The 72,089-nt window shown below is 46.7% G+C and overlaps 1 protein-coding gene and 1 long non-coding RNA gene across 2 annotated transcripts; one reads left to right on the plus strand and one right to left on the minus strand.

Annotated features, from left to right (window-relative positions):
- The first annotated feature begins 15,461 nt into the window (after positions 1-15,461).
- On the plus strand, positions 15,462-21,563 carry LOC123048829 (uncharacterized). Its single transcript, XM_044471857.1, has 2 exons — positions 15,462-17,241; positions 21,255-21,563. The coding sequence occupies exons 1-2, from the start codon at positions 16,593-16,595 to the stop codon at positions 21,317-21,319; spliced, it is 714 nt and encodes a 237-aa protein (XP_044327792.1). The 5' UTR covers positions 15,462-16,592; the 3' UTR covers positions 21,320-21,563.
- Positions 21,564-30,073: 8,510 nt separating this feature from the next.
- Positions 30,074-30,587, minus strand: LOC123048830 (uncharacterized). The gene is made up of 3 exons (XR_006423384.1): positions 30,529-30,587; positions 30,231-30,445; positions 30,074-30,118 (listed from the first exon to the last, which is right to left on the minus strand). It is a non-coding gene; the product is annotated as an uncharacterized lncRNA (long non-coding RNA).
- Positions 30,588-72,089: the final 41,502 nt, after the last annotated feature.

Below are 72,089 nucleotides of genomic sequence, written 5' to 3' on the forward strand. Positions count from 1 at the left end.
AACTCTTCACTGCCGCTTGTCTGGGTCTGACGTCGATTCTCATGTTGCTGTTGCTTGAAAAGAAAGTGAGGATCTAAATAAGCCAAGGGGTGTGAAAACCTTACTTTCCGGGTTACTTGTCGAAGTTTCTGTCTTGGCAAAGGTTCTGAGCCGGAGGAAATAATAGTTACCTCTTCTTCAGCTGCTTGGCTGGCTCCCGTGTCAGCCTGATAATAGTCAGTGTCAATAAGATGATTGAAAAAAGAGCCAAGAGAGTCAAGGGCTACCTCCTACTCAGAGGTATCATCCAGTTTAAGCAGGTTAGAGGCGCTTGGTTTCTTCTTCTTCTTGGTGGTGTTCTTGGCAGTTTTCTTAGCGGCTTTTTTGGCAGCCCTGGCCTTTTTGGCAGCTTCATGATCATATTCCGTCTTCCAAAAGTCAGATTTAGCCTGTAAAGGTCATCAAAATTTGAGTTAATAAGGTATTGGAATAATGAGATAAAGGTAAGAAAGTTTAGAGACTCACATCCGGTGGCGGGTTAAGTTTGCAGAAAGGAGCCAGACCCACTTTAGTGCAATCCTCTAGATCTTCATTCAGAAGGGAATTAACCATTTCTTCCACTGTTGCGTCAGTTAATGGTGGAGAGCTGTGGCGCAGTGGATCCTTTACACCACCAGTATAAGTCACATTAAGCTGGTGCAGCGACTCAACGGTATGATCCGCCAAAAAACCCAACACCTAACTAAGTCAACGCCAGTTAACCCGTTTCCTAGCAGAGCTTTAACCTTCACAATGGTAGGAGCAATTTTTGCCTGCTCGCCAGCAGTAAGTTTTTCAGGAAGATTGTGCTTTGGGTCTAGGCGCCCAACACGGTAACCCGGCAGTGGATTCTCGTCAGCCGGAGAGGTATCTTTGCAGTAAAACCACGTTTGGTTCCAATCCTCGGGGTGACTCGGCAAGCAGAAGTAAGGGAAGATATCATCTCTTCTGCGTTGAATCAAGATTCCGCCAAGTTCCAAGCTGGGCCCGTTGGTGAACTCAGTCTGGCGGTTCAAATAAAAATATTCTCTAAAGAGATCGACGCTGGGCTCCTCTTGAAGGTACACTTCGCAGAAGACTTGGAAGTTGCATATATTTGATCCGGAGTTGGGTCCGATGTCTTGAGGATGGAGTTGGAAGAAGTGCAGAACATCTCAGAAAAACTTAGAGTCGGGTGGTGAGAAGCCCCGGTTCATGTGATCAGTGAAAACAATGGTTTCGCCCTCCATTGGCTGAGGTCTTTCTTTTCCCGGGTCAGGAGCACGGTAATGCATCACACTCTTTGCGGGCAAATACCCGACTTTGACAAAGTCCTTAAATGTACCATCGGTGACGATGGAGGGGGCCCAATTGCATGTATAGACTATTTTTGGCGGCATGATGAAGAGGAAAAGCCTAAAGGAAAGGAAAATTTTGCCGGTTCAAATTAGTTGGTAAAATCACAAGTTAACAGTTGCAGTATTTATTCAGAATGGCGGCTTAAGTAAGGGCTAATGATATATGAGTAATGGTAAGCCGGGGATGTAAGCCGCCATGACACGTACTGGTGTTCAAGACCCGACAAGAGTAAATTCTACTAAGTGTTGGGACAAACAGGTTGCACAGATTGAAGCTATAAGATTGGATCTGCAGCTGTTGAAAAAAAGGAAATAAATTCTAAACCTAAGGTGGCGGTAGGAGAAAGTTGGGGGTGCCCAGATGAGATATGCTGCGATGAGGATATGTTCTAGTATCAAAACAGGTGCTAAAACTACTACCGCACAGGACCTGTGTTATTTTTAGATCAAAACTACACGATCTAGAAAGGAGAAAGGGGAACGGTGATGAACACTAATGAACAAGTAAACCCTAAAAACGATCTATGATGAGGAAAGATGAAGGCTTATTGATGCTGATGAACAGCGGAGGGGTATCGCGTTTCTCTGGTCCGTTCAGGGTGATGCAGCGGCTGGAGTCTAAGCAATGGATGAAGGTCGACGGCGGCGGAGCTCGGGCGTGCTGGTGCATTGTGAGGAAGAAGAGGAAGATGAAAAGGGGGAGAGTGGAAAGAGAACCCGTGGCCTTATTTATAGGACTGGAAGGACAAACGGCAGGCGCGGGAATCGAGGAAACAAAGAAATGGATATGTGACAGCGCGGGCGCCTCGATTCTCGGAGGGTCAGTAAAGAAAGAGATTTATTAAGATTTGGATTCTCTGTAGTATTAATCACAGGTGATGTCAAGGCGGGTTACCACAATATCCGGATATGACGTCATGGTGGGTTACAATGTTTCACAAGATGAAGAAGGATTTTTTCTAAGTACTGAAGATTGACATGAACAAGTTCAAATCAACCTGGGGCCTAAGGTTGGGGATATGACTATCAGATATGACCCGCCCAGGAGGGGCCGGGTCATCCTTATGGTGGTTCATCTAAATGAAGACCAAGAGTATATTAAAGACGGCGGTTCATAGACAGGCTTGTTAAAGGGCCAAACCCGAAGGCGGCTTAAGGCCCATAAGGGTAAACCGCCATGTATGCGTAGAATTGTAATGTAAGGCATGTAAGATAAGTCACCGAGCCGGACCCGTTGTATGAGCCGGTCGGGACTCTGTAGGCCGCAGGGCATCAACCCATGTATATAAGGGGACGACCCGGCAGCGGTTTAGGGGAGGAAACAATAAATCGAGAGCCAGACAAAGCGTATTCGCTCCCTGGTCATCGAAACCCTAGCAATAGCACCTCAAACTGGATTAGGCCTTTACCTTCACCACAAGGGGCCGAACCAGTATAAACTCCTCGCGTCCTTTGTCCCGTTTAACCCCTTTAAGCTAACTCCGTCGCAATGGCTCCACAACTAAGTCCTTCCATGAGGACATCTGCCAAGACACTTCCACGACACCAGTTGAAATAAGTGAGGAAAGAATGCAAAGGCTTCACACGAGTAGGATGGATACTCAATTACGGACTCTTGCTCCGAGAAGAAAAAGGGTGGATGGGTGGGAAAAGAAGGACAACTTCGGATGGGGAAACAACGTCGTTGAGAAAGAGCTGAGGACTGATCTCGCAAAAGACGACGAGGATCAAATGACTCAAAGAGAAGTGCGCCGGTTGAAAAGAGGATTGAGAACACAAGATCAAAAGAAGCTTGCGTGATCCTAAAAATTGAAGGGGAAGCGGAGTAAGTCAAAACACCTACGTCAAGATTTCTCACCAGAGCGATGAAGGGGTTGAGGACTAAAAAGAAGTCCTACCCTCCGATATAACTAGACTTCAAAAAAGTTTTCTTCTAGACTCGACATCGGCCAAACTACATGTTGGGGAACGTAGTATTTCAAAAAAAAATCCTATGATCACGCAAGATCTATCTAGGATAAGCATAGCAATGAGCGGGGAGAGTGTGTCCACGTACCCTCGTAGACCGAAAGCGGAAGCGTTTAGTAACGCGGTTGATTTAGTTGAACGTCTTCGTGATCCAACCGATCAAGTACCGAACGCACGGCACCTCCGCGATCTGCACACGTTCAGCTCGGTGACGTCCCTCGAACTCTTGATCCAGCTGAGGACGAGGGAGAGTTCCGTCAGCATGACGGCATGGTGACGGTGATGATGAAGTTACGAGCGCAGGGCTTCGCCTAAGCACTACGACGATATGACCGAGGTGTAAAACTGTGGTGGGGGGCACCGCACATGGCTAAAGATCAACTTGTGTGTCTATGGGGTGCCCCCTCCCCCGTATATAAAGGAGGGGAGGAGGAGGAGGGCCGGCAACAAGGGGCGCGCCCAAGGGGGGATTCCTACTCCTAGTAGGAGTAGGTTTCCTCCTTTCCTAGTCCAAGTAGGAGAAGAAGGAAGGAGAGGGAGAGGGAGAGGGAAAGAGGGGCCGCGCCCCCTCCCCGAGTCCTATTCGGACTCCCCTGGGGGGGCACCTCCTGGTCGCAGCCCTCTCTCTCCCCTAAGGCCCAATAAGGCCCACTACTTCCCCGGGGGGTTCCGGTAACCCCTCCAGCACTCCGGTTTTATCCAGAACACATCCGGTGTCCGAACAACATGGTCCAATATATCAATCTTTATGTGTCGACCATTTCAAGACTCCTCGTCCTGTCTGTGATCTCATTCGGGACTCCGAACAACCTTCGGTACATCAAATCACATAAACTTATAATACCAATCGTCATCGAACGTTAAGCGTGTGGACCCTACGAGTTCGAGAACTATGTAGACATGATCGAGACACATCTACGGTCAATAACCAATAGCGGAACCTGGATGCTCATATTGGCTCCTACATATTCTATGAAGATCTTTATCGGTCAAGCCGCACAACAACATACATTGTTCCCTTTGTCATCGGTATGTTACTTGCATGAGATTCGATCGTCGGTATCACCATACCTAGTTTAATCTCGTTATCGGCAAGTCTCTTTACTCGTTCCGTAATGCAACATCCCGCATCTAACTCATTAGTTACATTGCTTGCAAGGCTTATAGTGATGTGCATTAGCGAGAGGGCCCAAACATACCTCTCCGACAATCGGAGTGACAAATCCTAATCTCAATCTATGCCAACTCAACAAACACCATCGGAGACACATGTAGAGCATCTTTATAGTCACCCAGTTACGTTGTGACGTTTGATAGCACACTAAGTGCTCCTCCGGTATCCGGGAGTTGCATAATCTCATAGTCATAGGAACATGTATAAGTCATGAAGAAAGCAATAGTAATAAACTAAACGATCATAGTGCTAAGCTAACGGATGGGTCTTGTCAATCACATCATTCTCTAATGATGTGATCCCGTTCATCAAATGACAACTCATGTCTATGGCTAGGAAACTAAACCATCTTTGATTAAGGAGCTAGTCAAGTAGAGGCATACTAGTGACACTCTGTTTGTCTATGTATTCACACATGTACTAAGTTTCCGGTTAATACAAGTCTAGCATGAATAGTAAACATTTATCATGACATAAGGAAATATAAATAACAACTTTATTATTGCCTCTAGGGCATATTTCCTTCAGTCTCCCACTTGCACTAGAGTCAATAATCTAGATTACATAGTGATGATTCTAACACCCATGTTTTGCTCGTGAGAGAGGCTTAGTCAACAGGTCTGCAACATTCAGATCCGTATGTATCTTGCTAATCTCTATGTCTACCTCCTTGACTTGATCGCGGATGGAATTGAAGCGTCTCTTGATGTAGTTGGTTCTCTTATGAAATCTGGATTCCTTTGCCAAGGCAATTGCACCAGTATTGTCACAAAAGATTTTCATTGGACCCGATGCACTAGGTATGACACCTAGATCGGATAAGAACTCCTTCATCCAGACTCCTTCATTTGCTTCTTTCGAAGCAGCTATGTACTCCGCTTCACACGTAGATCCTACCACGACGCTTTGCTTAGAACTGCACCAACTGAAAGCTCCACCGTTCAATATAAATATGTATCCGGTTTGTGACTTAGAGTCATACAGATCAGTGTTAAAGCTTGCATCGAGGTAACCATTTACAACGAGCTCTTTGTCACCTCCATAAACGAGAAACATATCCTTAGTCCTCTTTAGGTATTTCAGGATGTTCTTGACCGCTGTCCAGTGCCCACTCTTGGATTACTTTGGTACCTCCCTGCTAAAATAATAGCAAGGCACACATCAGGTCTGGTACACATCATTGCATACATGATAGAACCTATGGCTGAAGTATAGGGGATGACTTTCATTTTCTGTCTATCTTCTGCAGTGGTCGGGCATTGAGTCTGACTCAACTTCACACCTTGTAACACAGGTAAGAACCCTTTCTTTGCTTGATCCATTTTGAACTTCTTCAAAACTTTATCAAGGTATGTGCTTTGTGAAAGTCCAATTAAGCATCTTGATCTATCTCTATAGATCTTGATGCCCAATATATAAGCAGCTTCACCGAGGTCTTTCATTGAAAAACTCTTATTCAAGTATCCTTTTATGCTATCCAGAAATTCTATATCATTTCCAATCAACAATATGTCATCCACATATAATATTAGAAATGCTACAGAGCTCCCACTCACTTTCTTGTAAATACAGGCTTCTCCAAAAGTCTATATAAAACCATATGCTTTGATCAAACTATCAAAATGTTTATTCCAACTCCGAGATGCTTGCACCAGTCCATAAATGGATCACTGGAGCTTGCAAACTCTGTTAGCATCCTTTGGATCGATAAAACCTTCGGGTTGCATCATATACAACTCTTCTTCCAGAAATCCATTCAGGAATGCAGTTTTGACATCCATTTGCCAAATTTCATAATCATAAAATGCGGCAATTGCTAACATGATTCGGACGGACTTAAGCATCGCTATGGGTGAGAAGGTCTCATCGTAGTCAACTCCTTGAACTTGTCGAAAACCTTTCGCAATAAGTCGAGCTTTGTAGACAGTAACATTACCGTCAGCGTCAGTCTTCTTCTTGAAGATCCATTTATTCTCTATGGCTTGCGGATCATCGGGCAAGTCAACCAAAGTCCACACTTTGTTCTCATACATGGATCCCATCTCAGATTTCATGGCCTCGAGCCATTTCGCGGAATCTGGGCTCATCATCACTTCCTCATAGTTCTTAGGTTCGTCATGGTCAAGCAACATGACCTCCAGAACAGGATTATCGTACCACTCTGGTGCGGATCTTACTCTGGTTGACCTACGAGGTTCGGTAGTAACTTGATCAGAAGTTTCATGATCATTATCATTAGCTTCCTCACAAATTAGTGTAGGAATCACTGGAACCGATTTCTGTAATGAACTACTTTCCAATAAGGGAGCAGGTACAGTTACCTCATCAAATTCTACTTTCCTCCCACTCACTTCTTTCAAGAGAAACTCCTTCTCTAGAAAGGATCCATTCTTAGCCAAAAATATCTTGCCTTCGGATCTGTGATAGAAGGTGTACCCAACAGTCACCTTTGGGTATCCTATGAAGACACATTTATCTGATTTGGGTTCGAGCTTATCAGGTTGAAGCTTTTTCACATAAGCATTGCAGCCCCAAACTTTAAGAAACGACAACTCGGGTTTCTTGCCAAACCATAGTTCATATGGTGTCGTCTCAACGGATTTAGATGGTGCCCTATTTAACCCGAATGCAGTCGTCTCTAAAGCATAACCCCAAAACGATAGCGGTAAATCAGTAAGAGACATCATAGATCGCACCATATCCAATAAAGTGCGGTTACGATGTTCGGACACACCATTGCGTTGTGGTGTTCCAGGTGGCGTAAGTTGCAAAACTATTCCGCATTGTTTCAAATGAAGACCAAACTCGTAACTCAAATATTCTCCTCCACGATCAGATCGTAGAAACTTTATTTTCTTGTTACGATGATTTCCACTTCACTCTGAAATTCTTTGAACTTTTCAAATGTTTCAGACTTATGTTTCATCAATTAGATATACCCATATCTGCTTAAATCATCTGTGAAGGTCATAAAATAACGATATCCGACGCGAGCCTAAACACTCATCGGACCGCATACATCAATATGTATTATTTCCAATAAGTCTGTAGCTTGCTCTATAGTTTCGGAGAACGGAGTCTTAGTCATCTTGCCCATGAGGCATGGTTCGCAAGCATCAAGTGATTCATAATCAAGTGATTCCAAAAGCTCATCAGCATCTGTGCAAAACTGGCAAATTTAGTGAGAGATCATCTTATAATGCTACCGCCGTACTAAGCAAAATAAGATGCATAAAGGATAAACATCACATGCAATCAATATAAGTGATATGATATGGCCATCATCATCTTGTGCCTTTGATCTCCATCTCCAAACCACCGTCATGATCACCATCGTCACCGGCTTGACACCTTGATCTCCATCGAAGCATCGTTGTCGTCTCGCCAATTATTGCTTCTACGACTATTGCTACTGCTTAGTGATAAAGTAAAGCAATTATATGGCGATTGCATTTCATACAATAAATCGACAACCATAAGGCTCCTGCCAGTTGCCGATAACTTTTACAAAACATGATCATCTCATACAACAATTTATATATCATCACGTCTTGACCATATCACATCACAGCAAGCCCTTCAAAAACAAGTTAGACGTCCTCTACTTTGTTGTTGCAAGTTTTACGTGGCTGCTACGGGCTTAGCAAGAACCGTTCTTACCTACGCATCAAAACCACAACGATTTTTCATCAAGTGTGCTGTTTTAACCTTCAACAAGGACCAGGCGTAGTCACACTCGATTCAACTAAAGTTGGAGAAACAGACACCCACTAGCCACCTGTGTGCGAAGCACGACGGTAGAACCAATCTCATGAACGCGGTCATGTAATGTCGGTCTGGGCCGCTTCATCCAACAATACCGCTGAATCAACGTATGACATGCTGGTAAGTAGTATGACTATTATCGCCCACAACTCTTTGTGTTCTACTCGTGCATATAATATCTACGGATAGACCTGGCTCGGATGCCACTGTTGGGGAACGTAGTATTTCAAAACAATTCCTACGATTATGCAAGATCTATCTAGGAGAAGCATAGCAACGAGCGGGGAGAGTGTGTCCATGTACCCTCGTAGACCAAAAGCGAAAGCGTTTAGTAACGCGGTTGATGTAGTCGAACGTCTTCACGATCCAACCGATCAAGTACCGAACGCACAGCACCTCCCTGATCTGCACACGTTCAGCTCGGTGACGTCCCTTGAACTCTTGATCCAGCTGAGGCCGAGGGAGAGTTCCGTCAGCATGACGGCGTGGTGACGGTGATGATGAAGTTACCGGCGCAGGGCTTCGCCTAAGCACTACGATGATATGACCGAGGTGTAAAACTGTGAAGGGGGGCACCGCACATGGCTAAAGATCAACTTGTGTGTCTATTGGGTGCCCCCTCCCCCGTATATAAAGGAGGGGAGGAGGAGGAGGGCCAGCCACAAGGGGCGCGCCCAAGGGGGGATTCCTACTCCTAGTAGGAGTAGGTTTCCTCCTTTCCTAGTCCACGTAGGAGAAGAAGGAAGGAGAGGGAGAGGAAGAGGGAAAGAGGGGCCGCGCCCCCTCCCCTAGTCCTATTTGGACTCCCCTGGGGGGGCAACTCCTGGCCGCAGCTCTCTCTCTCTCCCCTAAGGCCCAATAAGGCCCACTACTTCCCGGGGGGTTCCGGTAACCCCTCCGGCACTCCGGTTTTATCCGAAACTCTCCGGAACACTTCCGGTGTCCGAACAACATGGTCCAATATATCAATCTTTATGTCTCGACCATTTCGAGACTCCTTGTCATGTCTGTGATCTCATCCGGGACTCCGAACAACCTTTGGTACATCAAATCACATAAAATCATAATACCAATCGTCATCGAACGTTAAGCATGCGGACCCTACGGGTTCGAGAACTATGTAAACATGACCGAGACACATCTCCGGTCCATACCAATAGCGAAACCTAGATGCTCATATTGGCTCCTATATATTCTATGAAGATCTTTATCGGTCAAACCGCACAACAACATACGTTGTTCCCTTTGTCATCGGTATGTTACTTGCCCGAGATTCGATCGTCGGTATCACCATACCTAGTTTAATCTCGTCATCGGCAAGTATCTTTACTCGTTCCGTAATGCAACATCCCGCATCTAACTCATTAGTTACATCGCTTGCAAGGCTTATAGTGATGTGCATTACCGAGAGGGCCCATAGATACCTCTCCGACAATCGGAGTGACAAGTCCTTATCTCGATCTATGCCAACTCAACAAACACCATCGGATACACCTGTAGAGCATCTTTATAATCACCCAGTTACGTTGTGACGTTTGATAGCACACTAAGTGCTCCTCCGGTATTCGGGAGTTGCATAATCTCATAGTCATAGGAACATGTATATGTCATGAAGAAAGCAATAGCAATAAACTAAATGATCATAGTGCTAAGCTAACGGATGGGTCTTGTCAATCAGATCATTCTCTAATGATGTGATCCCGTTCATCAAATGACAACTCGTCTCTATGGCTAGGAAACTTAACCATCTTTGATGAACGAGCTAGTCAAGTAGAGGCATACTAGTGACACTCTGTTTGTCTATGTATTCACACATGTACAAAGTTTCCGGTTAATACAATTCTAGCATGAATAATAAACATTTATCATGAGATAAGGAAATAAAAATAACAACTTTATTATTGCCTCTAGGGCATATTTCCTTCACTACAATCAATCAAGGGGGGCTCCTATGGTCGGTCGAGGCTCTGATACCAACTTATCACGCCCAATATGCGATCCTATCCAAGAGGAACTCGAAGGTCCCACCAAGGATAGAGCCGCATATTGAAACACTTTGCAAGGTGGATATCATTACTTCGTACCAATAATAGATGGGGATGCATACAAAGGCATACAAATGCCACAAGAATACATCAAACATCATACATGAGAACAACATCCGACTACAGATGCAACACAAACATAAACTCAAACGACATCCACCCTGTTAGCCCAGGCTGCCGACCAGGAACCTATCCCAAGATCGACGAGCAAGGAGAAGACTCTAAAACATGTAAACATCGCTCTCGCGTCATGATCATCGCATTACATGAACCTGCAACTGTTGTAGTAGTAATATGTGAGCCATGAGGACTCAACAATCTCATTACCATGGGTATCAAGACTAGCAAACTTAATGGATATGGAAAGGATAAGTGGTGAGGTTGCAGCAGCACTAAGCATTGTATGGTGGCTAACTTACGAGTACAAGAATAAGATGAGAAACTACGCAACGGTCGCAAACTAATAGTGATCACGAAGTGATCCTGAAGTACTTACGTTCAAACATAACCCAACCGTATTCTCTTCTCGAACGCACCTGAAAAGAGACAGTCACGGTTACGCACGCGGTTGGTGTATTTTAATTGAGTTTAGTTCAAGTCCTCTACAACCGGATATTAACAAATTCCCATGAACCACAAAACCGCAGGCACGGATCTTGAAAGTTTGAACCCTGCAGGGGTGTCCCAACTTAGCCCGTTATAGCTCACGATCCGTGGAGACAATCCTCCATCTCGGGACCCTCCGATCAGACTCGGAATCCCGGTGCACAAGACATTTGGACAATGGTAAAACAAGTCCAGCAAGACCTCCTGACGTGCCGACACCCTGATAGTAGCCGCGCGTATCTCGCCTCGTGCCACGATGGATGAGCTATGGTTACAGCGACCAAAATACCCCAAGTTGCCAAGGGGCGACGCCGCAAGCTGCTCTAGTTTGGGACCAACACCATCAGCACTGCCCCCCTGTATTAGGTTGAATAACGAACCTCGGGTAGCGCTAACTCCCTATGCGTCAAGTTTATTATCATGTTTAGTCATTATTTTGAGCAGATGGTAAAACCAATGTTGGGCCTTGCTGGAAGAGTTTTATTCAAAGCGAACTGTCAAGAGGGGCCCATAAACCCTCACCGTGTTAGGGACGCAAAATCAAGGAACATAACACCGGTATGACAGAAACTAACGCGGCAAGAGTGGAACAAAACACCAGGCAAAAAGGCTGAGCCTTCCACCCTTTACCAAATATATAGATGCATTAATTAAATAAGAGATATTGTGATATCCCATGATATCCATGTCCCAACATGGAACAACCTGCAACTGCACCTGCATCAAGCAACGCTATAAGAGGGGCTGAGCAAAGCAGTAACATAGCCAAACAACGGTTTGCTAGGATGGTGGAAAAGGTTAGAGGCTATCATGGCAATTTGGGAGGCTAGATAAACGAGTGGTAGGTAGCGCGACATAGCGATAGCATCGAGACAGCTAGCATAGCAATGATAGTAGTGAGATCCAAGGTGACGGTCATCTTGCCTGAGATCCCGCTAGGAAGAAGACCGAGTCCATGAAGAAGACGAACCAATGTAGACAAACCAAGCGTAGTCGGACGAATCTTCACGATCGCAACGAAACAGGAACTATCGAGAAGGAGCACAACCGAAAAGAAGCAAACAACATGGTAAACACACAACACATAACATTGCATGATGCTCACCCAAGTATGATGCGTGACAAGGCTACATGATGCTACTCATGGCAAGAGAGGATGCATACCAGAACAACACATCAAAGCAAGTTTAAATGAGGCCGGAAACAACATATAACAATTCCGGAAACTCCCCATATGCAAATTTTGAATTTGGTCCAGGTCTGAATAGCACATTATGTTGAAGTTGTTAAACAAAAAGTTAAAGTACACCATGATAATCTACGCATCTTTCTAGTCAAGTTACATATAAAGTCCATTTAACTCGGAGCTACGGCCTAGAACATATGAGCAAAACAAGTTAAACATGGCATTGATGCAAAATGCAAACAAACACAATCACAAACACTCCAAAACATGGATACAACATGGCATGAATATGCTCCTAAAACATGTTGGCATGATGCTCAAAAGATAATCACACAAAATGCTATAAAAAGACAAATCAGCAAGTTATGACAATTTCCAGCAACCAACATAATTTAGCACTTTGCAACGATGATTAGGGCATCAAGATGAGCAGTAACATGCAAAAAATGACACTAGCATGTAGAGCATTCAGAGATGAACATTTTAATATATCGTATGCGCAAGTCGGAGCAACGAGCACAGAGTTGCGCTAGGTCAAACAAGTGCACATATCGTTGGAAATATGGGACTTAGCCGAAATTAACCTTGCGAAGACGTGGACGGAGTGGTGCGGGACGAGGCGGTGGCGTTTGGATGGAGGAGGTGGTGGATATGGTCCACCTGACCAGATCCGGCCGGCGAGGAACTACGGCGAGGGGCGGCGGCGGCGAGGCGGCGCATGGCGTGGGCGGTGGAGCAGTGAGGCGGTGATGCAGCGCACACGGTGGAGCGACGAGGCGGCGTGTGGCGTCGGAGGGTGGTGGCGGTCGGCGGCGCACTCGGCAGCGGCGGAGCAGGAGCGATGGAGCTGGGCGCGCGAGGGTGATGCGGCCCCGATGCGGCCCGGGGCTGGCCGGTCTCGGGCCCGAGCGGACAACGCGGCGGCGGGGCAGGCGCTGGCGACGTGGCGAGCCCTCGTTGGCTGGGGTGCGGCAGAGCGGACATGTCCGGCGGCAGGCGGACGCGTCCGGCGGCGGGAGGAGGAGGGAGGCTAGGGTTTCGCCCAAAATTGGAGGGGAGGTGCCCTTTTATAGGTAGAGGGGCTAGGAGAGAGCTATTGAGGTGCAATTTTCGCCCACGCGATCGTGAACCAACAGAGAAAGCCTTGAAGGGATTTAGATGGGTTAGGGGGCTGTTGTGGAGAGGTGTTGGGCTGTACAGAGAAGGAGGGCTTCGGTTAACGCGGTTAACCATTGGGGCATCAAACGACCACCAAATGGAACAAAATTTGTCGGGCGGCCTATCGGTGATATACCAAGACCGCTCGTCAACTCTCGGGCCATTCCGAGAACGTTTTCTCCCGCTCTCGAAATGAGATCTGAGAGGTGCAACGGGTGCGTGTGAGAGTGGCTGGGCTCAGAACGGACAACGGAGAGAACTGGGAGACCCGGACGGATGCAAGTTTTGAAAAACATGCAGATGAAATGCACATGATGACATGGCAAAGTGCAACACACAAGCGGATGACATGGCAACGATGGTGAATAACTAGAAGACATCTGGCGCATCGGTCTCGGGGCGTTACAACTCTCCTCCACTAACAGAAGATCTTGTCCCGAGATCTTAGGAACAAGATGGAAGAAAAGAGGATGAGGTGAAATAAGAATGCACGAGAGAAGGTGGACAAGGTCGAGAGCACTCGAGTAGAACAGAGGAATAGTGATTATGACGAGAATCACAAGATAGACTCTGAAACCACTCCGGTTAGAAGAAGATAGAAAAAGAATAAGAACAAATTAGTTTGGGAAGCACTCCGGCTGAAAATGGAAGGAAGAGAACATGAACTTCACAAGATGGGATGACTCTTGACGAGAGCAAAACACCATGCCTCTGAAATAATTGAAAGAATGGAATGAAAAGAATGAAGGAGAAAAATGACATCTTCTACCACAATTGAGTTTGAAAAGCCTCCTTAGAAGGAAGGATTGAACGGAGTTGTTGAGAAAATCAATAACAAAAGAATTGATTTGCGTGGGCTTATGTAAACATCTCAAAACTTGAGGTGAATTTCTGCCACTACCAAATGATTGAATAGCTGAGAGGAATGAAGGAATGCAAAACTCCACTTCAAAAGAATACGGAGAATTATTTGCACCTCGAGAAGCAAGAAGAAGAATACTTGAACTCCAACAAGAATCTTGATGAACACTTGAAGAATGAGTTAAAACCACCGTGAAGAACTCCGGTAACAAAAGGATGATGACATAGAATTAAAGGATGAAAAGAACAAGATGAAGCCTTGCGATGGTTTTGATGGGGCTTCGCGGCGAGACAAACGAGAAAACTCGGAACTCCGGAAAAGAACTGAGAGATTATTCATCATGAACAATCTCCGAAGGAAGGAATTACTTGACCACGATGAAATAAGAATAAGAATTACGTTATGCTTATCCTCATCAATTTCAATTGATGACAAACGGATTTGGCATGCAACTTATTCCTCTTGAAAAGGATTAAGAAGAGATATAGCACAAACTTGGAAGGTCTTCAACAAATCACCGATAGGATTGGAAAGAACGAATGAATTGATATGATAACAAAGGAAAAGCAGTGGAGATGAGGGACAGGAAGTTTGTGAATACAAAGATTTGCTGACGAACAGGAGAGTTTCGTTCGATCCTGGAGGGATCTCATCAGATTCAGATGTTGCCGTTGGAAGATGTCTCAAAGGAACAAGACTAGGAGGAAGATTCTGGGCTTTGGAACAACTGGGAGATGATGAAGATGATTGCTCATCAGGAGAGAACGAACACAGTCCTTATCTGGCAACATTGGCAGATGCATTTGCTTGTGCGAAACAGGCGAAGAGGGAAGAAAAGGAAGGAAGAAGGTGGAATCTAAAGGAAAAAATGCTAGTAGGATCAGTGAAGTGGATGTGAGGGGAGGAGATCTCACAATCAGAAAAGTGAGTGATATATCCTCTTATAGCTCCGTTAAGGTTTCCTCTGCTAGATGTAGTCTGATACGGAACGGAAGATGGTATCAAATCGTTAGGGGGAGGAAGATTGATCTAGGAACTGAAATTGAATCCAATCGGTTGCATATGGGGCATGGCTGGAGAGCGAGAAATCAACCAGCAAGTTCGCTGGCTGATGCTCCTCTTTCAACACGATCGCCAGCACGCCAAGAGGGGGAAACAGGGGATGATTTGGAATTTAGGGTAGACTAATTTATTTCAATTAAGACTTTGAAGCGGACTGGGCTGGCTGGGGATAAGACATGCCAGAAAAGTGGAGAAACCTTTAGGCCCACAAAAGAGAAAGGTTATAACCGCCCGGGCCTGGTTCTGGGGGTTGATATCGATTGCTTCATACGCTCTAGGGTTTCTCACCTGTGGTGTTCGTCCCCTCTCACCACCGCAGAAACTGATTACGCCCCTACCTGGACGATGGCTGATCACTTTGCTCCGGGGAGGGATGGAGGAGGAAGAGGAGTGGATAAAGGAAGCAGTTGGCGTCCGATGAATAATTATGGAAGAGACCCTCAATTTGATCGGCAGGATCAAGGATATCAAGCTCGTCCTCGGCCCCCCTTCAGAAATTATCCAGGTAACCAATTCTAGAACCATCTTGGGAGGTATGGGTATAGTAGTTGGAATCATGAAGGGGGAGGCAAGGACACACTTCATTTCCAACATCGGCCGCGCCTTCAGATTAACTTGCCTCCAATTGTCAGTAAATATCAGCAGAAGAGCACTGCAGTCACAAACAGTGGAGGAGGAGGAGGTAGCGAAGTTTAGACTTCCAAAGCAAATTCTCCAGGTGCTACTTTGACTGGAAACCAAGGATCTGTTTGGGGTTCTGAGAGCAAGATGCTAGGGATGACAAGATCATATGCCATAAGTGTGGAGAGAAAGGGCATAATTCTAAGGGCTGTGAGGCAAAGGTTAAGTGCTCCATATGCACAAAAGATACACATGTCTCTGAGTTTTGCACTTGGCTTCATCAGAAAAAACCAGTGGCTTCCCTGGTTGGTTTTGGTGGGGAGGGACTTGGCATTTTTGTGGCTGAGCATGCAAAAGATGTAGGTGGAAACAACAACGGAGATGTTGTTGCTTTAGTCAGATTGAGGGAAGGTTGCAATCTGGAAATAGATGCAGTTATTTTGACAAAGATTCTGGCAAAAACTTACCCCTGGAGATGGGATTGGAAAAAAAGGGTCTCTGATGGGGTCTTTCTGGTAAATTTTTCATCTGCTGCAAGGATTAATGAGGCTGCCATATATGATTGGGTTCCTTTGAAAGGGGGAAACATCTTGGTCAATGTGAAAATCTGGAATGATGATGCAATGGCTGTTGGCAAGCTATCTGTGGTGTGGGTTAGAGCAAAAGGTGTCCCAAAGACAATGAAGAACTATCATGGATTATGTGAGATCGGGTCTATGATTGGATACACACAAGCTGTAGACATGGATTTAGTGAACAGAAGTGGTTTGGTCAGTTGAAGATTGTTGTGATGGATCATACAGGAATACCTAGATGGACTAAGTTGACAACTCCTAATCTCATGGTGTATAGAATTTTCTTTGAGGTGGAGGAAGTTTTGGATGAAGTTTGGGCCAAGAATGAGGATGAACTGTCTCAAGGATATGAAGAATGGATGGACTTTCAACATGGAGAGGAAGAGAGAAGAGATTCCAAAAAAGCTAAGACAGGGGAAGATGGTACTAACACAATTTGTGCAAGCATCAGAACCATAATTGCTTTGAAGGATAGGGATGTTGCACTTAAAGAACAAGAAGTTGTTGATAAAGTACTATATACTAGAAATCAAGACACTGACAAGATGAAAGAGAGGGATGAAGGAACAAGATCCACTTCAGTCAATGGGGAGGGAGAGAAAAAGAATGAAAATGAGACACATAACATAACTACGGATAGAAATCCAGAGGGAGGGGGTGAAGCATCTCAGTCAGTCGGCTTGGGGACTAAACTGGGAATTGAGTATCAGGAAGATGTGGTGATGGAAAACAAAGATGGTTATGAACCAAATCAAGGTTGTCCAAGATACAGTGGGAGAATTGCTTCAAAGAACAGAGATGGCACCCCTATTTTAGACAGAGCTATGACTTTGGCCAGGGCAAAAAATTTGGCTCTTTCTGAAGGTATGCTAGAAAATGCTTACGATACTTATCTTGAAAACATTGAGTTAACTGATGTAGATAACTTGATTGGAGTAGATTTAGGGGTTAGCTTGGACATGGTTGAACACAATTTAAATCTTATTCAAAAATTAGAACATGCCAGGAGAGAGATGTATATAGCAAGTTCCAGGGAAGAGGTGGTTACACAGGAGGAGGAAAATGTTTTGGAGCCTGAAGATGTTAACAGCATACTTCAGGATTTTTTGATGATAAGTAAAAATGAAGATGATTAAAATGTAGATATGAGAATGGAAAGTGTACTTTGGGGGGGGGGTTACGGAGGGTCTTAGAGCAAACAGTGCTCCTTTTGATGCTGTTGCAGTCAAGACACCTGTGAAAACTGTGTTGAGAAGGAGGCAAAAAAGGAAAACACCCTAATATTTTCCTTAGAACTTCCTACATCGGTTTTCTATTTAATTAATTAGAACAAAAATGATGAGAGGTCTGATATGGAATTGTAGGGGGATTGGAGACAAAAACAAGAAAGATTTTATCAAAGAACAAATTACCAAAAATAATCTCGACTTTGTTGGAATTCAGGAAACAATGAAGATGGATTTTTCCTCATTGGAATTATTGAATTTAAGTGGTCAAGAAAACTTTGATTGGGATTTTTTACCCTTTAGGGGCAGATCTGGAGGGATTTTGGTTGGGATTAATAAAACCACTCTAGTAAAAGAAGAAGTGGAACATGGGAGTATTTTATCAGGGTGAAAGTGACCAATATTAGGGATGGTTTTGGTTGAAATTTGGTTGAAGTGTATGGAGATGCTGAACCTCATGGCAAGCCAAAATTCCTAGTAGAGTTGGTTCATGTTTTCAAGAAATCTAAAATCCCTTGCTAATCGCTGGTGATTTTAATTTGACCAGAAAAGAGAGTGAGAAAAATAAACATGGGGGATACAATAAGTGGAGTTTGTTGTTTAACTCTATCATCACCTTTGGTGAAATGATGGAGTTACCTTTGGTGGGTAGGAAATATACTTGGTCAAATAATCATGAAGATCCTACATATGCACTATTGGATAGAGTATTGATCTCACCTGCCTGGGAAGACAAATTCCCTTTAGTTCATATTGAAACCCTAGCTAGAGGGCTATTTGATCATACAACACTACTTATCAAAACTGGGGAATTGCCTTTGAAACCTTATATTTTCAAGTTTGAAAATTGTTGGTTTCAGAGAGCAAGTCTGGATGAGGTTGTTAGGAGAGTCTAGGGGAAAGATTACCGGGTAGAACTATCCCGGATAAGGTGCATAACAAGATGAAAGAAATGAGGAAAGTGCTGAAAGGATGGAATATGAATTTGAAAGCAAAGTTGAGAAAGCAAAAAAAGTTTCTGGTTGAAGAAAATGATAGATTAGATAAACATGCAGAAAGTGGAAATTTGAGACAAATTGATAGGGATTACAAAAATAACTTATCAAGATGATTTGAAAAAAATCCTGAAAGAGGAAGAAATCAAATGGTTACAGAGATCTCATGGCACTGAGTTGCTGGAAGGAGACTCAAATGCTAGATATTACCATGTCAAAGCGAATGGGAGACTTAGGAAAAACTGAATTATTAAACTAAACCAAGAGGAAGGGGTGATTGAAGGCCAGGATAACTTGAAAGAATATATTAGAAATTTTTATAAGAATCTCTTTAGTGAACCTGAGATTATAACTATGGGGATAGACTCTAGTGTGGTGGAAACACTCACTGAGGAAGAACGAGAGTTTCTCACAAAATTTCTTACCATGGAGGAATTAAAAATGGTTGTGTTTGAAATGGAAAAAATAAGGCTGCTGGTCCAGATGGTTTCAATATTGAGTTCTACCAGCATTATTGGGACTTGGTTAAGAATGATCTATTCTGCCTACTTGAGGAATTTTATGACCATAACTTAGACCTAGACAGGTTAAATTATGGAGTAATTTCCCTCGTACCTCAAGGGGGTGATGCAGATAGGATTCAGCAATATAGACCAATCTGTTTGCTGAATGTGATTTTTAAAATCGTCACCAAAATACTGGTCAACAGACTCATAGTTGTGATTTCTGGAGTGGTTCGTGCTTCTCACACTGCTTTTATTAAAGGCCGATACATTTTAGAAGGGGTACTAATATTACATGAGACCTTGAATACTATGCATAGGAAAAAGAAATCGGGGGTACTCTTTAAGTTTGATTTTGAAAAAGCATTTGACAAAGTCAAATGGCCTTTTCTTCTTCAAACCCTAGAGATGAAAAATATCCCTGATAAAATGATTAATTGGGTGATGAAGACAGTTACTGGGGGGAAAGTTGTTGTTAAGGTGAATGGAGAAATTGGAGCCTTTTTCAAAACTCATCAAGGGTTGAGGCAAGGGGACTCGATGTCTCCCCTATTGTTTGACATACCAGTAGACATCTTAGCAATATTATTTGACAGAGTGGCTGATAAGAAACTGGTTAGTGGACTTGCTAAAAATCATAAAGAAAATGATGTGTCTATTTGCAATATGCGGATGACACCATCATCCTATTCCAAGATGATTTAGATCAGGCAAAAAATGTGAAAAGAATATTGAACCTATTTGAGGTTATGTCAGGCTTGAAAATTAATTTCCACAAAAGTGAAGTGATCTGCATTGGGATGGAAAATGATAGGGAAAAAATGGTTGAGGAGATCTTAACTTGCAAAAAAGGGGCTCTCCCCTTTAAATATTTGGGAATACCTTTTGATGAGAAAAGGTTGAAGGGGAGTGACTGGAATACATCAGTCACAAAGTTGGATAAAAGAATGGGGAGTTGGTTAGGTAGGCTACTAAACATTGCAGGAAGAACAACTTTGATTAACTCTTCCCTGACTAGTTTGATCCTTTTCATGCTCTCCTTTTATGAGATTCCAAAAGGAGTAAAAAGAAAATGGATTGACCTAGGGCCAATTTCTTGTGGAGTGGGGAGGAAAACAAACATAAATATCACTTGGTGGCCTGGGAAAAAGTTTGCAGACCTAAAACCCTGGCAGGTCTAGGGATTTTAGATTTGGAAATCATGAACATTGCGTAGTCATCCAAATGGTTGTGGAAACTGTTTAATGAGAAAGGTCTATGGCAGAGGATTTTATGGAACAAATACATTGGGAAAAACACATTTGGACAGGTTCAAAAAAAGCAAGGTGACTCACATTTCTGGCAGGGTCTGATGAAATGCAAAGACTTGTTTTCGACACGTTGCAAATTTAAAGTGGGAAATGGGATGAAAACTAGATTTTGGGAAGATAACTGGATTGGAACTAGTTTTTTATCAACTACTTTCTCTGATCTTTACAATGTCTCGTTGGATCAACACATCACTATCTATGATGCCATATCATCTGACCTTGTGAACTTAAATTCCGAAGAGCACTAGTAGGAGATAGGGCAATTAAGTGGCAAGAATTATTGAAACTTTGTGAAGGGGTAAATTTAACTAAAAATGAAGATAAACTTTCCTGGATACCAGAAGGATCAGGAGAATTTAGTGTCAAGTCCTTCTACTCTGTTTTACAGATTGGAGGGAAATATCCGAACATATTTCTTTGGAAAGTCAAGATACCTCCTAGAATCAAAACTTTCATTTGGTTGGTTACTAAAAAAGCATCCTAACTAGAGATGTTTTGCTCCATGGGGGGGGGGGACTGTGAGAAATGGTGTCTGTTTTGTGGGAATAATGAATCCATTGATCATCTTTTTTTCGATGCCCTTTGGCCAGATACATGTGGAGTGTTGTAAGTCACATTATTGGGGTTAACTGTGACTTTTATGACATGGACACATATATAAACACCTGGTTGAGGAAATTTAGCAGTAAGAAGAAGAAAATGATCTTTTTAGGGGTTGCAGCTTTAATTTGGAGTAGTTGGAAAACTAGGAACTTAGCATGTTTTCAACACATCTGGCCCGCTGATCCCAGTGTGGTTATGTTTAAAATGGCGCATTGGATTGATGATTGGACTATTTTGCAGGTGAGGGAGGACGAAAAGGTGGAGCTGCAACAGGGTGCAAAGCTGCTGGAATGAGTCGTCGATGAGATTTTCCAAGCACGAAGAGGGTGGGCGACCTGGATACCGAGGATGGGGAGATGAAGAATACAGACAGAAAAGATGAGACGGTGAGAAAGGAAAAAATAAGACTTTTGATGTTTAAGTCCTGATTGAGTAGGAGGAAAAAATAGTGCGATGAGTGGGGGTTTGTGCAGAATGAGTTGTTCGTTGTTTTAATGGTAAACTAGCTGGTCTGCTTCCGGCTTCCTAGAGGTGGTGTTTGTGTTATGGCTGTAATAACAAAGATCTATGGTTTCGTAAATGAAATCGAGGGTTAATCCCTTTCATTAAAAAAATGCTATGTATGAATGATTTATGCTATTTTAAATCGCGTGATCATAAAGGAAGCAAAGGGGAGAAAGGTAATAGTAACAGCCACTGGTGTGCCCGCTGGGTCACTGACCCGACCCAAAAAGTCAAGGCCAATGGTCCAAGTGGGTTGGCCTTGAATGATATATGGGTCAACAGAGCCGGCACCGTGTGACCCGATGGGTCAGATGGGCCGACCCAGTCTGATACAGGGAGTATATACTCTACAGAGTAAACTATTAAATTATGTAGTATTTGATACGATCTCCTATATATTTGGTAAACAATCAGCTAGAGCAAATCTCCAGCCGTTTTGGCATACGGCATTTTTTTAGGTTAGAATTTTTTCCTTACCATGCGCACATGTACGTGATCCCTCTATATCTCAAATGAGCAGATCGGCCCAAGGTGTGACATTTTCCCTTAGACTTTTTTCCTTGATGTTAACAGAGTGGATGGAACAGACATAATTAGCGAGCAAACAGAATTAGATATGTGGAAAGATTAGATCTTGTCATTTCACTGCTTGTGCAAACAGAGCAAGTGAATTTGCTAGATATTGGGTCGGCCTCATGTACCCAGCGGGACAGCGAGGCCACAATTTTTTGATGAAATGGGTCGACCCATGGCCTCACATATTGACCTTGGGGCAGCGAGGCCAGGTCCGGGTCAGCCCATTCCCATCTTGAGATAGCCCCAATAATGCAGGAGGAACCACCAGCGACTCGCCACCCCGTGAGGACGGGAGTGTTCGCAGCAACAGCAGCAACGACGGTTCCTGCGCGCCACGCCATGGGAGTGCAAAGCCAACGTTGTTCTCGCATCTCGCTTATCCGCTGCCTGCGAATCCGCAGGAGTGAATTGCAAAAAACATCGACATTGAAGGATAGGGTTGCAGAAATCACAAGTCTATAGTTTTGTGCCCAAAAACACTAATTCCCAGGCTAATTTTTTGAAGAAAGCACAAGTCGCTCGGTTCGGTCGTTTTAAGTGGGATTATGACAGGTGGGACCCGCTTTTGTCGACGTGGCATATCTGTTCATCCGTTTGGCTCGGTAGACGCCGTGCGCGGGCCGACTCAAGCCGGAACCCTTTTGACCGGCCCATCCCTTGAATCGTTACAGGCCCACCCACCCCAACCCTCATTCGCTCGCGCTCTCTGCTCCCACTCGTTCGCCGTCCTCGACCCGTCAACATCTCCGACCGCCGCCGCCACCGCGTCGCCATGGTTTCCTGGAGTGAGGATGATGACAGCAGTGAGAATTATTACCAGTACGCCACCTCAGGTTCAGACGACGGCATCGTGAAGGTGAGTTGGTAGAACTAGGGTTAGGGTTTGGATTTGGGGATTTTCCTCCTGAGCTAGATCTGAAGTTTCCTTCCCAAATCTCTTGCTTTCCTTTGCACGTGCAGATCCCTGCTACCACGGATGACTCCGAATTCGAGGGCAATGATTTTGTTTTGTGCCATGAACACGGGAAGCGAGCAGAAAGACTTGTTGCTTTCGAGGGCATCCATACTGGCAGGAGGTCCTTGCCTGTGCTGTGAAGGTATGTCAAATTTCTGCTAATTAGCTGTTGTGGACTAATCATTTGGTCATTGTTTAGTACTGATTTTGGTAGTTAGCAGATCTGGCTTGTTAGTTAGGCTGTTTAAATATGTGCCCAATGCTTATTGGCTCAGTGAAGTCATTGTTTATATGTGAGCATATGTGCATAGTGTTGTGGCATGTTCATTTGTTTATATGTGAGCATATGACAGTGTGGATAAGTGAGGTCATTTGTTTATATGTCAGCATGTGATAGTGTGGACAAGTGAGGTTTGTTTATATGTCAGCATGTGCATGAGGTTGGAAGAACTCATTAAAAATTGTTAATAAGTGCTGCTGGCCTAGTTGCTTTTAGTTACTAAGCACTCATTATTTAGATTTCCTAACTGTTGGTACTGGTTGGAGTGCCTACTTGTTATTAGTAAAGAACTCATCGTGGCATGTAGCTCATATCTTGCTGTTTAACACTGTAATTTAACAGGATGGTAAAAACTGTGGACTAGTTGAATGGATTGATCCATCTTGGCCAGCTACAATGGAGAATGCACTGTCCAAGTTGTGGGATATGTATGAACAGTCCAAGAGAAACAGGACTGAGGACAATCTGATGAACTCATTTGCTGTTCACAAACTGACACAAGAGAAGATCAAGCTGCAGGCCAGCTATGACAAGTTGGTTGGAGATGTCCAAGCCCTTTTGGATGAGAATGAGAGGAGGGCCCAGATGGAAAGGAAGCCTGATGAGAGCAAGCTCCAGGAGAAGTATGACATGGTTAAGAACATGACAGTATCTCAAGCCAGTGTCATTTGGAACATGAAGTTGAAGCTTGCTGAAGAGAAGAGTAAGTTGCAGGGCCACATTGATGAGCTTGAGAAGGTTGTGGAGCAGACCAAGGCCAAGCTGAATGGGATCAAGGCAATGTTAGATGAATGAGCCACACTGGGCAGTAATGGTCATGGAGTTCATGGTCATGTATGGATCTCCTTATTAGTTATGTAATGGTCCTGTATGGATCTCCCAATTATGCTACTTATTAGTTATGTATTGCTTATGTATGGATCTCCCAATATGCTGAATGTGATGAATTTGGATGTGGATTTGTATATCTGAAATAGCCCTATACTATACTCATTATTGTGGTATTTTCGACGTCGGGGCACCCTAGACTCATTTAGTGGTTTTTTCGATGTCGAGGGACCCTATAGTCATTTAGTTGGTTTTCTCGACGTCGAGTGAGCCTAGACTCATTTAGGTGGTTTTTTCGACGTCGAGGGACCCTAGACTCATTTAGGTGGTTTTTCGACGTCGAGGGACCCTAGACTCATTTATGTGGTTTTTTCAACGTCGAGGCACCCTATACTCATTTGGTGGTATTTTCGACGTCGAGGCACCCTAGACTCATTTAGGTGGTTTTTCGACGTCGAGGGACCCTAGACCCATTTAGGTGGTTTTTTCGACGTCGACGCACCCTAGACTCATTTAGGTGGTATTTTCGATGTCGACGCACCCTAGACTCATTTAGGTGGTTTTTTCGATGTCGAGGCACCCTAGACTCATTTAGGAGGTTTTTTGACGTTGAGGCACCCTAGACTCATTTAAGTTCAACAACCATCAAAAGGCAACAAAAGGCATCAACTATTACTCATTTAGGTGCAACTACCATCAACATCCAGCATGAAGTTCAACAACCATCAAAAGGCAACAAGTTCAACATCTGGTTCAAAGCAGCCAACAAAGGCATCTAGTTCAACATCCGGTTCAAAGCAGCCAACAAAGGCATCTAGTTCAACATCTGGTTCAAACCTGCCAACAAAGGCATCTAGTTCAACAGCCAACAAAGGCATCTAGTTCAACAGCCAACAAAGGCATCTACTTCAACAGCCAACAAAGGCATCAAATTCAACAACCAACATGGGCATCAAATTCAAGCAGCCAACAAAGGCAACATCTCACTACTATTGAAAACCCTAGTAGTAGCGCGGGTTTTGAGACTATCAGCAGCGCGGGCAGCCGCGCTACTACTACAGCGCTACAGCTAACTGTTAGTAGTAGCGCGGTCTGTACCCGCGCTACTACTATTAACTATATCAGCAGCGCTTTTCCGGAACGCGCTACTATTAATTAGCTGTAGCGATTTCCTAGGCCCGCGCTACTGCTATATCTTTCATCATTTCCCCCTGGCTTCCTACCCCGTTTCAGCTTCAATAAATTGCAATTTCCAGATACTAGGTACTACTAGATATCAATTTCATAAAACATTATAGGTACTAGGTAGTACTCCCTCGGTTCCAAATTACTCGTCGTGGTTTTAGTTCAAATTTGAACTAAAACCACGATGAGTAATTTGGAACGGAGGGAGTACTAGATAACAATTTCATATATACTCAACATGCATCCTCAAGCAGTACTAGGTGATATCGACGACGATCATCATATGTAGTTCTAGATGATATCGACGACGATCATCATATGTAGTTCTACATGATATCGATGATGATCATCATATGTAGTTCTAGATGATATAGCCACACACACATATGTAGTTCTAGATGATATCAACGACGATCATCATCCTCAAGCCTGGGCGGTGGGTGTTCCTGATAGTAATTAGGATGGCCTGTCCAACACGAAGATTCTTGCCAATGAGGAATCTCTTCCACCCAACCGAGTTTAAGTGTGTGCGACCGTCTGTGTCCATGCGGTAATTATAGGTGGTGACGGAGCCCCTTGCGGTAAGGCGTAGTCAAGCTGAGCCTTATTCATCAGGCTCGATACCACAACTCACAGATAGGTTCTTTGGCAATTTCTGAATAAGAAAAACATATCAATTAATAAATAGCCTCGCACATACTCTTGCAATATATTTCTATTAAGTATAGATTTCTACACTATCAAAAGACACAGTACTACACATTTGTACTAGTTAAGCATTCATTCTACTAATAAGTATATATGGATTATCTACACTATTAATAGTTCCTTGGATTCTACACTAATAAGCATGTGATCAGACTCTACACTAAAGCATATCATCGACTAGATTCCACACAGCATATCATTGGACTCTACACTAAGCATATCATCGGATTCACTAAGCATATCATCGGATAATTTGCATTTGTAAGTATAACAATAAAGCATATATATATCATCAAATTACTACAGTCAGTATAACATACCATTTCATGCCGATCGAGCATGGTACTTGTCAGGCCGGTCACGAATGGCACCCCGACAAAGTCATCACGTGGCGGAATTATGTCCCAATAGGTTGCACACCTCCTCCTCGCTCAGCCTCATTCTTTGAGCTATGATGGCTTCATGAAGTGGGTTCTCATCATCTTCATCGAGTGGGTCCTCATTATCTTCATCATCTTCGTCATCTTCATCATCTTCCACCAGGTTGATATAAATGACAGCCAGCTTGGTTCTTTCTGCTTTGAAGGAGAAGCTAATCAACTCACTACCAGTAAGACGCATGCGGGCGAGGAAACGAGCCCATCCATCTCCTCCAATCTGCGACATATTGCGTCCTTTCTCGACCTCCATACTGTACGCCCCCCAGGAGCCTCAAATGTCATAGTGTCTCCTGTCAGCTTGTTGAATTTCAACCTCACATTGCATGGGACGATCTGTGTAAAAAAAGCAAAATGACACAATGCAGTAATGCCAACACTAAAAATAAAATAGTTGTTACGTTTCATCTAATTTCTTACCGCCGCATGACAAAAACTCGGCTGGAAGTAGATGCCGAATAGCTTGCTAGTTGCAAGGCTGCTGGTGCACCTTGACTTGCACAATCGACATGGTGATGGCGCCATTTTCCTAAAGCAATATGAGCAAAGGATTAACGATCCACTTCACAGGAAAGAAAAATAGTAGCATGTGATATTTTTGGTTCTTCTTCAGTTATATTTTCATAGTGGAACCCGATCCCAAAAATTAAACAACAAGCTCTCAATTAACTTACTAACACCTTCTATAATGGAACGAACATCAAGCAGGCAAATGCCAAATCAGCCAACAAGACTCACAGCCAACAAGTTCTCAATTAGCTTACTAACACCTTCTAGAATATCTCTAGATGAAGAGATTCTTCCGCGAGAAGCAATTTGATGGACAATTATAATCCTAAGATCTAGTAACATACAAGATGACAAGGTATCACCAACGAAAGCATTTCAGTGGCACCTATTGCCGAAAAAACTATTTGGCCCCTACCAAAGGTATAATCCTAAGATCTGTAATAAGTTATATACCAAATCAAGGTACCACCTGCCAAGACACATTTCATCTAATTTGGCCCCTGTTGCCTAAGATAATTGATTAAAAAAACAAGTGGCAAATTTAATTGGGATTAACTTAGCACTTGCAAACTAAATACTTGTATCAAAACCAATATCTAGCAGATCACGGTACCACCTACCAAAGCATTTCAACTAAATTGGCACCTACATTTTGCAAAAAATAACTTATTACAGAAAAACAAAAGCATCTAGTTATCCATATGAAATCCGTAAGCCCTCGTTGCATCTAGGTAGGGCAGCCCTCGGGGGTGCTGTCAAGGAGGGGGATGGCATGGCGACCTCGGTCGGGGGTGCTGACGAGGGGAAGGCCGGTGACTTTCCTACGAGAAGGGGCGACGACAGCGGCCGGCGAGGGGATCAAGGGAAGTCGGCCAAAGGCGCTCGGCCGGAGCTCGCGCGCGACAGAGTAGGCGGCGAGAGGGTGGAGGAGCAGCGGAGGGGCGGCGAGAGGGGGGAGGAGCATTACCTGCGGCGGCGGTGGCGGAGGACAAACCCTAACCGCAGCTGCCGGCGTCGGGCGGAGGGGGACAATTGAGAGATGAGCATGCGGGGGGCCGGGCCACGTGTTTTGTTTTGCTTTAGCAGTAGCGCGGGTACAGGGAGCGCGCTACTGCTAAGCCCAATATCAGTAGCGCTTTGTCCTGAAAAAACGCTACTGGGAAGTCTAAGCATGTAAAAACATCAAAAATATACATTGGTCATCATTGATCTTTTTGTGTAGAATCTAAATATTCAACATGAATCCTCATCGTACCTGTATAGGCACAGGTGAAGATTCATATTGCAGCCACAAATCCTACACATATAGTTCAATGAAGACCAAGTGCTTGAGATAGTTTGAGAAGTAACATATGTAAGGTGGTAAACACCTTGTTCGCTTAGCAGTATGGGACTAAACTTAATTAGTTGCAAGGGGTGTGATACTTAGCAGCAGCGAGTTTTGAAGAAAAACGCTGCTACTAAGTACTTTAGCAGTAGCGCGTCCAGGAGAAGGGCACTACTACTATATCTAGCCTGGAGGCAATGCCGTGGCAATTATAGTAGTAGCGCTTGTTTCACCTAGAGCGCTACTGCTACTGGGCTATTAGTAGCGCGGTTTCCTGAAGCTCGCTACTGCTAATTAGCAGTAGCGTTTGTTTTTAAACCACGCTGCTGCTAAGATTTTGTGTATAAGGTTTTCCCTAGTTGTGTCTAGTTACCAGAAGCATATAGGTACTCTTTCATCTTGTAGGAAACTGTCCTCTTCCTTCCAGTCTGTCTTGGAGCATGAAATGTTCCCCTATGGCCTGCAGCAGATGTAGAAGATGTACCCGCTGGGGTAGTTTTCTTCCTGGGAGACCTCCTTGGAGGAGCAGTAGGTTTTGGGGTAGCATTCTTCCTGGGAGACCTCCTGGGAGGAGCAGTAGGTGCAGTAGCTGCAGGTGCAGCTCTCCTCCTTGGAGGAGCAGTAGGTGTAGTAGCAGCAGGTGCAACTTTCTTCCTGGGAGGAGCAGTCCCAACATCTGCTATACATGGAGATGGCCTCTTCCTTGTTGGTGCAACAGCTGTAGGTGAAGCAGAAGCATGTGACCTGTTTGTATGCATTTAAAAAACAGAAACAATTATGAACTATCTGATGCTACACATTGAGACATAACTACAAAAACAGAAACAAAGATGCTTAGCTAACCTGATGCTGGTTTTGTCTCATAGCAAGAGCTGGTTTCAAGGGCTTGGAGCACACAGTGTATCTGTGCCCTACAAGTTTGCAGTTGCTACAAGTAATGGATGCCATCCTAGATGTATCTCTTGGTGCTGGCTTCTCAAATGGGTTTTTCCTCCTCTTTGTTTGTTGCTTCCCAACTTTGTCTCTGAAAACTGGAGGCTCTATGTCCTGAGTTCTTGTCCTTGGCCACAGATTTAGATCAGGGACAGGAAATATGATATGGCCATATGCTTTTTTGCACATTGCCTTCTTGAAGAAAGCATCAACAAAGTCTTCAGGTTGCAACTTAGCTTTCACAATTGCAGATACTGCATGATTGCAAGGCATAGCAGTCATATCCCATTTCCTACATCCACATGTTCTGTGCAGCAAGTTCACTGAGTAGGTGTTATCTCCACTACTAACTTGGTAAATGTTAGGACCAGTCATCAAAGATTGGCACCACCTTAAGTTGTACTTTGCCTCCTCTAACATCTCTGCATATGTTGGGCAAATCTCCCGATTTGCTGTCTCTGTCTTAGTTCTATTGGTGTTAAATTTGACCATCAATTTAGTCCTAATTCCTTCCAGCATGGTCTTTATTGGCTTCCCTCTAACATCTAGGATCATTTTATTAAACAACTCACTGATGTTGTTCACAACTAGGTCAGTCTTGCAGGTAAAATCCATTGCAGGTCTAGCCCATGTATGAACTGGTACTTTATCAAGCCATGCCCAAGCTGCCTTACACTCTCTTTTCAAATCATTCATTGCAGCTAGGTGTTCATTCTTAGTATAAGAGTAGCTAGCTGCATCCATGTGTTTCTTTAATTCATCACCTCTAAAACCAGCAGTTTGGAAATTCTGATATATGTGTCTAAGGCAGAATCTTTGTGGACAACTGGGAAAAACATGGTTTACTGCATTTAAAAGGCCCTGTTGACACAATATGAACTAGAGCTAAATATTGGGCCATTTGAATTGTCCACAAAGCGATGTGCATATGAAAAATTAATAGTACAATAAAAATATGAGAAGAGAAGCTTACCTTCTGCCTATCAGAAATGATAGTATAATACCCAAACTTTCCACTTTCTCCACCAAGTGCATCTTTCAGTTGTGTTAAGAACCAGGTCCAGCTGTCTGTGTCCTCTTTGTCAACAACTCCAAATGCTATAGGGTATATGTTGTTGTTTCCATCCCTTCCTGTTGCAGCAAGGATCTGCTGACCTGTTGACAGCTTGATAAAACAACCATCTACCCCTACAAAGTGACAAATGCGAGAAGACAGTGTATTTAATGTGGCCAAATAACAAGAACACTACACAAGTTACAACACAATGTACCTATGAATGGCCTACATCCATTTAAAAACCCTTCTTTGCAAGCATTAAGACAGTAGAACTGGCCATGGAACCTTGGGTTCTTGCTTGGGTGCTCTGGCAGATGCTTAGTGGTCACAACAATTCTACTTCCTGGGTTTGTGTCCAAAACAGCCTGCAAATAATCTCTAATCCTAGTGTATTGACCTCTCTGGTCTCCTTGGACAACCTTCAATGCTTGTTTCCTAGCCCTATAGGCCATATGGGTTGATATCTCTACTCCATATTTCTTCTTCAAATTCTGCATTATTGTGGTGATTGGTGTGCCAATATCAATTCTCAGCATATTCTCACACTGGTGTGCCACCCATTTTCCTGTGACCTAGGTATTCTCTACTACTGCTGGGCATGTGTGCAGAAAATTAGCCTTTCTTATGCAAAAAGTACTTTCATTTGCAACAACAGAAGCTGCATTGTAGAAAGGACATTTTACATTAGTGCACACAACTATGATGCTGTCATTGCAGTTTCTGTGGAAGTCATAATTCCTATTCTGACTTATGTGAAATGTCTGAAGTGCTCTCCTAAATTGGTACACATTAAGGAAACAAAGCTTTCTACAAAACTGCTCCTCTGGGTTCTCTCTTTCATCATTGTACCATTTCCTTGGTTGTGCTTTATATGCTCTGCTCTTCCTTCCATTGGGCAGAATATAAGGTGCATTCTCAGCTCCATCATCATATTCCTGCTTCAAATCACCTACATCTATCTCCTCATCTGATGATGGTATCCACACATCCTCAAATCTTTGCTCCAAGCTTGAATGTGACCTCTTGGTTGGCCCTTTTCTTTTTTCCTTCTTCTTTGGTGGCTCCTGTTGTTGCTCCACCTGCTCCTCCTCCTCATGCTCCATCTGCTCATCCTCCTCCACTTGCTCCACTTGCTCCTCTTCCTCATCTTCCCCATACACTTCATCCACATCAGTGTCTCCTTCAAAATGAAGGAGTGGGTCCCCTCTCTGCCTCCTCAAATCATTAAGCCTGTTAACAAAGTCCTCATCTGCATCCAGATCAGAGTCATCTTCAGTTAGAAGAATTGGTAGTTTTTGCTTAACCATTTGAACATGCTCAGATGCCTCCTTATGTTTCCTAAAGTTCTCAATCTTGGTTCTCCTCTTTAGCTCCATTAGTGTCTCCTGCTCATCTTGCTCCATAGCAATATCTAAGTTTGTGCTCTGCTATGTGGAAAAGAACTGAAGTGGCTCTGACTGCCTCTGTTTATTTGATTTCTCAGGTGATTTGAATAGAACTCCAGAAGGATTGACTTCATAGACATGTTTTTCTCCTAATTGACTCAAAGGAACCTGCTCCTCATACAAATATCCTGAATTCAAATCTGCAGGTCTTGGATGAGTGGCCCTAATCACTGTCAAATTCACTACATTCCGATCCTTATTAGCAATATGGTCAAGCATTTCATCCACCTTGTCATCATCAGAAATTTCTACCAATCCTTCAATACCCACACCAGGCTCCCTCACAAAGTAAATGTAATCATTCAGCCCATAGCCCTCTGTCTCTATTAATGCTACCAAATTGTGATATGTGATGTCTGAGATGCAGAGGGATCTCTTCAAGTTGTCTCTTTCATGGAAGTGCATTCTAACTTCCCAAACAACATCGTCCAAACTAGACAACACGATAAAACAACAATTCTAATTAACATTGCATAATTACTATAAAAAAAGTTCACAGTAATATGCTCTAATTAACACTGCATATTAACAAAAAATACTATACTTTGCTCTTATTGGCACTGCTCTAATTAACAATGCATAACTACAAAAGAAGCTACTCTAATTTGCTCTTATTGGCACTGCTCTAATTAACATTGCATAACTATAAAAGAAGCTACTCTAATTTTCCCTTTATTGGCACTGCTCTAATTAACAATCCATAACTACAGATGTAGATACTCAAATGTACTCTAATTAACATTGCATATTAACAAAATAAGCTACTCTAATGTGCTCTCTATTGGCACTGCTCTAATTAACAGTTCACATTGCTACATATCAACTAAATAAAATTAATATGACACATATATAAGTCTATGACAGTGGGCTATCCCCTGCCCCCTCCCCCAAAATCAAATTGAGTGTTTCAGTACCCAAGCTAGGGTTTAACACTGCAAATCAAAATAACCACACATACATACAGCCCAACATCCCGCCGCCGAATCCTAACCCTAACCCTAACTCTAACCCTAACCCTAGAATCTGTACAAATGAGGTTAACTTACTAGACGCCGCCGAATGAAGAGCCCCACCGGTGGCTTTCCGTCGGATCCGCCTTCACTGCCCTGGCCCAAGATCTAGCCGCCGCGAACTCAAGTGAGTGCCGGGGGCTGGGGTTGGGGCTGCTGTCCGAAGGGGCGCCGGGGTTTGAGCTGCCGCAGAGATCTGCCTCCGGTGGTCTGTCGTCTCCGCCACCGGCAGGCCCACCGCAGTCGCCGCCGCCACTCACCGTCATCATGTCTGAGGAGAGAGGGTGCGGGGGAGGGAAAGAGATGGAGAAGAGCTAGCGGGTATGGACCGGTCAAAAGGGTTCCGGCTTGAGTCAGCCCGCGCACGGCGTCTGACGGCGTCTACCGAGCCAAACGGATGAACAGTTATGCCACGTCGACAAAAGCGGGCCCCACCTGTCATAATCCCACTTAAAACAACCGAACCGAGCGACTTGTGGTTTCTGTAAAAATTTAGCCTGAAAATTAGTGTTTTTGGACACAAAACTATAGACTTGTGATTTCTGCAACCCTAACCTTCAATGTCGATATTTTTTGCAATTCACTCAATCCGCGGCCGCTCCCAGCCACGTTTGCTCCTCCCAGCGTACTTTGATCGCGAGATAGAGATGAAAATTCAGCCGTCGAGCGACGCCGATGGCAGCTGGCCGCGCGCTCGTCCTCACGTTCCCCGGGCCTGCTCCAGCCACCGGATTTGCGTGGCGGGTGGGTTCCTGTGACCTCCTCGGGGAAGACTCGTTGACGGCTCGATTCACGCAGGTTCAGTCTCCGGAACGCGAGTGACAATGTGACATAGTACATGTCAGCATGCCGTTTGCTCTGCAGTACTACTACTAGCAGCGTTTCTTTATCCTTCTTGCAGCCAGCCGTGCAATTAACTATACTTCAATCAGCCGTGTAGTACGTATGCGTGCGTTGCAGCAAGACCTTGACGTGCCAATCCGCGGTTCTGGCTTGGTTCTTCCGTCTACGCGTGGGGTACCGTGTTGTCAACGCACGAGGCCCACGCACACACTGACTGCACTGCCGTCTTGCGCAAGCGCGACGGTTGATCATTGGATCGGATCGCCGTTCATTCGCCGCGCCGTGTCCACACGAGTTTTTCTCTGGTTCAGCTGCCGTCTCCGCGATTAGTGGAGCGCGCGAGCCCGCGGCAATGCCGGCTGGCGGCTGTGGTCTCCAAATCAGATGTTCACGTCCCGGTAGGCACACTTGCGCACGCCTCCGGACCCTGGACCTCCAAAGTGAAAAAAAAAAGTTGTGTGGTGTGCGTCAGCCCGAGTGAAGTCTATTTTGAACCCTGAGGTTGTAGAGCATGTCATGAATGAACCTTGACGTCCAAATCCCTGAAATTGATACCCTAACTTCTTCAATCCCGGTCGTTTTTGACCTTTAGGCCGTATCCAAACAGAAAAGGCCGGGATGAGTGAATTATGCAGCACATGTTTTGGGGGCCCACCTGTCAGCATGAGAAAGAAGTAGAGAAATATTAAATAATTAAATTTTAAACCAGAGAGCTCCGGGTTCGAGTCGTGCATGTCCTAAGCCTGCGCTGGTGCATGCGCACGCTGCTGCGTCGCCGAACCTGGCTGTGGCACTGCGAATGGAGCAGGCGGCGACGGGGATCATGGAGACGTGCCTGAGCGCGGCTACCCGTGCGTGGCCTAATGTCGTTGTTGACTAGGCCCCGATCGCTCCACGGCGACTACTTTCCGGCGGTCGAATGCGTACGTACACTGGCGAAGTAGTATGACATGTGGATTGCTTTCCGGCGAGACGTACAAATACACAAGCCACGCTTGATCGATTCTTTCAGAAGAAAACACTAACGTACGTAGCAAGCTGGCTACCAAAGCTTGCTGTATTGATCTTGAGGCTAGCTAGTTGATCAATGAGGCAATATTTTCGTTTTGCCAGGTAGCTAGCTATGCACGTATAGCAAACTACCACTCGACAATCCTTGATTGATCTGACGTAGCCGCTGATCCGCCAAGTACCGGCGTCCTCCGGTCCTCGAGTCATCGTCACCAGCGAGTGCTCTACTGGCAGCCCCACGTCGCCGCGCAGGGATGGAGGAGCAGCAGCAGTCAACAGCGAGGTGGCCTGCGGGTTTAAAGCAGCTGGACGAGCGGCCAGTGAAGGCGGTCATCGGCGCAGACCGTGGAGGCGCGGTCGTCGGCCGTGCATGCCCTGCGCGTGCTCGGGAGGAGGGAGAAGGGAGACGAAGGAGGAAAGAGAAGAAGGCGGCGGCGCTGCGGTGTCCTCGCCGGCGATGGCGAGCCGTGCCTGCGTGGGGCAGTGGTCGAGCGCGAGCTCGCCAGGGGCACGGGCGGGGTCGAACGTCTCTGGCGGCGGCGGATCGAACGGGAACGGGAGGAAGGAGATGGACTAGGCAGGGGAATTTTTTTAGGTATGGAGAGGCTAGTCAATAACTTGGTCAAAGATAGCAATCCCGGTATGTGAATGCAACGTCATCAAATCCACTCGTTAAACTGCCTAAAGGTTTATTTAGACCGGGATCGATAAAGTTAGGGTACGAATTTCAGGGATTCAAACGTTGAGGTTCATCTACGTCGTGCTCTACAAAATTAAGGTTTAAAACAGACTTCACTCGCGTCGGCCCTGCCCAGCGACGAGTCGCCACGCACGCACCAATCCAGTCGCCGCGCCATGCCGACGCCGATGCTTCCTCGCTTGTTCTACATCCGGCGGACGGCGTCGCCATGCGCCCCGGGTCGATTGTGGTGGTTTGCGTCCGTGCGGTGCGTGCGAACCAGGGTCCATAACGCGGATAAGTTCGCTTACGCAAAGCGCCTACAACGGCCAATGCATGGAGCAAACGTGCCGTGTCGACTCCGGGCAGACGCGGGCCGATCTGATCATTGTCTCGGGAATGGTGCCCGTCGACGGGGCGGATAGGGACGTCCGCTGTCTTCTTCCAAGATAGGATACTCTGGGATGGGATTAAGCGCCTACAAGTTTAATTTCGAAAGGGAAAGACCAACAAGATCTCGCCGGCTAAATAAGCAGCTGGTGCTGTTTACGTGGTGCGTTCTTACTGGCGCGTCCGTCATGCGTGTGTACCGCCAAAAGCACGTCGACGAGGGTTCGGTGCCAAGTGCGAATGAATGAATGAATCGACGCTCCAGCCAACGAGAGACCAAATTAAGGAAAGTGGTACTCCAAAAAAAATGATGCACGGTGAATAACAGTAAGCAAAAGTTGGCAAAATAAATGGAATGTTAATTCGGAAAAGAATAAAATAAATGGAATGTTCTTTCCCGGCACAATAAGATGCACGGTAAAATGGAATGTTCTTTCCCGTCAAGACACGAAGGAGAAACCACCGGCTCTATGTTTCCGTCAGGGGAAAACCATTGGCTCCGTGGAGTGGTGGCGACCTGTTTTAAACTTTACCAAATGGTTGCGCCAACGTGAACTTTTTATCGGGAGGTACGCACGCACGCCAAAGCGCTAGGTGAAACAATGGCTTAAAATAACTTGGATACAGTCACTCGGTTAGAGCCTGAATGGTTCGCACAAAGCAGAAAACAACCACAAACAAGCAGACGCACCATGTGGAATCCATCCACATAGGCACAAATACCGTGCATTATTTTCCAACGACCTACGCTAGCTAGCTCCTGCGCCGAGTCGCCGATTCTTATGTGTTTCTTAAAAATATTTTCAGTGGGAGATTCTTCGGTTGTTCAATAAGCAAGGACACCGTGGTGGAAGTTGTACGTCGGTGAATGCCACAACCTTAATTAACCACCCGGAATCGATTCCATGTGGTCGTGTCGAGCTCGAGATGCCGGCCTGATAAGAAGGGCGAAAAGATCTCAGGAGAGACGATAGATACTCTGTTGCAAATTTCACGTGCGATAGTATTTGCTGCTGTGTCATACTTGCGGCGCCAGCAAAACTGACATCGATTTTCCTTCGGCATGCATGTGCGTCGGCACCGGTTGGACGTAAAGGGCGAATATCATAAGCCGAAATGATGGCGGAATCTGAAATAAAGTAGTAGGTAAGTTACTCCCATTATGACCAGCCTGAAGAGCTAATTTTGAAAAAAAAAATACTAGAATGTACTACTCCCTTCTTTCATGTATATAGGGCCTAATGCGTTTTTCGAGACTAACTTTGATCACATGTTAGAGCAATAATATATAACATGTAAGTTACACAAAGCACACCATCAAATTCGTACATGGAAGGAACTTCTAGTGATATAATTTTCATATTATACATCTCATATATTATTAATTTTATCAATAGTCAAAGGCAACCTCGAAAAATGTATTAGACCCTATATATATGGAAGGAGGGAGTACCATTGGCTATGTGATGTGGTGGCGGCTGTTTTAAGCCTTACGGAAATGAAAACAGGTTGTGTCTACATCCGGGTCCGGCAAAGGTGAAATAATAACAATTGCTTAATAAAAGGTTAAAAGCATGGAAACAGTCACTCGGGTCCAACCTCACTGGCTTGCACGCCAGTTGGTAATTGCGCTGAAACAAAGGCACTCGAAGCCAGTGCGATTTGCCAAAAGCAAGTTGCATTTGATTAAGGACGCCCCATGGAATCAATCCACCGCCCCACCATGATTTTTCAACGACCTACGCTAGCTCCTGCGCTGAATCGCCGGTTCTTCAGTTTCCATTTTCCTCTTCGTGGGAGAGATTCCCCGACCCTTCAATTGCCCGAGGACGGGCACCGTGGTGGAACGAAGCGTCGGTGAGCGCTACACGTAGGTATCACTAACAAAATGGAATCGATCCCAGGTGGTCGTGTCAGAGTCGAGATACCAGTCTGATAAAAAGGGAAAATAATATTGTACCGCAAGTGAAACGATGGATGGTTTTTTTAACACAGTACAGATGCAAGTGTTTATATACACACGCATACACTCATTTCTATGAACGCACACACACACATCCTGCCCTATGAGCACCTCCGAAAGACTTAGCCGGCATATCATCTTGAAATTTACGAAGTCACCGTAGGCACCTCGTCGTCGACGGGAACGTTTCCTCCACTGAATACGAATTGCCGGAAATTCTGAAATAAATGCGAACACAGGACTTAAACCCTGGATGATTTGATTGTTTGGCCTAGGACGTCTCCCGTCCACGCCTCTGGGGAATGTTGTACTCACAAGAACAATAGCCTAGGGCGCAACATTGTATCGCTAAATAGCTATAACCCACGGCCTAATTTTTCTAAAGATACAGCCATGCCACATCAGCACTTATGCATGTTTTTTTAGGGAAGGGCATCATGGCTAGCTTTATTAAAATTAAACAATGTTTACATCATCTACGAGCTTACTGACAACATAGTCAGGAGGCTCATCCAACCAACTGAAAGAAGATTTATTACAGAAACAAAAATTAGCTAGCGCATGAGCTGCTTGATTACAAGAACGATGACAATGCTTAAAAATGACCTTCCCGATCAAGGAACTAGTATCCACACATTCCGCGAAGATTGCCGCCGCTGAGTCCCACCGTCTAGTTTGACCATTACAGAAGTTAATAACCTGTAGGGAGTCTGATTCCGCTTCCAACCGATTGAATCCAAGAGAATTAGCAAAAACTAGACCGTCTCTCATTGCCAAAGCTTCTGTAGTGATCACATCTGCAGCGAAAGGGATAAATTTGCATTTTGCCGCCACAAAGTTTCCTCTAACATCCCGTAGTATGGCCGCTGTAGCCCCCGCACCTTCATTTGGATAAAATGCTGCATCAACATTCAATTTAATAAATTGAGGGTCTGGTTTACTCCATTTTGCTTCTGGGAAACTAGGGGTGAGCGATGACCTATGCATGTTAATTATAAATAGTAGCATTTTTGCATTAATTAAACCATGTAATCATGCCACACTAGCAAGCCATGCATGCATGTCACTCATAATTTATATTAATTTTTATATTTTCATATATGTTATATGTGTCGATACTTGGAGCATACCTACGTAGTTCACACTTTACTTACAAAATGATATTCTGTTAACTACAGTATAAATCAAGAACACTCTTACATTTATTTTTTCCTTTAGTTTTAGTTCTTTTTCTAGCACATATTACTACAATATTTTAACAAGGTTACTACGACAACACGCGCGGGATATCGTCAAGATACACATATATCAATACCATCACAATACCATATACACATATATCATATACCAAATTCCCGACTGACCACGTGAGAAACTGAGAGTCGACAACACAACCTATAGATCATAAAAATTTCATGTCATGGTGGGCCGGCTCTTTCGCTAACATCCGACCATGGTGGGCCGGCAGCGCGAGGCCCTCAGCGATTGCCGTCCGCTAGTCCTCATCGTCTAAGGCTGCGGCGGCTCCTACAACAGTGGTGGCTGGGGGAGTCCTGGATTAGGGGGTCCTCGGGCATCCGGCCTGTGTGACATGGGCCGGACTAATGGGCCGTGAAGATACAAGATCGAAGGCCTTCCCCCGTGTACGGATGTGACTCTCCTTTGCGTGGATGGCAAGCTTGACGTTCGGATGTGTAATTACCTTTCTCTGTAAACCGACTCTGTACAACCCTAGGCTCCTTTGGTGTCTATATAAAGCGGAGGAGTTAGTCTATAGAGGTAATCACAAATCATACAGGCTAGACATCTAGGGTTTAGCCATTACGATCTCGAGGTAGATCAATTCTTGTAACCCCTATACTCATCAAAGTCAATCAAGCAGGAAGTAGGGGATTACCTCCATTAAGAGGGCCCGAACCTGGGTAAACATTGTGTCCCCTGTTATCTTCGATCCTCAGACGCACAGCTCGGGACCCCCTACCCGAGATCAACCGGTTTTGACACCGACATTGGTACTTTCATTGAGAGTTCCACTGTGCCGTCGACATAAGGTTTGATGGCTCGTTCGATCATCTACGACGATGCCGTTTCCGGGGAAGTTTTCCTCCCCGGCCAGATTTTTGTATTCGGTGGCTTCGTTCTGCGTGCCAACTAAATTGGCCACCTCGAACAGATCGATAGCTACGCCCCTGGTCACTAGATCAGTTTCGGGAACCTGAAGTATGTCGATAATATCCGAGAAGACTTGATCTTCGAAGGGTTCGCGACCCCGATCACCACTCTGGCCTTAGATCCGGAGCAAACCACCTGGTCCGAAGACGGGAGTCTAGAGCCCGCCGGACTCTCCGCTGCAAACTGCACCATTGAGGACCCGGAGGTGACGGTGTCCACGGCGATCCCGGAATTATACCAGGTTCCCCCTACCATTGAAAGGTCAGACTCTCCCCCGGACTCAAGATCTGAACTCTCGAAGTCCGCTCAAAGCGAGCATGGGCAGGAGGCCTTCGCCCCAGTCGGCCCTGCAGACTCTCATCTCCCCGTCCAAACCTCGCTTTTAAATGAGGCTCTAGACTTAATGCGATCCCTCGCCATTACAGAGGAATCACTTTCGAACTAAGCCCAACCCGGACTAGGGGCTGAGAGCGGGGAATTTTACGTCCCACCTACCACCCACTTCATAGCCACCGTCGAAGATTTTACCGACATGCTGGACTACGCCTCTGAAGACATCGACGACATGGACGATGATGCCGGAGACGAACAAGGCCAAGACCCACCGATTACCGGACGTTGGACGGCCACCTCCACATATGACATGTATATGGTGGACACACCCAAAGAGGATGACGACGACGACATGAAGGATCGGTTGAGGACAAGCCTGCCGAGGCGCCCCCAAAGCGTCGACGTCAACAGCGCTGCTCAAAATCACGTCGCGAAAAAGACAACAACACCGGCACCGGAGATAATAACACTCCGGAAAATGCCGAAGACCCCGAAGCCCCTGTCGAGCCAACATCCGAACAGGATGCTTGGGAGGATGGGCAAGTTAATCCTGACAATCCGGTCGGGAACGAGGACTCGGAGGACAGTAACTATCTACCATCCTCCAAGGATGATGTGAGCCTCGGCGACGAAGACTTCATCGTGCCGGAGGAACCACTTGAGCAGGAGCGCTTTAAGTGCCAGCTAATCGCCACTGCGAGAAGCCTAAAAAAGAAGCAGCAACAGCTCCAAGCCGAACAGGATACACTCAACGACAGATGGACCCAGGTCCTAGCTACCAAAGAGTACGGCCTTCAACGCCCAACAAAGAGTTATCCGAAGCGTCGGCTATTACCACAATTTGACGACGAGGCCGTCGAGCCCATACCGTCAAGACATGACTGTGCTGATGAACCAGACCGGCCACCACGTGGACGAGATAAAGCGACCACCTATGCCAAATACCAACCCGCACCACGTCGCCGTAGAGGCAGAGAGACAGCGGCTCCAGGATACACCTACGACCTACGACAGGACCTGAACAATAGAGCAGGCCAAGCCAGATCTATCTATGGATCAAGGGGGCATGCCCCACCACGAGAAGACGGCCACCAGGCCTGGCACGACAGGCACCACCTCACCCGGGCCGAACACCGCATACGGACTTCATCCGAATTGCGTCGTCAGGTCGCCCGATACAGAGGTGCCGCACACCCCTTGTGCTTCACCGATGAGGTAATGGAGCACTAGTTCCTTGAAGGGTTTAAACCCGTGAACATTGAATCGTACGATGGAACAACAGATCCCGCGGTATGGATCGAGGATTTTCTTCTCCACATTCACATGGCTTGCGGTGGCGATCTCCATGCCATCAAGTACCTCCCCCTAAAACCCAAGGGACCAACACGGCACTGGTTAAACAGCCTCCCAGAAAACTCTATTGACAGCTGGGAAGATTTGGAAGATGCCTTTAGAGACAACTTCCAAGGTACCTATGTTCGGCCTCCACACGCCGATGACCTTAGTCACATAGTCCAGCAACCCGGAGAGTCAGCCCGGAAGCTCCGGACCAGGTTCTTAATTAAAAAGAACCAAATTTTCGATTGTCCAGACGCCGAAGCCCTAGCGGCCTTTAAACATAGCGTCCGAGACGAGTGGCTCGCCCGACACCTCGTACAAGAAAAACCAAAGTCCATGGCAGCTCTCACCGCACTTATGACCCGCTTCTGCGCGGGAGAAGATAGCTGGCTAGCTCGTAGAAGCAATAGCACCAGCGACCCCGGCACCTCCGGAGCCAGAGATGGCAACGGAAAGCCACGACGCAATAGACACAAGCGTCGAAGCAACAATCAAGAAATCGAAGACACGGCGGTCAATGCCGGATTCAGTGGCTCCAAACCCGGTCAGCGGAAGAAGCCATTCAAAGGAAACAAAGATGGTCCATCCAGTTTGGACAGAATACTTTATCGGCCTTGCCAGATTCATGGCACCCCTGACAAGCCTGCCAACCACACCAACAGAAATTGTTGGGTCTTTAAACAGGCCGGTAAGCTAAACACTGAACATAAGGGGAAAGGGCCGCCCAGCTAGGACGACGATGAAGAGCCTCGCCCATCGAATAAAGGTGGGCAGAAGAAATTCCCCCGAGGTAAAAATGGTGAATATGATCTATGTTACTCATATCCCTAAGTGGGAGCGCAAGCGCGCACTAAGGGACGTCTATGCCATAGAGCCAGTTGCCCCACAATTCAACCCATGGTCAGCCTGTCCGATCACTTTTGATCGCAGAGACCATCCGACCAGTATCCGTCATGGAGGTTCGGCAACATTGGTCCTCGACCCAATCATCGATGGATTCCACCTCACACGAGTCCTCATGGACGGCGGCAGCAGCCTTAACCCGCTTTACCAGGACACTGTTCGCAAAATGGGTATTGATCCGTCAAGAATCAAGCCCACTAAGACTACCTTTAAAGGAGTAATACCCGACGTCGAGGCCTGCTGTACAGGGTCCATAACACTGGAAGTAGTCTTCGGCTCGCCGGACAACTTCCGAAGCGAAGACTTGATCTTCAACATCGTCCCCTTCCGTAGTGGCTATCACGCACTGCTTGAACGAACCACCTTCACTCGTTTCATTGCAGTCCCGCACTATGATTATCTAAAGCTCAAGATGCCCGGACCACGGGGCGTCATAACAGTCAATGGAAACATGGAACGCTCCCTCCGTACTAAGGAGCACACCACGGCCCTTGCAGCCGAAGTACAGGGTGGCCTTATCAAGCCGAATACCACATCGGCAGTCAAGCCCCCGGACACTGTCCAATGAGTCCGGTCCAACCTACAGCATGACAGTCCGGCTTATCCAGAGCTAGATTAGCAATTCGGCATCCATCGAAGCCCCAACCTGATAGCGGCATTCGTACCGCGCGTACATAACTACGCACTAAAGATACCATGGGCAAGGACGGAGGCACACTAAAAAATATAGTCCATGATACGGCTTCAACCCTATCCGGACCATCATATTCTTCCTTTTCTTCTTCTTATCTTTATTTTTCAGGTTCTTTAGAACTTACATCGCTTTCTGATGGTACCAAGGGACCTTTTCTAGGCCCCTTATGTATACTCGATCATTGATCCTCTCAAAGGATCATACACCAAGGCGTAAAGCGGCACAGACGTGCGACAGGATACCTAAAGGATCTTCAAGATCACCTTTTCCTTTTTTAGGACCTGTGTACAGCTTTCCCTTGTTCTCAAATCCTTGGCATGTAAAATAGCCTCGATGCTTATGCTACCTCTTGAGAACTGCGTTGGTTTTCCCTTGAAGAGGAAAGGGTGATGCAGCAAAGTAGCGTAAGTATTTCCCTCAGTTTTTGAGAACCAAGGTATCAATCCAGTAGGAGGCTACGCGCGAGTCCCTCGCACCTACACAAAACAAATAAATCCTTGCAACCAACGCGATAAGGGGTTGTCAATCCCTACACGGTCACTTACGAGAGTGAGATCTGATAGATATGATAAGATAATATTTTTGGTATTTTTATGATAAAGATGCAAAGTAAAATAAAAGCAACGGAAATAACTAAGTGTTGGAAGATTAATATGATGGAAGATAGACCCGGGGGCCATAGGTTTCACTAGTGGCTTCTCTCAAGAGCATAAGTATTTTACGGTGGGTGAACAAATTACTGTTGAGCAATTGATAGAATTGACCATAGTTATGAGAATATCTAGGTATGATCATGTATATAGGCATCACGTCCGAGACAAGTAGACCGACTCCTGCCTGCATCTACTACTATTACTCCACACATCGACCGCTATCCAGCATGCATCTAGAGTATTAAGTTCATAAGAACAGAGTAACGCCTTAAGCAAGATGACATGATGTAGAGGGATAAATTCATGCAATATGATAAAAAAACCCATCTTGTTATCCTTGATGGCAACAATACAATACGTGCCTTGCTGCCCCTACTGTCACTGGGAAAGGACACCGCAAGATTGAACCCAAAGCTAAGCACTTCTCCCATTGCAAGAAAGATCAATCTAGTAGGCCAAACCAAACTGATAATTCGAAGAGACTTGCAAAGATAACCAATCATATATAAAAGAATTCAGAAGATTCAAATATTGTTCATAGATAAACTTGATCATAAACCCACAATTCATCGGTCTCAACAAACACACCGCAAAAGAAGATTACATCGAATAGATCTCCACGAGAGAGGGGGAGAACATTGTATTGAGATCCAAAAAGAGAGAAGAAGCCATCTAGCTAATAACTATGGACCCGAAGGTCTGAGGTAAACTACTCACACTTCATCGGAGAGGCTATGGTGTTGATGTAGAAGCCCTCCGTGATCAATGCCCCTTCCGGCGGAGCTCCGGAACAGGCCCCAAGATGGGATCTCGTGGGTACAGAAGGTTGCGGCGGTGGAATTAGGTTTTTGGCTCCGTATCTGATCGTTTGGGGGTACGTAGGTATATATAGGAGGAAGGAGTACGTCGGTGGAGCAACGTGGGGCCCACGAGGGTGGAGGTCGTGTCTAGGGGAGGGGGGTAGGCGTGCCCCCCTACCTCGTGGCTTCCTGGAAGCTTCTTTTATGTATGGTCCAAGTCTCCTAGATCAGGTTCGTTCCGAAAATCACGTTCCCGAAGGTTTCATTCCGTTTGGACTCCGTTTGATATTCTTTTTCTGCGAAACTCTGAAATAGGCAAACAACAACAATTCTGGGTTGGGCCTTCGGTTAATAGGTTAGTACCAAAAATAATATAAAAGTGAATAAGAAAGCCCAATAATGTCCAAAACAGAAGATAATATAGCATGGAGCAATCAAAAATTATAGATACGTTGGAGACGTATCAAGCATCCTCAAGCTTAATTCCTGCTCGTCCTTGAGTAGGTAAATGATAAAAACAGAATTTTTGATGTGGAATGCTACTTGGCATAATTTCAATGTAATTCTTCTTAATTGTGGTATGAATATTCAGATCCGAAAGATTCAAGATAAAAGTTCATATTGACATAGAAATAATAATACTTCAAGCATACTAACTAAGCAATTATTTCCACTCAAAATAACATGGCCAAAGAAAGTTCATCCCTACAAAATCATAGAGTTTAGTCATGCTGCATTTTCGTCACACAAGAATGCTCTCATCATGCACAACCCCGATGACAAGCCAAGCAATTGTTTTATACTTTACTTACCTCAAACTTTTTTCAACCTTCACGCAATACATGAGCGTGAGCCATGGATATAGCACTTTGGGTGGAATAGAATATGATGATCGGGGTTATGTGGAGAAGACAAAAAAAGGAGAAAGTCTCACATCAACGAGGCTAATCAATGAGCTATGGAGATGCCCATCGATTGATGTTAATGCAAGGAGTAGGTATTTCCATGTAACGCATGCACTAGAGCTATAAATATATGAAAGCTCAAAAAAAAGAAACTAAGTGGGTGTGCATCCAATGTGCTTGCTCACGAAGACCTAGGGCACTTGAGGAGGCCCATTGTTGGAATATACAAGCCAAGTTCTATAATGAAAAATTCCCACTAGTATATGAAAGTGAAAAAACAAGAGACTCTCTATTATGAAGATCATGGCGCTACTTTGAAGCACAAGTGTGGTAAAAGGATAGTAACATTGTCCCTTCTCTCTTTTTCTCTCATTTTTTTGGGCCTTCTCTTTTTTTATGGCCTTTCTCTTTTTTTTATTCCTCACTTGGGACAATGCTCTAGAAAAATGATGATCATCACACTTCTATTTATTTAGAACTCAATGATTACAACTCGATAATAGAAGAAAGTATGACTCTATATGAATGCCTCCGGCGGTGTACCGGGATGTGCAATGAACCAAGAGTGACATGTATGAAAGAATTATGAACGGTGGCTTTGCCACAAATACTATGTCAACTACATGATCATGCAAAGCAATATGACAATGATGAACGTGTCATGATAACGGAATGGTGGAAAGTTGCGTGGCAAAATATCTCGGAATGGCTATGGAAATGCCATAATAGGTAGGTATGGTGGCTGTTTTTAGGAAGATATAAGGAGGTTTATGTGTGAAAGAGTGTATCATATCACGGGGTTTGGATGCACCGGAGAAGTTTGCACCAACTCTCAATGTGAGAAAGGGCAATGCACGGTACCGAAGAGGCTAGCAATGATGGAAAGGTGAGGGTGCGTACAATCCATGGACTCAACATTAGTCATAAAGAACTCACATACTTATTGCAAAAATCTACAAGTCATCAAAAACCAAGCACTACGCGCATGCTCCTAGGGGGATAGATTGGTAGGAAAAGACCATCGCTCGTCCCCGACCGCCACTCATAAGGAAGACAATCAAAGAACACCTCATGTTTCAAATTTGTTACATAATGTTTACCATACGTGCATGCTAAGGGACTTGCAAACTTCAACACAAGTATTTCTCAAATTCACAACTACTCAACTAGCACAACTTTGATATCACTACCTCCATATCTCAAAACAATCATCAAGCATCAAACTTCTCTTAGTATTCAACACACTCATAAGAAAGTTTTTACTAATCTTGAATACCTAGCATATTAGGATTTTTTAAGCAAATTACCATGCTATTTAAGGCTCTCAAAATAATCTAAGTGAAGCATGAGAGATCAATAGTTTCTATAAAACAAATCCACCACCGTGCTCTAAAAGATATAAGTGAAGTACTAGAGCAAAAACTATATAACTCAAAAGATATAAGTGAAGCACATAGAGTATTCTAATAATTTCCGAATCATGTGTGTCTATCTCAAAAGGTGTGTACAGTAAGGATGATTGTGGTAAACTAAAAAGCAAAGACTCAAATCATACAAGACGCTCCAAGGAAAACACATATCATGTGGTGAATAAAAATATAGCTCCAAGTAAAGTTACCGATGGAAGTAGACGAAAGAGGGGATGCCTTCCGGGGCATCCCCAAGCTTTGGCTTTTTGTTGTCTTTAGATTATCTTGGGGGTGCCATGGGCATCCCCAAGCTTAGGCTCTTGCCACTCCTTGTTCCATAATCCATCAAATCTTTCACCCAAAACTTGAAAACTTCACAACACAAAACTTAACAGAAATATCGTGAGCTCCGTTAGCGAAAGAAAACAAAATACCACTTCAAGGTACTGTAATGAACTCATTATTTATTTATATTGGTGTTAAAACTACTGTATTCCAACTTCTATATGGTTTATAAACTCTTTTACTAGCCATAGATTCATCAAAATAAGCAAACAACACACGAAAAACAGAATCTGCCAAAAACAGAACAGTATGTAGTAATCTGTAACTAACGCAAACTTCTGGAACTCCAAAAAATCAGCCAAAATAGGAAGACCTAGAAAATTTGTCTATTGATCCGCTGCAATTGGAATCAATATTTTATCACGTTCTGGTGATTTTTAACAATTATTTTCGTGAACAGAAAGTTTCTGGAAATTTCTGCAAGATCAAATAACAATCATCCAAGAAGATCCTATAGGTTTAACTTGGCACAAACACTAATTAAAACATCTAACCAGAGGATAGAGAAAAGATTTATTGAATAACATCAAGGAAAAATATTGGGTTGTCTCCCAACAAGCGCTTTTCTTTAAAGCCTTTTAGCTAGGCATTGATTATTTTAATGATGCTCACATGAAAGACAAGAATTGAAGCACAAAGAGAGCATCATAAAACACGTGACAAACACATCTAAGTCTAACATAATTCCTATGAATAGGCATCTTATAGAAAAACAAATTATCATAGCAAGGCAAAACTAGCATATGCAAGGAAGCGGAAAGCAACAATAGCAATCTCAACATAACAAGAGGTAATTTAGTAACATGAAAATTTCTATAACCATATTTTCCTCTCTCATAATAATTACATGTAGGATTATAAGAAAATTCAACAATATAGCTATCACATAACATATTCTCAACACGATCCACATGCATGCGAAGTTGACACTCTTCCAAAATAGTGGGATTATCATTAACTAAAGTCATGATTTCTCCAAGCCCACTTTTATCAAAAATTTCATAAGATTGAATATTATCCAAATATGTGGGATCTAAAGTTGACACTCTTCCAAACCCACTTTCAATATTATTGCAAACACTATTATCAATCTTATATTCATCATGGGGCTTAAATAAATTTTCAAGATCATAAGAAGAATCTCCCCAATCATGATTATTGCAACAGGTAGTGGACAGAGCAAAACTAGCATCCCCAAGCTTAGCGTTTTGCATATTATTAGCATAATTTACATCAATATAATTTATAATAAAATCATTGCAATCATGCTTTTTATTCAAAGATCTATCGTGAATCACTTCATAAAGCACTTCATCACAATTTTCAAATTCACGGATTTCAAGCAAAACCTTATAAAGATAATCTAGTGCATCCAAATCACTAGGTATAGGTTCATCATAATTGGATCTCTTAAAGAGATTAGCAAGTGGGTGAGGATCCATAAACTTTTAGCAAGCGAAGATGCAAGCAAAAAGAAGGCACATGGTAACACAAGCAAACAATAGTTCTGGCGAGAAAAAGGCAAACGAAAAAGAGGGCGAATAAAACGGCAAAGGTGAAGTGGGGGAGAGGAAAACGAGAGGCAAATGGCAAATAATGTAATGCGGGAGATAAGGGTTTGTGATGGGTACTTGGTATGTTGACTTTTGCGTAGACCTCCCCGGCAACGGCGCCAGAAATCCTTCTTGCTACCTCCTGAGCACTGCGTTGGTTTTCCCTTGAAGAGGAAAGGGTGATGAAGCAAAGTAGCGTAAGTATTTCCCTCAGTTTTTGAGAACCAAGGTATCAATCCAGTAGGAGGCTACGCGCGAGTCCCTCGCACCTACACAAAACAAATAAATCCTCGCAACCAACGCGATAAGGGGTTGTCAATCCCTACACGGTCACTTACGAGAGTGAGATCTAATAGATATGATAAGATAATATTTTTGGTATTTTTATGATAAAGATGCAAAGTAAAATAAAAGCAACGGAAATAACTAAGTGTTGGAAGATTAATATGATGGAAGATAGACCCGGGGGCCATAGGTTTCACTAGTGGCTTCTCTCAAGAGCATAAGTATTTTACGGTGGGTGAACAAATTACTGTTGAGCAATTGATAGAATTGACCATAGTTATGAGAATATCTAGGTATGATCATGTATATAGGCATCACGTCCGAGACAAGTAGACCGACTCCTGCCTGCATCTACTACTATTACTCCACACATCGACCGCTATCCAGCATGCATCTAGAGTATTAAGTTCATAAGAACAGAGTAATGCCTTAAGCAAGATGACATGATGTAGAGGGATAAATTCATGCAATATGATAAAAACCCCATCTTGTTATCCTCGATGGCAAAATACAACACGTGCCTTGCTGCCCCTACTGTCACTGGGAAAGGACACCGCAAGATTGAACCCAAAGCTAAGCACTTCTCCCATTGCAAGAAAGATCAATCTAGTAGGCCAAACCAAACTGATAATTCGAAGAGACTTGCAAAGATAACCAATCATACATAAAAGAATTCAGAAGATTCAAATATTGTTCATAGATAAACTTGATCATAAACCCACAATTCATCGGTCTCAACAAACACACCGCAAAAGAAGATTACATCGAATAGATCTCCACGAGAGAGGGGGAGAACATTGTATTGAGATCCAAAAAGAGAGAAGAAGCCATCTAGCTAATAACTATGGACCCGAAGGTCTGAGGTAAACTACTCACACTTCATCGGAGAGGCTATGGTGTTGATGTAGAAGCCCTCCATGATCGATGCCCCTTCTGGCGGAGCTCCGGAACAGGCCCCAAGATGGGATCTCGTGGGTACAGAAGGTTGCGGCGGTGGAATTAGGTTTTTGGCTCCGTATCTGATCGTTTGGGGGTACGTAGGTATATATAGGAGGAAGGAGTACGTCGGTGGAGCAACATGGGGCCCATGAGGGTGGAGGGCGCGCCTGGGGGGGGGGGTAGGCACGCCCCCTACCTCGTGGCTTCCTGGAAGCTTCTTTTATGTAGGGTCCAAGTCTCCTGGATCATGTTCGTTCCGAAAATCACGTTCCCGAAGGTTTCATTCCGTTTGGACTCCGTTTGATATTCTTTTTCTGCGAAACTCTGAAATAGGCAAAAAAACAACAATTCTGGGCTGGGCCTCCGGTTAATAGGTTAGTCCCAAAAATAATATAAAAGTGAATAATAAAGCCCAATAATGTCCAAAACAGAAGATAATATAGCACGGAGCAATCAAAAATTAAAGATACGTTGGAGACGTATCAGCTTACCACATCCTTTGTAAAATTGTGTTTTGACGTACCAATAAGACTATAATGGAAACAGTTTCGCCCGACCTTATTCGGTATTGGCCTATTCCTTACTATGTCTTCCTCTCTTATGTCAGATCGGCATACACACCTCGACATGATCTCATTTGCCAGGGGCTCTATGTAGCCGCATATATATTTTGGAAAACAGAAAGTTCGAACACTCTCAGAGTAGACTTCGGCGTCACGAATATTGCATTATATGCATCGGCTCCGAATCATGTCTTTGGTCAATAGTTGGGTTGCCCGGCTCCTGTGATTGATACCTTACGTTCCGCTTGTTCGGCTAAGATAGTAAAGGGAGAACTACTGCGATTGTGTTTCTGGCTCGCCCAGTCAAGCACCTCAGTAGAGAAAGCCGAAAACTGACTCTCATGATGCGGTGAGAGCTGGTCAGCAATTCCGCGACTTACTAAATCTCTAGCAATTTCTTCCGTGTTACACGAAGGACCGGCTCTTCCCAGTCACGCGCTTAAAGGCATCCTAGTTCAGATAGCCGCATAAGCACCAGGGGCTACCTTATAGTCCCATTGTGAAACTTCTATGGCTAAGTGAGAGTGATAAAGCCGCATAGTCCGATTGCCCGGTTCGCCGCACTAACACCTCCTTTACGGACCAAGACGTTGGGTCAAGTGTGGTTATGTGCTATCCCGAACACCCCCGTAGTTTCTACGTGGGGGCTGAAGCCGACGACTGGCACTCTCAATGACAAAAATGGCCGCACAGGAGGAAAAACAATTTAAGATAAGGCACAAATATATTACAAAAGCCTTAGTTATAATACAACGTCTGGGAAGTCTGGACACATTCATTCGAACACGATGTCCTCCGAGCACTGTCCCTCTATCAAACGGGCACCCTCTAGGATTTCTTCAAAATAGCGTTCCGGCCTGCGGTGGTCCTTGCCTCCGGGCGGACCTTCAACTGCCACAATGGCGGCCTTCATTTTTGCCCTGTGCATCTTGACGCGGGCGAAGGCCAGCCGCGCACCTTCTATACATGACGACTGCTTGACTTCGTCGATTCGGGGCAGCGCGTCGACGAGTCGCCGCACCAGGCCAAAATAGCTGCTAGGGACGGGTTCGGACGGCCACAGCCGGACTATGATGTCCCTCATGGCCAATCCGAACATCCTATGCAGCTCGGCCCACTGCGCCATCTGGTCATTTAAGAGCGATGGGCGCTCCTGCGCCATGAACTATGACCAGAATAGCTTCTCCGACGTATGCCCCTCCTGGGCACGGAAGAACTGCCGGTGTCGGCGGCACTCTTTGAAAGATCCGCAAAGGCGTCTGGAACACTCCATAGTCGAATGAGCAAGACATACTTCTGATTGCCGAATATACTCTGTAAGAGAAAGGGCTTACCAGACGCTATCTGTCCGGCCTGCTTGATCTCCTCGTGCGCCGCTTGGGATTCGGCCCGCGCCCCTTGACCTCTTGAAGGGCCTTGGCAAGGTTGGTCGCCTGGGCTTTATTCTTCTCCTCCAGGGACTCGCACTTGCTGGCGGCGTACTTGAGCGCTTGCTCCACTTCGGTCACCCGCTCCTCATATTGACGGCGGACGGCCTGTTCGGACTTCCAGTCCTCGGTTGCTTTATCAGCGCCCGCTTTGTTCACCCTTTCCTGCTCCTTGGCCTGGGAAAGTTCATCCCGGAGGGTCTCGACAGTAGCGGCACTGCCTGCAATCCTGCACATAGCAGCGCCTGAGCTTCGACTCATAATCCGCATATCAATACAAGCATGAATGAGACATTCTAAACATACCTTGCGCTTCATCAAACCTCTTGTTGATGCGGACAAGATCCTCATCGGCCAGCCCCAGCTTCCGCTTGAGCTCGGACACTTCGGCGGACTGGGCAGTCGCCGCTAACAGTGATGCCCGTTTGTCAAAATCGAAAAGTACATTATCTCCTACGAATATTATTGATCCTCTGTTTGGCCTTTTTTCAAAAGCGGAATAGAGTCTATGGGGCTACTATCTATATACAGGCATATTTTTCATACGAAAAGCGGCCAAGAACATTACATCGCCTACCTCGAAGCCTGTTAGCAGGCTACTGAAGGCTTCGTTCAGCCCGCTCTTGGCAGACTGAACCTTCTCAACCACCACACCCATCAGGGTGCGGTGCTCCTCCACAATGGAAGCACGTTGCAGGGCCTCCATCGGCGTGTTCGGCGCCTCCAGATTAGCAGCGGCCGCCGCTGGAGTTGGAGCTCCCCCTCCCTTGAAGGGGGTCGCTTATCCAGTTCCAGAGCCGTTTGGGTTTCCGGAACAGGGTTCGGCTAGGGGCTGAACTGATCAAGGCCCCCGCCGTCGGTTTCCATGGGGGTTGCGCCCCCCATGTTCTCGGCAGCCACGGCATTACCCTCTGGCACCGTTTTGGAAGCCTCCTGTACCGCTCCATGGCCTGGAGAGGCCCTTCGGGACAACACTTCGGTGTCGTCCGTGGCGGTTGGCGGGGAGGTTCGCAGAGGCGACTCGCTATCCATCATCCCTGGATCCAAAGAATTCCCCTCCGACGATTGTTGGGGGAGATCGCGGGCCGGACTACACCATACAATGTGTTAAGACCATAATCGTAAAAGACTAAACTTGGGTAAAGTTATCCTTGGAAACTTACGATGCGGCGAGGGGCTTCGACCTGGGATGCCACTCGGGGATCGCTTCGCGTCCGAATTCGAGCCGTCGGGGAGGGATATTTTTTCCCTTTTGGACACCCCTGCCTCTGGGTCTTTGGAGGCCGCCCTCTTATTTTTCTTCCCATTCGGGGAAGGATTGCTTTCTGCCTCCTCCTCATCTTCATTCTCATCCTCCTCGTTGGAGGAGTGAGTTTCGATCTCTCCGGACACTGCATCCGAAGTACCTTTGCGACGGAGGCCATCCTTGGTCTCCTTGTTCTTCTTCTTGGCCTTTTTCTCCGGCGCCTGATAGGGCGCCGAGACCAGCATCCTCATCAGGAGAGGATCAGCTGGATTTTCGGGCAGTGGAGCTGAACATCGGATCTGCTCCGCCTTCTTTGTCCAGCCCTGTTTGGAGAATGGAATTATTAAACACACTCCCTTGATTGATAAACTAAGCTATGTTTAGAAATTGAACACTTATCGGAGTGGCTGGATGAGTACAGTCAAGGCCGATGTCCTCGGACGTCTTCGGCCATGACTTCTGAGTTTTGAAGAGCAGCTTCCAGATCTCTTTGTGGATTGTACCAAAGAATTGTTGCAGGGTCCGTGGCCCTTCCGGATTGAACTCCCACATATGGAGAGGTCGTCGCTGGCAGGGTAAGCTTCGGCGGAAGAGCATCCCCTGGATCATGTCGGTGAGGCTGGTGCCACGTTCTATGATATTTTTGATGTGCTTTTGCAGCATCAACACCTCGTCAGATGATCCCCAGTCCAGACCCTTGTTGGTCCATGACGCAAGCCTCAGTCGGGGTCCGGATCAAATCGCAGGAGCGGCCGCCCACTTGGTGCCTGAGGCTCGGTGATGTAAAACCACTCCTTCTGCCATATGATCGGGGCATAGGTCTGGTACACAACATAGCATACTTTATAGAACCTATGACCGGGGCATAGGGAATGACTTTTCATTCTCTTTCTATTTTCTGCCGTGGTCGGGTTTTGAGTCTCTACTCAACTTCACACCTTGCAATACAGGCAAGAACTCTGTCAGCGTTCTGGGAACGGGGGTCCCCAGACTTGCCTGCCTGCGGCCCACGGCGTGGCTGTGCTAGCGGGCCTGTACGACCCATCTTCATAGACAAGGCATTCAAGACCCTCGCAAGGGGCCAAGCTTCGCGAGGCGGACGATGCAAGACCTCCTCAGGAGCGGCCTCATCAGGCTGCCTCGCGAGGACTGGAGATATCACGGCGGGGCAAACCTCGCGAGGCTCTCGTGACGTGAGCCATGACGATCGACACCAGGCGGGCGCCAGCGCGCGCAGCGTCCTTGTTTCCTCTTTGGTGCTAAGGAGGCAAGTGCAGGCGTGGAGTACCGAGGCATCAGGCAAAGGTTTCTATATCGGTGGAACGAGACCAAGACCAGCAGGCCAGCAGGACGGAGGTCACCATGGAGCCCAAGACGGCGTCATCACCAGAGCCCTTTCGCAGGCGAAGACCGCTTTTGTGAGGATAGCTTGTACTAGCTGTCCCCTTTCAAATTGCCCGCCATTGTTGGCTCCCTCCCGCTCAATATTTGGGAAGAGGACCAGGGTCTCTATAAATAGGACTAGCCACCACAGTAGGGGGCATCTGATAGTTCATCGAGCCCTCACCCACACAAGTTCGACAAGCACAAGAACACCTCAACCTCAGGAGGCTGTTCTTCCCCTTGTATTGTTCATCACCAGCCCAAGAGGCAATCCACCACCACACACTGGAGTAGGGTATTACACCACAACGGTGGCCCGAACCAGTATAAATCTCGTATCTTTCTGTGTTGCGAGTTCGTCGAGTTCGTCCGCGAGATCTTAGCGAGCTAGGGCGTAGATCGGTAGGAGGGAAAGAACTTCGCGTGCACCCCAGAGTTCGAACCTTAAGGGTTTTGCCGGAACCCCAGATCCGACATTTGGCGCAACAGGTAGGGGTGCGCCGTAGCTTCCCTTCCATCGATTCACGCTCCGTCGCTCCGTCGTCTCCATGGCGGACGCTCGTCGCGCTCGAGCTGAGCGCCGGGCTGCCCTCACCGCCCGTGTTCCTCAGACGGCTCCCGTCGGCGGGCCACCTCGTCGTTCCCCGTCACCCGCCGCCAACACCGCCACCGGCCCGGTGGGGAACGAGCAGCAAGCGTCCTCGCTGCACCCGTTGGTGCGGCAGGACGGTCGCACCGCCACTCCATCGCTGACCCCGGCCGGTTCCACGTCCCACGCACGTCACGCTCCCATGGACGTGCAAGCCGCACTCCTCCTGACGAACGAGCTCCTGCGCTACAGCCCGGTCGATGACCTCTACGAGGACTGGCTCGACCGCGTCGCCGAGCTCGTCCGCGCCGCAGGGGGCTCCCCGGCACCGTCCCACTCTGTGCCTCCCCCTCCGCCAGCCACGGGCGACGTGGCTCATGGAGTGCCTCCACCACCTCTGCCTCAAGACGGTGCCTTGGCACCAAGGCGTGCGGCCCCACTTCATGACCCACCACGCCCGGTGCCCGCACGCGAAGAGAGAAGCTGCCAAGAAATTCCTCGTCCGCAAGAACCTGCACCTACGCTCCCCGCGCCGCCTCGCCAACACCGTGCGCTACCTGCGGTGGCGACACATGGGCCTCATCAAGACCAAGCTCCACCTCCGAGATGGCCCCCGGCAACCACAGCGGCTGCCGCGCCTTCACCGCCGAGCTGCGTAGCGTCGCCTGGCCGGGCAAGTTCAAGCCGGATCTGCCTCCTCGCTACGACGTCACCGCCGACCCCGCGGAGTTCCTGTAGCTCTACGAGCTGAGCATCGAAGCGGCCAACAGCGACGAGAAAGTTATGGCGAACTGGTTTCCCATGGCGCTCAAAGACGCTGCCCGCTCCTGGCTCCTGAACCTGCCGCAAGGCTCGATCTCCTCCTGGGACGAGATGCGCGACCGCTTCGTCGCCAACTTCCAGGGCACCCGCGACCGCCGGCCGGCCGCGGGAGACCTAAGCCGCATCAAGCAACAACCAGGAGAGACCCTCCAGAAGTACATCCAGCGCTTCAACAACACTGACCTCAAGATCCCCAAGGTCATGGATGAGGCCATCATCTCCGCGTTCTCTGACGGCGTCCGCGACATCAAGATGAAGGAGGAGCTCGCTATCCACGAGGAGCGGTGCACGTCTCAGGAGTTGTTCAACCTGGCGACCAAGTGCGCAAGAGCTGAGGAGGGGCGCCTCTCCCTCCTCGAGCTGCCAGCTGCGGGTGCAGAGGAGAAGAAGGCCAAGGCCAAGGACGTGAAGCACAAGGAAGCAACCGTGCTCGCCGCAGAGCCGGATACCAAGCGAGGCAGAGATCAGCCACAGTCATCCAAGAACAGCCGGCCGTTCTGCGCCTTCCACAACCTGAACACCCACAACACCAGCGACTGTCAAGAGCTCAGAGCCATTCGCGAGGGACGCTTCGGTCGAAGCCCCGAGTGCAGCGACCGGGGCTACGGCCGAGGAGGAGGACGTGGCGGCGGATGCTGGGACGACCGCGGCCGCGCCAGGAGGGTAGCGACAGGCCTCGTGAGGGTTGCTGGCAAGATCATCCTCGCGAGGGTGCCTGGAGGGACCAGCCTCATGAGGATCGTCCTCAGGGCAACACCGGTCTTCCCCCGCTGCCACCACCACCAAGAAGGAATGACGACCACCATCAAGACGAGGGGGCTGGGGGCTTCCAGGAGCCGCGTGCAATCGCCTGCATCTTGGGCGGCGCCCAGGCCCAAGCCTTGCAGCGTATCTTCAAACAGTTTGCTCGTGAAGTGAACGCAGTCCTCCCCAAGCTCGAGGCCACGCGCCCGCTCAGGTGGTCCCAGTGTGCCATCACCTTCAACTCGGCAGGTCAGCTCAAGTGTGCAGCCACCGCTGGCGCCCTCCCGATGCTGTGCTCCCCAGTCATCAGCAATGTGCAGGTTACCAAGACCCTCATCGACGGCGGCGCAGGGCTCAACGTCCTGTCCATTGACACATTCGACAACCTCCAAGTGTCGTATGAGCAGCTTCAGCCTACCAAGCCTTTCTCAGGAGTGACCGATGGTTCCACCACACCGATAGGGCAAGTCCGCCTCCCTGTCACCTTCGGAGAACGCAAGAACTACCGCACCGAGCTCATCGACTTCGACGTCGCGCACATCAGTCTGCCGTACAACGCCATCCTCGGGTACCCAGCCCTAGCCAAGTTCATGGCGCTGACACACCACTGCTACAATGTCCTCAAGATGCCGGGAAGCGGCGGAATCATCACAGTCTCGTACGAAGAAAGAGATGCGGTGTGCTCCCTCGAGCGCGCCTTTCAAGCTGCCGCAATCGATGACCCAGACAGCAAGAGCGAGGATCCTCCCGAGGCCATCCCCAGGAATAAGAAGCAGTTGCGCCGTGCCGGGCCTCAAGAGGGTGGCGTCGCGGCTGGAACCTCGTCAGGATCAGCGCCCGCTCCAGGGGCGCCTCCCTCCATTGCATAGGAAGGCGCGCCCAGCGCCCTCCTCGGGCAGGGCTCGGGGGCTCTCTTCTGGAGGGCCTCAGACCTTGCCAACATCACGAGGGAGGCGCTCGGGCACCACTTGGAGGCGTGCTTCGCGGCATGTTTCCCTCAGGAGAATACAGGGCAAGGAGTGCCCACCACTCAGGAGTTCATCACCAGGACCACTCAGGAACTGCAAGACGCAAGGGCCATGCGCGGCGACCGCCGCTCATGAGGCGCAGCTCCCCATCCAGGCAAGGATGCCGGGCTGCGCGTCTGCATCGATGTTCCAGGGCTCAACAGGGCCGCTTCTCAGGAGCTCTTCTGGCCTTCGCGCGTGGGACGCTGCGAGGGTCCACCGCACAGCTACGTTTGCATGCCCTTTGGCTTGCCGAGAGTGTCGTCAGCCTATCAGCACAACCTGCAGCGCGTCCTAGCAGCTCAGGAGGCCAGGCACCACGCCGTCCTGGCAGAAATGGAGACGGTCCTCAGAGAACCACCTGAGCCCCCAGAGCCTCCCGAGGCTCAGGGACCCGGTGGCTCGTGAGGAGCCATTCCTCCGCCGCGTACCTTCAGCTGCCCCAACTCTCCTTCGTCTACAGAACCAGGTGACATTTTCCAAGTTCGTTTAGCTGGGAGCGCCCCTCGGGCTGCATTATTCCCAGGCCGCGTGGGTCCGTCCTTGTGGCACGTATCCCTTTTGCTTACGTCTTTAGTTTACCCTGTTGGGGGCGCCCCTCGGGCTGCATCATCCCCAAGCCACTCGGACCTGACCCAGTGGCATGTATCCTTCTGCATTTACCCAAGCTGATTCGCCTTCCATGCTTAATCTGCCTATGATTATCGCCTGCACGATTACCACCTGCTCGATCGTCGCCTCCCACGGGGCCTCCTCACACTGGCACGGTGCTGGTGCATGGGTCCATCCCTGCCACGTCGACAAACCTGAGCGGTTGAGCTCTGGCTCGCGGCACGCCCCGCGCACGTCACCTCATCAGGCCCTCAGTGCCTTCACCTCCTCACGGAGCAACCAGCGGCAGGCTGGCAACCATAACGGCAAACCTGCGTTTCTCCTTGTGCTGGCTTGCAGGAATATCACGAGGATAGCACAGGGCGGCACCGCGAGCTCCCACCTCTTCCAAGTAATCTGCTTGCGCGTTAAAAGGGGGGCTCCTGAGCATCGTGACTCAGGAGCTCTTACTGGCTCTCCAGCCGTCACCCCCTGGCCTTGACCACGGCATTGCGACCTGGCATACCAGCGGCGGCTGAGCTCGCTCGAGGGCCGGGACCTGAGGACATAGAGCACAAAGGAAAATGTTGGAAGGGGGAGGACCCGTACGGGCCTAACCTGGCTACATCGCGGATGATTGCGCACAGGTCTGGCGCAGCGCCGAGAATCGACCCCGGACTGCCAAGATAAGTCACGAGCTCGGAACAACTAAATTGTTGGAACCTAGGTGTTTCGCTCGCCGCATCCCTGATGTGGCCACGTCGCATCCCTTTCCTGCCTTACCATAGCTGCTTGAGCGCTAAGGGGGACCTCCTGAGCATCGCGCCTCAGGGGCTCTTACTGGACCTCGGGCCGCTCACCTCCTGGCCTTGACCACGACACGCGACCTGGCATACCAGCGACGGCTGCAGCCTGTCTGGGGACCGGGACCTGTCAACGTAGAGCAACAAGCTATCGCGAGGTCGGAAAGGGGAGACCGAGCCTTAACCGGACATGCATTTCGTGAATTTTCATAACATGGAAGATATGCGCAAAAGACATTACAGACCCTTTACACACCCCCACGGGGTACTTCATGATTCTTGGCAGGGAACAAAAAACGGGAACTAAGAGGAATCCTATCTACACCCTCCCGTGGAGGACGCCATCATCAACAGTGGGCCACGGGAGGCCGGCGCCGACCCCATCCAGATCAGCGGCGGCTGGATGCCGCGGCCCTGGTCCGAGCCCGGCGAGAGCTCGGGGGCACGTAGCTATCGTCGCTCGTCTCCGGAGTCTCGTAAAGCTCAGGAGAGTCGCTAGACTCCCAGTGGCTGCTGCTGCTGGAGTAGCCACGAGCGGAGCGCGCGCCGGCCTGGCGCTCCCCTCCAGGGCAACACTCCAGGCGGCGGCCCTCCCCGTCAAAGACCTTGAAGAATAGCGTGGAGGCGTCGTCGTACTCGAAGTGGATCGCGAGGGCGCCCTCCGCGCGGCAGACCCGCGCAACCTCGCCCCAGCCGCGGGTCATGAAGATCTTGCCGGTGGGGACCACTTCGATCTCTGGTCCGGTCGCCGGAGCGTTGCAGTCGGCATGCTGCAGCCAGAGCTCAAGAGGCCCCCTCGGTGGCATCACGTCGGAGAAGAACCGCGGGAAGCAGATCCAAGAACTTGGGGGCATCGGCGCCTATAGCACAAGATCGCGCGAGGAATCTACGGCGTGGATTCCAGGAGCAACGGCACGCATCGAGATCGCGCGGCGACCATAGGCGCGGCACGGGCGGCGCCGCTCGTCGCTCCACCCTCCCGAGCCCTCTGCGCAGGTGTACAAGGGTAGCGGATACCCTGGAGGAGGCCGCTCGCACCAAGGCCTCGTCACCACCTGCATCGCAGCTTCGTCGCGGCGGTGAACTGGCCTCTTCTTCGGCGGAAGCGGCCCCGGATCATCGTGGGGGCCTTTCCTTTCTCTTCAGCGGAGAACCTTCGGATGGGCGCCATTGCTGCTAGCAGTGGAGCAAGGAGGAAGAAGCAAGTGAACCAAGAAGAGATGGGCGACGGGGGCTCCGCCCCCCTCCCCATTTATAGAGGGAGAAGGCCAATCGGCGCCTCCCACGATCACGGGTAATGATGATTTTCCTTGCATGTCACAGGGACTAGTCAAATCGAGCAGTTGCCAAGGCAGCGTGGGGAAGCGGAGGCGCCCACGTCCAAATCAACTGCCACGTGTTAACCGAGGCCGCATGCTTTTGGGGCCCGCGGTGCTCCGTCCTTGACCTTTGGCTTTGCCTCGAAGCCAAGCCCGAGCGCACCTTGGGCCCGGGGGCTACTGTCGGCGTTATGGGAACGGGGGTCCCCAGACTTGCCTGCCTGCGGCCCACGGCGTGGCTGTGCTAGCGGGCCTGTACGGCCCATATTCATCAACAAGGCATTCAAGACCCTCGCGAGGGGCCAAGCTTCGCGAGGTGGACGATGCAAGACCTCCTCAGGAGCGGCCTCATCAGGCTGCCTTGCGAGGAGCGGAGATATCAAGGCGGGGCAAACCTCGCGAGGCTCTCGTGACGTGAGCCAGGACAATCGACACCAGGCGGGCGCCAGCGCGCGCAACGTCCTTGTTTCCTCTTTGGTCCTAAGGAGGCAAGCGCAAGCGCGGAGTACCGAGGCATCAGGCAAAGGTTTCTATATCGGTGCAACGAGACCAAGACCAGCAGGCCAGCAGGACGGAGGTCACCATGGAGCCCAAGACGGCGTCATCACCAGAGCCCTTTCGCAGGCAAAGACCGCTTTTGTCATGACAGCTTGTACTAGCTGTCCCCTTTCAAATTGCCTGCCGTTGTTGGATCCCTTCCCGCTCAATATTTGGGAAGAGGACCAGGGCCTCTATAAATAGGACTAGCCACCACAGTAGAGGGCATCTGATAGTTCATCGAGCCCTCACCCACACAAGTTCGACAAGCACAAGAACACCTCAACCTCAGGAGGCTGTTCTTCCCCTTGTACTGTTCATCACCAGCCCAAGAGGCAATCCACCACCCCACACTGGAGTAGGGTATTACACCACAACGGTGGCCCGAACCAGTATAAATCTCATGTCTTTCTGTGTTGCGAGTTCGTCGAGTTCGTCCGCGAGATCTTAGCAAGCTAGGGCGTATCGGTAGGAGGGAAAGAACTTCGCGCACACCCCAGAGTTCGAACCTTAAGGGTTTTGCCGGAACCACAGATCCGACAAACTCCTTCTTTGACTGTTCCATTTTGAACTACTTCAAAAACATGTCAAGGTATGTACTCATTGAGAAAATTTATCAAGCGTCTTGATCTATCTCTATAGATCTTGATGCTCAATATGTAAGCAGCTTCACCGAGGTCTTTCTTTGAAAACCTTCTTTCAAACACTCCTTTGTGCTTTCCAGAAAATTCTACATTATTTCCAATCAACAATATGTCATTCACATATACTTATTAGAAATGCTGTAGTGCTCCCACTCACTTTCTTGTAAATACAGGCTTCACCGCAAGTCTGTATAAAACTATATGCTTTGATCAACTCATCAAAGCGTATATTCCAACTCCGAGATGCTTGCACCAGTCCATAGATGGATCGCTGGAGCTTGCACATTTTGTTAGCACCTTTAGGATTTACAAAACCTTCTGGTCGCATCATATACAACTCTTCGTTAATAAATCCATTAAGGAATGCAGTTTTGATATCCATTTTGCCAGATTTCAGAAAATGCGGCAATTGCTAACATGATTCGGACAGACTTTAGCATGGATACGAGTGAGAAAATCTCATCGTAGTCAACACCTTGAACTTGTTGAAAACCTTTTTCAAAAATTCGAGCTTTGTAGATAGTATCACTACCATCAGCGTCCGTCTTCCTCTTGAAGATCCATTTAATCTCAATGGATCGCCGATCATCGGGCAAGTCAATCAAAGTCCATACTTTGTTCTCATAGATGGATCCCATCTCAGATTTCATGGCCTCAGGCCATCTCGCGGAATCTGGGCTCATCATCGCTTCCTCCTAGTTCGTAGGTTCGTCATGGTCAAGTAACATGACCTCCAGAACAGGATTACCGTACCAGTCTGGTGCGGACTTTACTCTAGTTGACCTACGAGGTTTGGTAGTAACTTGATCAGAAGTTTCATGATCATCATCATTAGCTTCCTCACTAATTGGTGTAGGAATCACAAAACTGATTTCTGTGATGAACTACTTTCCAATTCAGGAGAAGGTACAATTACCTCATCAAGTTCTACTTTCCTCCCACTCACTTCTTTTGAGAGAAACTCCTTCTCTAGAAAGAATCCATTCTTAGCAACAAATATCTTGCCTTCGGATCTGTGATAGAAGGCATACCCAACAGTTACTTTTGGGTATCCTATGAAGACGCACTTCTCCGATTTGGGTTTGAGCTTATCAGGCTGGAACTTTTTCACATAAGCATCGCAATCCCAAACTTTTAAAAACGACAACTTAGGTTTCTGTCTAAACCACAGTTCATACTGTGTCGTCTCCTCGGATTTAGACGGTGCCCTATTTAATGTGAATGCAGCTGTCTCTAATGCATAACCCCAAAATGATAGTGGTAAATCTGTAAGAGACATCATAGATTGCACCATATCTAATAAAGTACGGTTATGACGTTCGGATACACCATTACGCTGTGGTGTTCCAGGTGGCGTGAGTTGCGAAACTATTCCACGTTGTTTCAAATGAAGACCAAACTCGTAACTCATATATTCGTCTCGGCAATCAGATCATAGAAACTTTATTTTCTTGTTACGATGATTTTTCACTTCACTCTGAAATTCTTTGAACTTTTCAAATGTTTCAGACTTGTGTTTCATTAAGTAGATATACCCATATCTGCTCAAATCATCTGTGATGGTCAAAAAATAACGATACCCGCCGTGAGCCTCAATACTCATCGGACCGCATACATCGGTATGTATTATTTCCAATAAGTCAGTGTCTCGCTCCTATTGTTCCGGAGAACGGTGTCTTAGTCATATTTCCCATGAGGCATGGTTCGCAAGCATCAAATGATTCATAATCAAGTGATTCCAAAAGTCCATCCGCATGGAGTTTCTTCATGCGCTTTACACCATATATGACCTAAACGGCAGTGCCACAAATAAGTTGCGCTATCATTATTAACTTTGCATCTTTTGGCTTCAATATTATGAATATGTGTATTACCACGATCGAGATTCAATAAACCATTTATATTGAGTTTATGACCATAGAAGGGTTTATTCATGTAAATAGAACAACAATTATTCTTTGACTTAAATGAATAACCATATTGCAATAAACATGATCCAATCATATTCATGCTCAACGCAAACACCAAATAACATTTATTTTAAGTTCAACACTAATCCCGAAGGTAAAGGGAGTGTGCGATGGTGATCTTATCAACCTTGGAATCACTTCCAACACCCATCATCACCTTGCCCTTAACTAGTCTTTGTTTATTTTGCAACTCCCGTTTCAAGTTACTACTCTTTAGCAACTGAACCAGTATCAAATACCGAGGGGTTGCTATAAACACTAGTAAAGTACACATCAATAACATGTAGATCAAATAAACCTTTGTTCACTTTGCCATCCTTCTTATCCGCCAAGTATCTAGGGCAGTTCCACTTCCAGTGACCATTTCCTTTGCAGTAGAAGCACTCAGTTTCAAGCTTGGGTCTGGCTTTGGGCTTCTTCATGGGAGTGGCACCTTGGTTGTCATTCTTCTTGAAGTTCCCTTTCTTTCCCTTTGCCCTTTTCTTGAAACTAGTGGTCTTGTTAACCATCAACACTTGATGCTCTTTCTTGATTTCTACCTTCACCGATTTTAGCATAGCGAAGAGCTCGGGAATTACTTTCGTCATCCCTTGCATATTATAGTTCATCATGAAGTTCTAGTAACTTGGTGATAGTGACTAGAGAGTTTTGTCAATTATTATCTTATCTGGAAGATTAACACCCACTTGATTCAAGCAATTGTAGTACCCAGACAATCTGAGCACATGCTCACTGGTTGAGCTATTCTCCTCCATCTTGTAGGCAAAGTACTGTCAGAGGTCTCATACCTCTCGACACGGGCATGAGTATGAAATACCAATTTCAACTCTTGGAACATCTTATATGCTCCATGGCGTTCAAAACATTTTTGAAGTCCCGATTCTAAGCCGTAAAGCATGGCGCACTAAACTATGAAGTAGTCCTCATACCGAGCTTGTCAAACGTTCAAAGCGTCTGCATTTGCTCTTGCAATAGGTCCGTCACCTAGCGGTGCATCAAGGACATAATTCTTCTGTGCAGCAATGAGGATTATCCTCAGATCACGGACCTAGTCCGCATCATTGCTACTATCATCTTTCAACTTAGTTTTCTCTAGGAACATATCAAAAATAAAACGGGGAACTACATCACGAGCTATTGATCTACAACATAATTTGCAAATACTATCAAGACTAAGTTCATGATAAATTAAAGTTCAATCAATCATATTACTTAAGAACTCCCACTTAGATAGACATCCCTCTAATCATCTAAGTGATCACGTGATCCAAATCAACTAAACCATGTCAGATCATCACGTCAGATGGAGTATTTTTCAATGGTGAACATCACTATGTTGATCATATATACTATATGATTCATGCTCGAACTTTCGGTCTCAGTGTTCCGAGGCCATATATGCATATGCTAGGCTCGTCAAGTTTAACCCGAGTATTATGCGTGTGCAAACCTGGCTTGCACCCGTTGTATGTGAACGTAGAGCTTATCACACCTGATCATCACGTGGTGTCTCAGCATGAAGAACTGTCGCAACGGTGCATACTCAGGGAGAACACTTATACCTTGAAATTTAGTGAGAGATCATCTTATAATGCTACCACCGTACTAAGCAAAATAAGATCCATAAAGGATAAACATCACATGCAATCAATATAAGTGATATGATATGGCCATCATCATCTTGTGCCTTTGATCTTCATCTCGAAAGCAACGTCATGATCACCATCGTCACCGGCTTGACACCTTGATCTCCATCAAAGTATCGTTGTCGTCTCGCCAGCTATTGCTTGTACGACCATCGTTACCGCTTAGTGATAAAGTAAAGCAATTACATGGCGATTGCATTTCATACAATAAAGCGACAACCATATGGCTCTTGCCAGTTGCCGATAACTATTACAAAACATGATCATCTCATACAAAAATTTATATATCATCATGTCTTGACCATATCACATCACAACATGCCCTACAAAAACAAGTTAGACGTCCTCTACTTTGTTGTTGCAAGTTTTACGTGGCTGCTACGGGCTTAGCAAGAACCATTCTTACCTACGCATCAAAACCACAATGATTTTTCGTCAAGCGGCCAAGAACATTACATCGCCTACCTCAAAGCCTGTTAGCAGGCTACTGAAGGCTTCGTTCAGCCCGCTCTTGGCGGACTAAACCTTCTCAACCACCACACCCATCAGGGTGCGGTGCTCCTCCACAATGGAAGCACGTTGCAGTGCCTCCATCAACGTGTTCGGCGCCTCCGGATTAGCAGCGGTTGCCGCTGGAGTTGGAGCTCCCCCTCCCTTGAAGGGTGTCTCTTATCCGGTTCCGGAGCCATTTGGGTTTCCGGAACGGGGTTCGGCTGGGGGCCGAACTGATCAAGGCCCCCGCCGTCGGTTTCCATGGGGGTTGCGCCCCCCATGTTCACGGCAGCCAAGGCATTACCCTTTGGCACCGTTTTGGCGGTCTCCTGTACCGCTCCGTGGCCTGGAGAGGCCCTTCGGGACAACACTTCGGTGTCGTCCGTGGCGGTTGCCAGAGAGGCTCGCGGAGGCGACTCTCTATCCATCATCCCTGGATCCAAAGAATGTGTTAAGACCATAATCGTAAAAGACTGAGCTTGTGTAAAGGCATCCTTGGATACTTACGATGCGGCGAGGGGCTTCGACCTGGGGCGCCACTCGGGGATCACTTGGGCGTTCGAATCCGAGCCGTAGTGGAGGGATATTTTTTCCCTTTTGGACACCCCCGCCTCTGGGTCTTTGGAGGCCGCCCTGTTCTTTTTCCTCCCTTTCAGGGAAGGATTGCTTTCTGCCTCCTCCTCTTCTTCATCCTCATCCTCCTCGTTGGAGGAGTGAGTTCCGGTCTCTCCGGACACTACATCCGAAGTACCTTTGCGACGGAGGACATCCTTGGTCTCCTTGTTCTTCTTCTTGGCCTTTTTCTCCGGCGCCTCCTGATAGGGCGCCGGGACCAGCATCCTCATCAGGAGAGGATCAGCTGGGTTTTCGGGCAGTGGAGCTGAACATCGGATCCGGTCCGCCTTCTTTGTCCATCCATGTTTGGAGAATGGAATTCTTAAACACACTCCCTTGATTGATAAACTAAGCTATGTGCAGAAATTGAACACTTATCGGAGTGGCTGGATGAGTACAGTCAAGGCCGATGTCCTCGGACATCTTCAGCCATGACTTCTGAGTTTTGAAGAGCAGCTTCCAGATCTCTTTGTGCGTTGTACCAAAGAATCGTTGCAGGGTCCGTGGCCCTTCCGGATTGAACTCCCCCATATGGAGAGGCCATCGCTGGCAGGGTAAGCTTCGGCGGACGAGCATCACCTGGATCATGTCGGTGAGGCTGGTGCCATGCTCTATGATATTTTTGATGTGCTTTTGCAGCATCAACACCTCGTTAGATGATCCCCAGTCCAGACCCTTGTTGGTCCATGACGCAAGCCCCAGCGGGGGTCCGGATCTAAACGCAGGAGCGGCCGCCCACTTGGTGTCGTGAGGCAGGGTGATGTAATACCACTCCTGCTGCCATATCTGGACGGTCTCCATGAAAGCCCCTTTGGGCTAGGTAACTTTGGGGAGCTTGCACACCATGGCACCTCCACAATCCGCGTTTTGCCCATCGACCACCTTCGGCTTCATGTTGAAGCTCTTGAGCCACATGCTGAAGTGTGGGCGGATGCAGAGGAATGCCTCACACACAACGATAAATGCCGAAATGTGGAGGAAGGTGTTCGGGGCTAGATCGTGAAAATCTAGTCTGTAATAGAACATGAGACCATGAACAAAGGGGTGGAGTGGAAACCCTAGTCCATGGAAGAAGTGGGGGATGAATACCACCCTTCCGCCGGGCTCTGGAGTGGGTATGACCTGCTTCGGGGCCGGGAGCCTGTGCGTGATCTCCGCGGTTAAGTACCCAGCCTCCCGGAGCTCCTTGATGTTCTGCTCCGTAACGGAGGAGGCCACCCACTTGCCTTGTGAGCCGGATCCGGACATGGCTGGAGTGTTTAGGTGGCGATGAAAAAGATCGAGACTTGGGCGCTGGAGCTCGAGGATGGAAGGGCTGAGGAAGAAGAAGGCGTGGGGTAAAAAGATTGGTTCTTATCCTCTTATAAAGGCTGTGAATATCAAGCGCCTCCTCACAAGCCTTAAAACTCGCCTATTCCCAAGGGGTCATGCAAACGGCTCGGTTGGATTACCCAACACCATATTGATGAGAATCCTGCAATAAGGGGACACGATCTCTGCTTTGACAAGACGTGTCAATAGAAGTGTTGGGTAACGCAATATTTCAAAAAAATTCCTACGATCACGCAAGATCTATCTAGGAGATGCATAGCAACGAGAGGGGGAGTGTATCTTCATACCCTTGAAGATCGCAAAGTGGAAGCGTTTATCAACTTGTTGATGTAGTCGTACACCTTCACGATCCGTCCCGATCAAGTACCGAACGTATGGCACCTCCACGTTCAGCACACATTCAGCTCGATGACGTCCTCTCCTTCTTGATCCAGCAAGACGGGCGAAGTAGTTGATGAGTTCCGGCAGCACGACGACGTGGTTACGGTGTTGGTGAAGAACAATCTCCGCAAGGCTTCGCCTAAGCACTACGGAAACAATGACGGAGGATAAACTAGAGGGGACGGGGTTGCCGGCACACAGCTTGGTGTTTCTTGATGTGTCTTGGGTGCTAGCCCCGCCCCTCTATTTATATGTTGAGCCCTGGGGTCAAAACTTGGAGTAAAAGCCTCCTCAAAGTCGGTTTTGCCCGAAAGGCAAGAGTCTCACTTGGACTTCAGGACAAAACGCCACAATCCTTGGCGTCTGGCCCAGACGCCATGGGCCTTGGCGTCTGGCCCAGAGCCAGACGCCAGGTTCTCCGGCGTTTGGGCTCTGACCTCCGCAAAACTATCTTTTGCACCGACCTATAGCCTCGTGGGCCTGACCCCTTGGCCTAACCATATCATCCAATATATGAATCTTTACCTCCGGACCATTCCGGAGCTCCTCGTCATGTCCGTGATCTCATCCGGGACTCTGAACAACATTCGGTCACCAACATACATAACTCAAATAATACTATATCGTCAACGAACATTAAGCGTGCGGACCCTACGGGTTCGAGAACTATGTAGATATGACCGAGACACCTCTCTGGTCAAAAACCAATAGCGGAACCTGGATGCCCATATTGGCTCCTACATATTCTACGAAGATCTTTATCGGTCGAACCGTTATGACAACATACGTTATTCCCTTTGTCATTGTTATGTTACTTGCCTGAGATTCGATCGTCGGTATCTTCATACTGATAACCCACAAGTATAGGGGATCAATTGTAGCCTCTTTTGATAAGTAAGAGTGTCGAACCCAACGAGGAGCTAAAGGTAGAACAAATATTCCCTCAAATTCTATCGACCACCGATACAACTCTACGCACGGTTAACGTTCGCTTTACCTAGAACATGTATGATACTAGAAGTACTTTGTAGGTGTTGTTGGATAGGTTTGCAAGATAATAAAGAGCACGTAAATAAAATCTAGGGGCTGTTTAGATAAAGACACAATAAAGTTAGTATAGCGAGTGTGGAAAAGTGGTGGTAGGAGTTGCGAAATCGTCCCTAAGCAATTGACTACTTTACTAGACTGCTGTGGATAGATGGGGGAAGGTGATGAACATGTTGGTGAAGATGACGGAGGTGTTGGTGTAGATTGCGGTGACAATGATGGCCCCGGCGGCGTTCCGGCGCCACCGGGAGAGAGGGGGAGAGGCCCCCCTTCTTCTTCTTCTTCTTCCTTGACCTTCTCCCTAGATGGGAGAAGGTTTTCCCCTATAGTCCATGGCCTCCATGGCGGCGGAGGGGCGAGAGCCCCTCCGTGATTGGATCTGTCTCTCTGTCTCTCTCTGTTTCTGCGTCCCTGATTATGCCCTTTCACCGTTTCTTATATTCCCGAAGATCCGTAACTCCGATTGGGCTGAAATTTGGACATGGTTTTTATCCGGATATTGGCTTTCTTGCGGCGAAAGACGGGCACCAACCACCTTACGGAGTGGCCACGAGGGCCCAGGACGTGCTTGACCCCCTGGGGCGCGCCCCTCACCCTCATGGGCCCCTCGGGCATCGTTTCGCGTTGATTCCACTTCCCAAAATTCACATATATTCCAAAAAAAATCTCCGTCAGTTTTTATCCCGTTTGGACTCCATTTGATATGGATTTTTTGCGAAACAAAAAACATGCAACAAACAGGAACTGGCACTGGGAACTGGATCAATATGTTAGTCCCAAAAATAGTATAAAAAGTTGCCAAAAGTATATAAAAGTTGTAGAATATTGGCATGGAACAATCAAAAATTATAGATACGACGGAGACAGCATCCCCAAGCTTAATTCCTGCTCGTCCTCGAGTAGGTAAATGATAAAAAAAGATAATTTTTGATGTGGAATGCTACCTAGCATAATCTTGATCATGTAATCTAATCATGGCATGAATATTAAGACACGAGTGATTCAAAGCAATAGTCTATCATTTGACATTAAAACAATAATACTTCAAGCATACTAATAAAGTAATCATGTCTTTTTCAAAATAACATGGCCCAAGAAAGCTTATCCCTACAAAATCATATAGTCTGGCTATGCTCCATCTTCACCACACAATATATTCAAATCATGCACAACCCTGATGACAAGCCAAGCAATTGTCTCATACTTTTGACGTTCTCAAACCTTTTCAACTTTCACGCAATACATGAGCGTGAGCCATGGACATAGCACTATAGGTGGAATAGAATATGATGATGGAGGTTGTGTGGAGAAGACAAAAAGGGAGAAAGTATCACATTGATGCAGCTAATCAACGGGCTATGGAGATGCCCATCAATTGATGTTAATGTGAGGAGTAGGGATTGCCATGCAACGGATGCACTAGAGCTATAAGTGTATGAAAGCTCAAACTGAAACTAAGTGGGTGTGCATCCAACTTTCTTTCTCATGAAGACCTAGGGCGTTTGAGGAAGCCCATCGTTGGAATATACAAGCCAAGTTCTATAATGAAAATTCCCACTAGTATATGAAAGTGATAACTCAAGAGACTCTCTATATGAAGAACGTGGTGCCACTCTGAAGCACAAGTGTGGTAAAAGGATAGTTCCATTGTCCCTTCTCTCTTTTCTCTCCTTTTTTTTATTTTTTTCTCCTTTTTTAGGTTTCTTTGGCCTCTCTCTTTTTTTGGGCTTCTTTGGCCACTTTTATTTTGATAACCTCACAAGGGACAATGTTCTAATAATGATGATCATCACACTTTTATTTACTTACAACTCAATATTACAACTCGATACTAGAACAAAGATATGACTCTATATGAATGCCTCCGGCAGTGTACCGGGATGTGCAATGATCTAGCATAGCAATGACATCAAAAACACGGTCAAGCCATGAAAACATCATGCTAGCTATCTTACGATCATGCAAAGCAATATAACAATAAATGCTCAAGTCATGTATATGATGATGATGGAAGTTGCATGGCAATATATCTCGGAATGGCTATGGAAATGCCATGATAGGTAGGTATGGTGGCTGTTTTGAGGAAGATATAAGGAGGCTTATGTGTGATAGAGCGTATCGTATCACAGGGTTTGGATGCACCGGCGAAGTTTCCACCAACTCTCGAGGTGAGAAAGGGCAATGCACGGTACCGAAGAGGCTAGCAATGATGGAAGGGTGAGAGTGCTGTAATCCATGGACTCAACATTAGTCATAAAGAACTAACATACTTATTGCAAAAATCTATTAGTCATTGAAACAAAGTATTACGCGCATGCTCCTAGGGGGATAGATTGGTAGGACAAGACCATCGCTCGTCCCCGACCGCCACTCATAAGGAAGACAATCAATAAATACCTCATGCTCCAACTTCGTTACATAACGGTTCACCATACGTGCATGCTACGGGAATCACAAACTTCAACGCAAGTATTTCTACAATCCACAACTACCCACTAGCATGACTCTAATATCACCATCTTTATATCTCAAAACTATTGCAAGGAATCAAACATATCATATTCAGTGATCTACAATTTTTATGTACGATTTTATGACTAACCATGTGAATGACCAGTTCATGTCAACCCTCTAAATAGATATAAGTGAAGCAAGAGAGTTTAATTATTTCTACAAAAGATATGCCCACGCTCTAACAAATATAAGTGAAGCAAAAGAGCATTATACAAATGGCGGTTTTCTATGTGAAGAGAAACAGGCAATCCAAAGTTCAAATGATATAAGTGAAGCACATGAAGCATTCTATAAAGCCATACTCAAAAGATATAAGTGAAGTGCAAAGAGCATTCTAGAAATCGACCATGGACTATCTCATACTAGCATGGTGCATAAAAGAAAAGTGAAAACTAAATGCAAAAGACGCTCCAAGATTTGCACATATCGCATG

Source organism: Triticum aestivum, chromosome 2D (genome assembly GCF_018294505.1).
Source record: "Triticum aestivum cultivar Chinese Spring chromosome 2D, IWGSC CS RefSeq v2.1, whole genome shotgun sequence".
NCBI lineage: Eukaryota > Viridiplantae > Streptophyta > Magnoliopsida > Poales > Poaceae > Triticum > Triticum aestivum.

Coding starts and splice junctions, on each gene's coding strand:
- LOC123048829 (XM_044471857.1), top strand. CDS start 16,593: ATGGATCATACAGGAATACCTAGATGGACTAAGTTGACAACTCCTAAT. Junction 17,242..21,254: donor AAATTTGGCTCTTTCTGAAG/GTATGCTAGAAA, acceptor ACTATTTTGCAG/GTGAGGGAGGACGAAAAGGT.